Below are 72089 nucleotides of genomic sequence, written 5' to 3' on the forward strand. Positions count from 1 at the left end.
GATGTCAAGAAATGGTGATAATAATGACAATTTCGTGGCCCAACAATTAGTAAGGTGGCCATTTAATATAGGGGAATCCTCTTCTTGTTCTGGTTCATCATCTTCAATAATCTTTGAATCTTTGTCTACTCCATTCTTGAAAGAAGAACTCTTGATATCACATGCAACTTTAGTGTCTTTATGATAGATGGACGGTAACTCATTCCATATCTCCTTTGTAGTCTCACAACATATTACTGTTTCAAGATATGACTTAGACAATCCTTTCATGATTTCCTCCTTGGCTTGTGTATTAAACTCATTGTCTTTCATTCCTTTCTCTATAGACAACCATATATCAAATTCAAGAGCTTATAAGTAGATTTTCATTCTTACCTTTCAAGTTGTATAATTTGACCCATTCAAAAATAGAACTCCATTTGGGGTCATCTAGTGCTCGCTTGTCATGATCTTTGATGTTCCTTCTAGTTGTTAGACTAACCCTAAAGGAACCTTTTTCTCTGATACCAATTGTTAGAAAACAAGACTATTTAGAGGGGGGCTAAATCAATACTGTGACCAAATTATACAATTGTTTTGAAATTAATTTTTTCAATCTACTTACTAATCATTCATGTAAGAAGCATCATAAATTAGCATGTGAAACACATAACAACATTATCATACACATATGCACCATGTAAATAAACCATTCTTCTTCTTTATTGCTTCATCTAAGCCAAGCTACAACTTGATTTTACAATGTTCTCTAGCACCAACCAGAAGGAAGCTACTACTCCCTAATTTATCAACTACCACTCAAAGGAGTTGTTGCCCCTGATTTATTTTTCTAGAAACTACTAGGAGAAAACATACACTGTCTCTTTATAGACATTTGATTATCTTACAAGAATCACCCACTCCTTGATTTTCCAGGCAACCGCCCCCAAGCTATTCTTCAGACACCTACTCAGATAGAAGCATCCACTCCCTAAAATGAAATAACCCACTTTTTGTCTATATTGATCCTTGTTTCATAAAATTCTCAAACTTAGATCAACAAAATTTTTACATACAATAATATTTCTTCATCTCTCTCACGACTCAATGCATTCATTTCATATATACACTCTTTTCTTACTCTCTTAAACACCACCTTTCTACTTACGTATCTCAAACACCTCAAAACACTAATATCACCATTAAAAGACCCTCAGACACCAAATATGATTCACTCACACCCTAATGTATCTATGATTCACCCCTCTTGCATACTATAATATGCATACTATTGCACCAAAAACCACTAACTCAGTTGTTCAATTCTACTTATAAATAATTCTGAGCTGATATTTTGAGATTTGGAACTTTAGTTAAGTTTAGCTATTAATTTACAGTAACTAGGGTTTGATATTTATTTCTTATCATTTTTCCATTTTAATAAAGTTATTTTATATGTACTAATGTTCCTTAATCTTTGATATGCCGTCGTGATCTCAATCTCTGAGTATTATACCTATTTCTTCAATTATGTTGAGTTATAGGATTTAGCAATGACTTTAGCTCCTATTCTAACTTTGGATCACTGCTAAATTTGGTTAAACTACCAAATATTCCACCAAATTACTCCATGCCGCAAAATAGGTGTTGAATCATCCATGTCACTTTATCCAAGTTTTAGTGCACTATCAATTTAGTGCCAAAACACCAAATATGGCACTTAAGTCCTAAAGTTGTCAACCCATTTACGCTAATTAAACTTATGCCCATAGGCTCTTCGTTAAATCCCTAAGGCATAATACCATAACACATCCATGTCAATTGGCCCTTTTACATTGTTGGTCATATAATACATGAAACCTCTACATAACACTACCTCTTGGGCTCCTTTTTCTAAGCCTCGATAAGCTTAACCATATACATCAAACCTTTTGTGCCCTTAGTCATGAAACCACACATAAAACTGAGTCTTGGAGGTGCCTTTAGTCCCTGGCCTTTTACAATGGAGCATCTTTGATAACTTCCAGGATGTATCCATAGGGGTAATGTGTTAAGGTAGGACCACTTCTGTCTTGCACAATCTCTCATGAGATTTTCATTTGTCCATGTAGATTCCTCTATCATTGTGCTTACCACCTCATCCCGATGCCTTGTCACCTTGGAAATAAAACTTATGATTCCAATGGAAATCACTAGGATTAAATCACTGGGGTAATGTGTCCAGTTGAGTCCCCCACTCCAATGACTTATGTCAATCATTTGTTGCCTACGCATGGTCCCATGTTACCATGTCACCCTAAAAACTAACACTTATGCTCTTTTAATAACCTCCAGAGTGATGTGTTACATAGTGGGATTTTTGGTCCACTTGTCTGCTACTTCATCCTTGTTGATCCATGTCATCTTCCGAAGCCACATCATCGTTCCAAATCACCCTTTGAGTGTTGGAAATCTGTTAAACCCTATGTAATCTCGTCACCAAATTTATCAGTTTCGTTAATTCAAATCATCCTCCGCCATTGGATCCCTTTGGGTATAAGAAAACATGTTAATTATTACGTAGTTATCCATCCAATAGTTGTTGATCCATTATCACTTGTGTGATCCACCCACAAACTAGGCCATCTTTTAACTATTGACCTCCACAAAAAGCTATGCCAAACTTGGCAGAATGTCAAAGCATCTCTAATTCTGGAGATAGATAACCCTAATGCCAAATTTGGCTCTACACTTTTGACTTTTTAACCTGCAACTTTGACCTACAATATCTATTGATTTAGGAAGCCTTTTTCAAGCTTCAATGTATCGTTGGAAATATATTCCCTTGCATTATCCAACTATACCATTTCCAAGAGCTTTTTCACTAATATCTTGAGGTAAATATTGGTATGATATTCTGTATTGAAATTTGATCAAAAGTCTCTACTCCTTGAAATACACTTGTTCACCAATCTACTTGAAAACATCTGAGCTTTGCCACTCCTTTGACATGATTTTCAATCCACAATAACTAATCTTTCTAACAATCTCCATGATACTGCCTTTGACAGTAACGACATCATATTTTGAACATTTCAATGATCTTAGTCATCCAATGACAACACCTTTGACATCAATGCCTTTGACATTAATGCCTTTGACATTAATGCCTTTGACACCAATGACAACACCTTTGACATCAACACTTTTGACATCAATGCCTTTGACATCAATGACAACATTTTCTAATAGTAGCATCAAGTTATGTAGAGGTACTAAATTTCTCAATGCATTTTTTATCCAGATTTAAATAGGAATGAAACAAATTATAGATATAACCATAAATACAGAGATGTATCAGAAATAATACTTCATTTCATTAATGTAAAATACTGAAATATTCTTACAAACAGAAATGGAAATAAAACAGCTAGGGCGATGGTAGCTTATCTCTAAGAAGAGATGTGGTGGCTACATGCCTCTGAACTATGTTATAATGAGGCTCGAAGGCCTATTTATTGTTTACAAACAATGGAAAACCCTAAACATCCAAAAACCTAACCCTAGGAGATGAAGCACCAAACTATGGGCCCCGTTTTCGGTAAATTGGTACATCAACTTCCTTGGGTTGTAACTTTGGCATACGATCATCGTTTAACACACACAATAGCTCATTAGAAAGATCTATCTGAGGAATATAACTTTCAGATAAGCCATAGTTGTCCATGGACCCATGTTTCCCAGTTTTCCCAAAAAATGTCGTTTAGAGCCTCAAAACGGCTCCAGAAGTTCAGGACCTGAAAAACTATTAAAAATAGTAAATTGTCCTACAAATAAGGAAACTGGAAAACTGAAAGAGACAGTTGTGGGGGTCCAAGTGGGATAGGTGGGTGGCCACCAAAATCCACCTGTGTCATTCCTCGCCCTTTAGGAAGCAATGGTCCCCATTGCGTTGAGTTCTTCCATGAGACGAGGAATCTCTGTTGAACTTGGTCCCTAATGAGCTGTTCTGCAACCTCTGATGTGTGTAGTAATGATGGGAAGCATGGTTGAGGGTGGTCCACATTGAACACTGGGTGAAAGAAAATTAATGGGGGAATGTTGTGCTCCAAAGCATTGTTTCCCACAACCTTGGTAATGGTGTAAGGACCATATCGGAGTGGTTTGAGCTTTTGATGGTCTCTTGTAAGGTGTTCTTTCTGTAGATGCAACCAGACTTTGTCACCCACTTGAAACTTGTGTGGTACCCGATGTTGATCATGTCACTACTTTTACTTGGCATTTTCCATAATGGAGTGGCGATAGATCGACCCGTTGGGTAGAGGTGCTCCGAAAGTCAGATCGGATGAATGCTTGACCTGACAGTGCAACAGTACCCCTGTGGGTGAGGAGAAGATGTCCCTGTCTTCTTTCATGACCATATCCACCTGCTTCTGCTGCATGGAGGAACCCTTCCCAGGGGCTAGGGACGTGGCTACAATCTTCCCCTTAATGTGAGAGCGAACTTAACAAAAAATAAATTTCCTAGTCTGGGAGATGATCTTACTGCCTTTCTTAGCAGAGATCAAAGAAGTGGTGGTAGGTGGGGCTACCTCTGGTATCATGTATAATGTATTACACAAAGAAATAATAACAGCATGAGGCCTTGACTCATACACAACATGTCACCTCCACATGTATGGTTGGCCTAATAATACATCAAAAACATTAAGCGGTGCAACATCAAACAATACCTCATTTGTGAAGGGCTTGATGCTGTAGGGAAGGCGACACTCCTGTGTTATAGACATTTTTGTGCCTTACAGCATGAATCATGAAATGTCAATAATCTAAGGGATCCAAAGTCCCTAAACATGTTGTTCCTACCCCTAGAGGAACAAGGTCAGCAAACCACAGCACTGAAAATTAGTTCTCCACCTGAAAACACTCAAAAACAAGCTATTTCTGGATCATGTCAGCTGCCCCACTGAGCATCGGCGCTGAATGTCAATTGCTCCACTCTGTACCTGCGCTGAATGTCAAAAGCAATGAAGGCTACCTGCGCTGGGCGATATTGGCCAAGTGGCACAGTCATTCTGCAAGGTGTCAAATGCCTAGGAAGCTTCCAAAATGACACTTGGATCAGGGAATTCGCCTTGTGATGAGTAAGAGGATCTAGATCTCCAAGTGGAAGCAAGAAACTCCAAGTGGACTCAAGAACTGAAGTATAACTGAAGTGGGAGAGGACATTAGTCAGCTTCATGCCAGCCTCAAGCTGACTCATCCTTTCTCCAAAACTCCTATATATAGAGCTCTCTCATGAGGTCTAGGGAGGCTGGAATCTTGTGAATGTAAGGAAGTGTTGTTGGTTTGTGCATAGAACTATTGGGTGATTGCTTTGAAGGAGGTGAAGAGGAGATTTCTTTCTGCTGGGAGGTGTTGCTGGATTGGGCCTCTTATGGTTGTAACATTCTCAGAACTTTACTTCTTCCATTAATAAAGCATTTGAGGTTCTTCTATATGCATGTGTCTTAATGGTGTATTGATGCTTGTATATTTGATTTATTCTAATCCTTGAATCAGTTATGGATGTATGCTTCTTGTAGTTTCCCTTTCTTGTGCTTTGCAGGATCTTTGTGTAACTGGGCCAGTGAAAGAGCAAGGAGCTGGGAGCAAGCAGCAAAGAGGGAAGATTGGATCAATCATTAGTGGAAGATAACGGTTAGTGGATCTCTTCCTCCTTTCTCTCACATCTCATAAAGAAGTAATCTTGAATAACTTTGCATTCGGTTGTTGCTGAGGTACTATCACCCTTAGAGTGGGATAGGGTCATTCCGTATTGGATACTTTTCCCAACAACAAATTGGCGACTCCGCTGGGAATCGTATCTTGTTGGTTGTTTGTGTATTTTGCTATTCGTTTCATAAACAAAGGGAGTACCGAATCGAACTGTGTTTGAATCTTTCAAATGCAAAGTAGAGGGCAGCTACTCTAGCTCAGTTTCTGGGCAAGTTTATGATTTGAAGAGCTTATCCACAAGGACTCTAATAAGCTCTTAGTGATAGCTTTTCATCCTCCTTGTCATCCCTTAGTGTGTCCTTGACTGATAGCTTCTGATTTGAGCAAAAACTGTGAATTTTTGAGCAATCTGTGACCCGGAAACCAAGAGAAACGAAAGTTTCGTTCTTCAGTGCAGGCTGTACAAAGGCTGTCTGCATTTCAGCGCAGTTCCCGAAGGGGCTACCTGCACTGAAGGTCAAACAGACAGTGTCCCACCTGCGCTGGACCAGTCTTACTTTGTGCTACTGGGGTTTCCTGCTGTTTCTTGCCCTGTTTTCACTCTTGTTTTTTGCTGTTTGTTACCAGTCAGTGGGCCTATCTGAAACCAACTTTCCTTGTCACTATTCCGCCTCGGTTGTATAAAGAAACTGTGTTTGTTCTTTGTGTATTTCTTATATCATTTACAGTTTCCCATAACGAAAGTGAACTAGTCTTGCTGTGACCTCTTAGATCTAGACCTGTGATAAAGTGTCGTTTTGATCTTAAGAGTTAGTTTGTTTGTTGTTCATAGCTGATTGAGCTTTTGCTTTCATCATTTGGTTTGAGTTTATATATTTCTAGTGTCGAAACAAGTAAATCTTAAGGTGTCTTTTGATTTTGGACAAGCTTGTTTGCTTTCACTTGAAATTGAATTCAAAATTATACAACAGATTTCTTTTTGCATTACGCCAACATTAAGAAAGAGAAAAGAAATACTTGCATTGTGCATGTGCATTATGACAACTTGCATGTTGATTTAGGAAAAAGTGCATTAGTGTGTGCTCTATGATCTGTGTGAAAAGATGTTATCTTTCTTTTCCCTCAGTAGTTAAGATTTTCAAAGTTGAAAGATTGAAAAGCTTGCTTATCATCTTAGACTGCATTTAGGAGTGTTATCATACATCTCGTGGTGATCCATAAAGGCAAACTGCTAAACAAGATCAACCTTAAAATAAATTGAATTTACATAACAACGCATTGAAACATAACGCAAACACATAGAGGTCTAAGCTAGAGACGTGTTCCGGCGTCGTTAAACATGATATCTTAGCGTTGAGTGGTTGGGTGATTCCTCCATGGTGAAGCGATAAGTATCAATACGGACTTGTGCTCCCACGTACCGTCGCGTATATATTGGGAGACCCCTATAGGAATAAAGCCTTTATCCAATAGGAAACCGTGTCGGCCGCCCTACTGATCGCAATGCAGTGAACACAGCATTCACGAAGATCGACCACTCGTACCGTAAAACGTATTCTGTGGTTTTGCGAAAAGTTTGGCACACCCTCTGCGTAGAACTCCAGAGCAGTTTCTTTTGGCCTTTTTCAAACTCTATAACTGAAAAAGTCCAGCCGAGCATTTGTCACTTCGGGCTCGTTAAAACATCGAAGGAGACTAGAGTCATCTTTAGCTTTTTCTCGACTCTTAAAAAGTGAAAAAGCAAGTTGTGTCTAAAGCGTCGTTATAAAATTTATTTTAAACGGAACATAATCACCTCCTATTCCCGCGTTGATCTGTAGGTTGAGAACATGGAACGCCCCAACCAAGGAATTCCACAGGATGGAAATCCTAGTCCTTTCTCCTCTTGGGGAGAAGTTGGTGCGCCCCACATGGCCACATTGTCGCTTCCAAGACTGACAATTGGCCTGCCAATTTGGCTATTTTCAACCAATGTAGTTCAGAACACCATGGTTCTTGAACAGTCGAGTCAACAGTTAGATCAGTCTAGAGCTGCCCACCAGCCTTCAACTTCCTATAACTCTTCCTCCAATCCTTCATCTTTGCAAGGTAGAGCCGGCAAAAGCCAAGCTCCCATGGAGAAGAAGGAGAAGAAGAAGAAAGAGAAGAAGAAGAAGGAGCCTAAGGCGCCTGGGGGCAAGCAAAAGACATCTAACAAAAATCCACACACAGCACAGACCGGGCCTAAATCGCCATGTGTCATATGTAGAGGAGACCACTTCCATAGAGATTGTCCCTGTATTCCCCGGATACTAAGGGACTGGTCACCTCGTTTGCACAATTCGGGAGCATCAACCTCTGATAGCCATGTTGAATGCTTACCGTCAACCAGCGAAAGTGAAGGTTCAAGACAAAGAGGGGGAGCAAGATCCCCCTGCAAACTGTGTAAAGGCGATCACGCCATCCACCGTTGTCCCTTCTTAGACGAAGCAAAGAGAGTTTTGGAAGATCGCCCGGTTTCACCGTTGAGACTTCCTCCTGGATACAAAAAACTCGTGCCAAGTCCTTCGTTGGTTGAAAATACAGCTGGCCCGCTCAAGTGGTCGGCTGAAGCGTCAGTCATTGAAAATGAACCTACTGAATCCAGACCAGACGAAAGTCTAAAGGTCGATACGGCAGTTGACCCGGTTCCGCCTTCAGAGGTTTCATCTTCAAATGACACCGTCAATGAAGTTTCACCTTCAAATGACACCGTCAATGAAGATTCATCTTCAAATGACACCCTCACTGAAGAGAATAAGGATGACACCATCCAGATTCTTTTCATCAACACCGACTCTGATGAGCATCAGGGCAATGTGCCCATTCCTTTATCGCAGGAAGGAACATCGTCAGGGTCATATCCGGCCGTGTATTCGGTCCCACCACCAAGCAACCTAGTTGTGTCCTTTGATTGGAACCAACTAGGCAGACCCCGGTTACCAGCCAGTATACCATTCAGAATCATAGTCCAAATCTACAGAATGGTAATGGCTGGAACTATCATTGATGAAGGGGCATCTGTGAGTATCCTTTCCTCTATTGCTTGGAAAGCACTGGGTTCCCCAGAGCTTTTGCCTGAGATAAGAAATCTCTCGGGTTTTGATAAAGGAACCAGTCGACCGTTAGGGATCCTCCCCAATGTGCCTGTTACATTGAAAGGGAAGACCGTTCAAATGAACGTGATGTTCGTTCAAGGACCCTTGGATTATAACCTACTCCTTGGACGAGACTATATATATTGCATGGGAGCTATAGTCTCCTCACTCTTTAGAGTAATGTGTTTTCCACACGAAGGAAGAATGGTCAAGCTCGTAGACCAACTTTCATTTCCAGGATCACGCATCGTATATAGTCAAATACCAACCCTGAATGGTCTATTCACCCAAGAAATGTCTCCACCCCCAGTCCTCCTTCCCGATGAGTGCGAGTGATTCGGAAAGATGGGACTGGAACCCAGGGGGCATGCATCCTGGTCTGCTTTGGGCAGAGGAAACCTTGGGTATAAGGTAGAATTTCCGCGAAAGAATGTGACTAGTCTGTACCCCGTCCGTGGATGGAAGAGGGGTTGTTCTAGAACAGAATTCTTTTGATAAGGTTACTTGTCTGACAAAGGTCATTCACCATTGTCTACTTCGGTAGACAGTGCCGAGGAAGTGTTTTCGTTTGATGGTGTTAACAAAACAATCTTTGGGTAACCAGGAAGAGGCAAGCCTCACCCTTTAAAACAAATGTTTTATCGGATAAGTAGGGGCAGCCTTGAAATTGTACTTTATACCTGGGGGCATGCAAACCTTTTGGAGTGCAAGCTAGGAGCGGTTATTTATCTGTTTTTGGGATTAGCCGTTTCCGAACTTGCATAAAGAAAGGATGAGAGGGAGCATAGCTTATGTGAGGTGCAAGCTCTATAAAAAATGGAATCTTGCAGGAGACACTTCTTATCTTATGACTGGTATATCGAGCAGTTTTACCGCGGAATTTATGCTCGTTAAAAAATAGAAAAGCGAGATCCGAGCAGTTTTAACACATAGTTCATGCTCGTTAAAAAATAAACATAAGATCGAGCAGTTTTACCGTGGAATTTATGCTCGTTAAAAAATAGAAAAGCGTGAGCAAGAGTTTCCTCCAGAGTTTAAGCTCATTAAAAAATGAACCTATACTAGTAAATAACCATTGTGATCGTAAATTTATTAGCCATAAAAGCCTTGGTCGTGTTTGCACCCGCCACCTCCATTCCATATTGGCCTACCGTTCACCTCCATATGATTGTTTACCCATTTTGAGGAACAGCTGCGAAGAGTGATTTCACTTAGCCATCCTTGTGACACTGCCGTGATTGGAAAATTCCAACCTGTACCTGGAATTTGCTGCTATCCCTGTTTATCACTCGTTCCTCAAAAGACGAGTCTTCTTTGAGCTCTTTTCTCCTAACTCGTAAAATATGAAAAGTTTGCCGAGTTTTGGCCTTCCATCTCGTTAAAAGGACTGGAAGAGCTATCCCTCCTCTAGATTTTAATCTTTTTGGACCTGAGGGATTATTGCACAAAAAGATCGAGCGCTTGTTTTATTCGGCTCGTTAAAGTAATCGAAAACTCATCCCTTCTGTATTGTTTTATACTTTTTCGGACTTAAGGGATTAGATGACAAAAAATGAATTTTGGAGTTAACTTTCTGTACCTTTTCAGACTCTCTAAAAAATAAAAGGACCGAGTTTTCCTTGTCGTTAGACTCGTTAAAATGATTAAATAGCGACAAACTTGTCTTTAGACGAGAACGAGTTTCCCTATCGCTAAGCTCGTTAAAACATAGCGATGGGCTTGCCCGAAGGGCAGGTTATAGAACAAGCATATGTTATCCTCCTCAAGCTTGACAAAAATAAAGAGGTACTGTTCAGAAATGACTGGGGAAAAATTGGGAGAACCTCAAAGCTTTAATGGTAGCAAGTCGCTCTTGAACATGACACTTTGTCCTCCGTATCACATCGGGTTGGGTTGTTTCATTCACCGGTCTCGTCACCATGGTCCTCGCCAAACCATCCACATTTGGGGTAATGCTACCGGTCCATCACATCAGTGTCGTTATATGTTCAAGAGATGTTGTTCAGAAAGAGTCAACCGTGTCCCATCCACTGCCATACATTATCCTTCATCCACCCATGATCGCCACCCTGAATCATATTTCACAAATTGTTTTCGCCTCCACTAAAATCATTAGCTCCATTCCGTGTCATTGATGTGGGATTCATTAAGGCCCTCCTTTGACGGATCGCTTCTTGTCGACTTCAGCTCATTATCCAAGAAGTTGATCTAGGAACAACCCCCCAGTACTTTGAAGCTTGCATGCCTCAATGGCAAGTTTCTCACTTCCGGCGACAGGTATACATCAATGACCTTCGACCAGAAGATTTTGCGTGGTGTTTGACGCCAAGTCCTTTATTCACACCACGTGAATTGTACTGCAGTACCTTGAGGGTCATTGTCATTATTGGTGATTCCTCTCGCGCTTGTTAACGGTTTACATTATTGACCGGTAATCAAGCGATGTCTTTCCATGTTCGACTTCAGCGCAATTATCACATGGATCGACTTGTACTTAGAGTGAAGATCGAACGAGTTTGAAGACCCCGGATCTAGTTTCATCCATCCGGGCTGCGATATATATTCAGGATATAAAGACATTTTTTACGTACATCATTGCAGCAGATGATCATCCTACTCAAAGGATGATAATTTTAGTAGAGAATTAAAAGTCTGCCATCAGACGATCGTCTGTTCTATGTACCAAAATGAATTTATAAAGCTGAGCATGGGAATGCCCGCCTCAGCTAGATCATGAAAGCAGAATGAAAAATAATGTATTGTATTGTATTACAGGGCACCTCTCAGCGATTGAATGAACTTCGGATCCTCCTGATAAAGCATTTCACCCGATAAACGACCTCATACTTTAGGGGGCAACTGTTATAGACATTTTTGTGCCTTACAGCATGAAGCATGAAATGTCAATAATCTAAGGGATCCAAAGTCCCTAAACATGTTGTTCCTACCCCTAGAGGAACAAGGTCAGCAAACCACAGCACTGAAAATTAGTTCTCCACCTGAAAACACTCAAAAACAAGCTATTTCTAGATCATGTCGCTGCCCCACTGAGCATCTGCGCTGAATGTCAACTGCTCCACTCTGTACCTGCGCTGAATGTCAAAAGAAATGAAGGCTACCTGCGTTGGGCGAGATTGGCCAAGTGGCACAGTCATTCTGCAAGGTGTCAAATGCCCAGGAAGCTTCCAAAATGACACTTGGATCAGGGAATTCGCCTTGTGATGAGTAAGAGGATCTAGATCTCCAAGTGGAAGCAAGAAACTCCAAGTGGACTCAAGAATTGAAGATTAACTAAAGTGGGAGAGGACACTAGTCAGCTTCATGCCAGCCTCAAGCTGACTCATCCTTTCTCCAAAACTCCTATATATAGAGCTCTCTCATGAGGTCTAGGGAGGCTGGAATCTTGTGAATGTAAGGAAGTGTTGTTGGTTTGTGCATAGAACTATTGGGTGATTGCTTTGAAGGAGGTGAAGAGGAGATTTCTTTCTGCTGGGAGGTGTTGCTGGATTGGGCCTCTTATGGTTGTAACATTCTCAGAACTTTACTTCTTCCATTAATAAAGCATTTGAGGTTCTTCTATATGCATGTGTCTTAATGGTGTATTGATGCTTGTATATTTGATTTATTCTAATCCTTGAATCAGTTATGGATGTATGCTTCTTGTAGTTTCCCTTCCTTGTGCTTTGCAGGATCTTTGTGTAACTGGGCCAGTGAAAGAGCAAGGAGCTGGGAGCAAGCAGCAAAGAGGGAAGATTGGATCAATCATTAGCGGAAGATAACGGTTAGTGGATCTCTTCCTCCTTTCTCTTACATCTCATAAAGAAGTAATCTTGAATAGCTTTGCATTCGGTTGTTGCTGAGATACTATCACCCTTAGAGTGGGATAGGGTCATTCCGTATTGGATACTTTTCCCAACAACATCCTGGCAGACTCAGAGATCTCGTCCTTGGTGAAGCCACCCGATGTTGTATGGTTGTGGGTGTGGTATGGTTGGTAGTCCCAGTTAATTCATGAGCTTTACTGAAATGAGGTTGTTTTGGCTCCCACTATCAACAATGAATTGCAGAAGTGAACCCTTCACCTGCATCTATGAGTGGAAAAGACGCTCCTCCTCCTCTAGATCTTCGGGCTCATTTTTATGGACCTTGGCAGTGGCAACAGTGGCATTGGTATCAAAATCAATGATTTTCTTCCCTTTTTCATTCCCCTTATCAGGTTTTGACTCAGGGTCAGAACATGCATCTGATTCTAAAGCCTTCAACTTGACCACTAGTGACTGCTTGGTCCGACACTCAATTTTGTTATGAGTGGGGTTCTTATGGAACTCACACCACTTTCCTGTGTCCTTCTTTGAGTTTTTGGTGTTGTTCTTTTCTTGCGGCCTCGTCTTAGGTCACCCCGCCTTGGCTTTGTCCCTTGTTCTTCGGATTCGCAGATCCAAAGTCTCGCTTCTTTTGTTTAAACTTCTGCTCGATCTTGATAGCGTACCGGTACGCCTTTCCAAGCAAGGAGATGTTCAGAAACTCCACCTCATCCTAGATGTACTTGTGTAGGCAGACGTAGTACTTGAGTACCAAATGCAACTTAGAATCCTTGATACCCAAATTTGTGCGAAGGGTATGAAAAATATTTGTGAACTCCGACACATCTTGGTCCCTTCCCTACCGCAGCATGGTCCACTTTATGTATATATCCTCATAGCTTTTTACATGGTAGTATTGCTTCTTGATGGTATCCTAGAATGAATCCCAAGTGGGTGCGGCTAAAAATAGTGAACCCGTACTTTCATCCTTCTGCTCACAGTAGGTTTCCCACCAATTCTTGATGTGGGTGGCGGCTTTGAGAAGAGTGAAAGTGTTATAGCTCCAAATCTCACTCTTATGGTTTGTGATGCTGCACTTATGGCCTAGGGCAACCCCTCCTTCCAGACCTGGTCCAAAAATTTAAAAAACAGTGTTTTATTCCCTGTACGCGACTTTGCCTTGTGTTAAACGCGTGTACACGCGGGTCTGTCATACCCAACTCGCGTGTATCTATTAAAACACTTAAAAAAATATAATTTCCTCTTTTTCGGGCGGTGATCGCGGGTTTACCTGCTGGATCACCTGTTAGTGCCCGTGGCCCAACTGTTCCCAACCAACTCCTAACTAAAAAACTACTTTGGAGAGGGTATAAAAAGACATCAAAGGGAAGGCCAAGGGGAGAGAGAAAGGAGAGCAAGATTATTATGCTGAGATTTTTCCCTTAGACCAGGTCTGAAGTCCTTGGTGCATTCTGCACTTCCCCCATTTTGCATAGGAAACCCTTGTTTCCATGTGTATTGGTGATCATTCATCCTTGACATCATCATTGAGTAAGACTTGGAAGGAGCTCTTTCCAAGTCTTACTCAATGATGATGTCAAGGATGAATGATCACCAATACACATGGAAACAAGGGTTTCCTATGCAAAAAGGGGGAAGTGCAGAATGCACCAAGGACTTCAGACCTGGTCTAAGGGAAAAATCTCAGCATAATAATCTTGCTCTCCTTTCTCTCTCCCCTTGGCCTTCCCTTTGATGTCTTTTTATACCCTCTCCAAAGTAGTTTTTTAGTTAGGAGTTGGTTGGGAACAGTTGGGCCACGGGCACTAACAGGTGATCCAGCAGGTAAACCCGCGATCACCGCCCGAAAAAGAGGAAATTATATTTTTTTAAGTGTTTTAATAGATACACGCGGGTTGGGTATGACAGACCCGCGTGTACACGCGTTTAACACAGGGCAAAGTCGCGTACAGGGAATAAAACACTGTTTTTTAAATTTTTGGACCAGGTCTGGAAGGAGGGGTTGCCCTAGGCCATAAGTGCAGCATCACAAACCATAAGAGTGAGATTTGGAGCTATAACAGAAAGTAATATTTTCCCAGCTAGAAAAATCATGAACAGAAAAATACCCTTCTAGCAGATTTAATCATTTATCTATGACATCTGCATTTATTTGACCCTCGAATATGTCGATTTCAAAGTTAACTTGTACCTTAAAGGGTGTGGCATTTCGAGAGTAGCTGCTGGAAGTAGATGCATTGCCCATGGGTATCCGTTGAAGGATCTGGGAAAAGTTGTCCATGATCGCGTTCCTTTGTCACTCAAGGTCTTCTTTGAGCAAGATTTTGATAGGATCTCATACCCCGTTGTCTTTCTCTCATCTGCCATGGGAGGCCATCGATATTTGCAAGGTTGGTCTTGCAAGGGTTCGACCACTTCAAGCCCCAACTCCTTATATCCCGACCTCGTTAGGGACATGCAAAGAAAAACAGAGAAAGAGCAAACCGCTGTGATACCAAGGATCCAAATTTACACAAGAATGTAAAAAATTATAGATATAACCATAAATATATAGATGCAACAGAAATAAGACTTCATTTCATTAATGTAAAATACTGAAATATGCTTACAAATAGAAATGGAAATAAACCATCTAGGGCGATGGTAGCTTATCTCTGAGAAGAGATGTGGCAGCTACATGCCTCTGAACTATGTTACAATGAGGCTCGAAGTCCTATTTATTGTTGAGAAATGATGGAAAACCCTAAACATCCAAAAACCTAACTCTAGGAGATGAAGCACCAAACTATGGGCACCGTTTTGGGTAAATTGGTACATCAACTTCCCAGGGTCATAACTTTGGCATACGATCTCTGTTTGACGTGCACAATACCTCGTTAAAAATATCTATCAAAGGACTACAAATTTGGGATGAGAAACATTAGTCCATGAACCCATGTTTCTCTCAGTTTTCCTAAAAAAATTTGTTTAGGGCCTCAAAATGGCTATAGGAGTTCAGTACTCGAAAAACTGCTAAAAATAGTAAATTGTGCTACAAATAAGGAAACTGGAAAACTGAAAGAGACAGTTGTGGTGGTCCAAGTGGGATAGCTGGGTGGCCACCAACATCCACCTGGGTCAATTTTGGATGACTTTATGGGAGAAGGTGGATGAGAATTTGAAGAGGTCTACAACATCACATCTGCATAAAAATGGGAAAATAGAAAAGTTGTGAACAAGAAATTGGTGTAGTTTTCGAGGGGTTACAATTATAATCATCTGAAGACTTAGGATAAAACATTGGTATACATAAAACAATATATAATACAGTAATCCACATTTCTATTGGTAAGTCCCCATTTGAAACTCATTTTTATATTTTTCACCTTCACCATTAGGTGTTGTATATGGAAAAAAAAGAGGAGTGAGGGAGGATCTTACAACAATGTATTAAGACAAGAAAAAAATATTGAGAAGATTAGTGTAACAACCCTCATGAAAATTCCATGTAAAAATATATAAGGCCATGGTGATGGGACATGTATTCCAACCTGAATGGTGGGGGAAACATCCTACTGGGTTTTGATTCAATTATTATGGATAAGGAAATTGGCAAAAGCAATGACTAAGGCTTTGGAAAGGCATGAGGCATTAATTGGCATTTTATTTATGAAAATAATGGAAATTAGGAGAAAAGTAAGATGAAAGGCCACAAGTTGCATGTGAGGAGGGAAATGAAGGAAAATAATGGAAAATGAAGAAAATAGAGGCGTCAATAATAAAAAGGCTTATGAGGATCAATGTGCAGCACTTGATTAGTTCAATTTTGGAGCTCTCTCATTATTCTCTCTCTCATACTCTTGGAGGGTGTGGCATACTTGGAGCTTTGGAGCAGGAAGGAAAAGGAAGAGAAGGAAAGCACAAGAGGGCATCTAGATCATCAACTACATTGATTTGTTTGTAGGTACCCAGTTGCATATATGTTTCCTTCACTAGCTTTGCCATGCTTGTGGTTTGTTAGTCGTGATCTATCATTAGCATGGAGGATTTCCTGGGTTGATAGTGGATTTTCCTAGCCTTGCCATTTTCTAGATAGCCATGGTGTTGTGGTTTATTTTCATTGTTTTCTAGTTGGTTCTCATGTATCCGTAGCTTGGGTTGAGCTATTAGTTCCTGGAAGCCTTGGTTGGACAAATGCTCTAGAGCCGTGTAACATCTTGGGTTGAGTTAGTAGTCCAATAGCCTTGGTTGGAAAAATGCTATGGAGCCCTGTAACAACTTGGGTTGAGTTACTATTCCTGTAGCCTTGTTTGGAAAAATTCTCTTGAGCCCTTGGTGGGTTGAGTTACTAGTCTCGTAGCCCTGGTTGGAAAAATGCTCTGGAGCCTAGTAAAAGTTGTGGGTTGAGTTACTAGTCATGTTACCTTGGTTGGAAAAATGCTCTAGAGCTCGGTAAACGTTGTGGGTTGAGTTACTAGTCCTAGGAGTTAGGTTTGAACGAACACTCTGGAGCCCTAGAAGGCTAGGATATAGATCGATCCGACATTGGTTTTGTGATGTCTAACCGCGAGGTGGAATCATTGTTTGATGAGTTGAGGTAGATGGCCTCTATAATCCCTGGATGAGTTTTGATTGATGTGTTCTATGAGATCACACATTCATGCTTAGAATATGGCATGGGGGTGAATGGCTGAAGAGAGATTTGGCTTAGCCATTCTACGGTCAGGTGGAATGTAGAAATCCCATCCTGGGTTTGGATTTGGCATCATTAATGAAAGGTTATTTCTCCTTGTATCTCTATGTGCATTATGGTGGATTATATGTGGTTTATATGTTTGTGATTTCATTGGTATTTTTGTCCCTATTATGTTGGTTATTTACATGTTTTATGAAAGCAACCGTGAGTGGCTCTCATCATGTTCTTACTTGTTATTGAATCATCAATGTATGTATGACCTAATGGATGAAATGGTAGCTAATGTGATAAGGAGACAATGCTTCATAGTGAATCTCTGATAAGTATGAGACCCCTATCCTTGAATCTATTATTTACACCTGTAGGTTGCATATTTACTAAGTGTTTGAAAAAATTCCTGTCATGGCTAGTGGGAGTCCCGTCAAGGTCTTGAACATGTATTTTCTTTAGTACTATCATTTCCATGTTATTTTACTGATTTGAAGAGATGGTTCAATTATGGGCAGTAACTTGGGCTCTGGAACTGAGAAAGAGGCTCAAATCCTGGATTCACTGGCATCGCACTGACAAATTGTGTCTCTAGTCACTGGCATGCAAACCTGTGAGAGTGAATTTGGGGTTACAGTCACATGCATGCCTTTTCATGGGAGTGAATTTGGGTTTAATTCATCTAAATGTTAGGTTAACTCAAGGGTTGGGCACTTGGAGTGATGGATTAGCTCTTGGGGGTCTTGAATCACCTTAGGGAAGTCTGTGTTCTGAGTTTCTGTCGATTCCATTTCCTTAAGGTTACCTAGGAGGTCGAATCATATCATAGTGGCCCCTCATCATATGTTTACCTTGGTTGGCTGGTAGCTTGGGTAGATGTGGGAGGAGGGGGTTACAAAGTGGTATTAGAGCATGGTTGTGCTCTCCTTGGGTTGCGAATTGATCATGCTTTCATGTTGGTTGCATATGTGTTCCTTATGCATGTAGTCCATGTGTTTGTTGCATTTGCATGGTGTTGATCATGGTTGTAGTGATGTCACCATGTGAAGGTTGAAGGTGTGGTCATGGAGTATGTCTTCATGTGTGTATGGTTGATTATGCATTGTTATGCACGTCAGTGATCACATATTATCAAGTGCACGTGAGGTGGTTGTTGTTTTCGTGCATGAGGTCATGGTTTGTGTAGTTGGTATGGTCATACATTGATGACTGGACTCTAGCTAGAATGGTGTGTATATGGTTTTGTACTCATGTGTTATATGTATATATGCAATTGTTATGCATGTATGGTCTTGGTTATAGTTATGCATGAATAGTAGGTCAAACATGCCTTGTGAAGTCATGGTATGCAATTTAGGTCATCGTGATGCTATTGGTTGTTATGATGCTAATGTGTTGGCTAAAATAGAACAGGAGATGCAGATCATGTAATGAGGTTGCAACATTAGACTTTGGGGTAAGAGCAGATCGTCATAGAGTTATTGTATGTTTGGCATGCAAGTATGTATGTTAAGGATTTTTATATGCATTAGGTTTATATACATTACATTTATGTAGATGTCTTTTGATATTATGGTTACAGTCATGATAGATGTTAGTTGATTATTGTAGTAATATGCACATGCATTGGAGAGTCAAGAAGGATAGTAAATTATGTTTGTATGCATTGTTATTGTTGTTTTATATTATATAACCTGATGATTATGTTATATGTTGTTGATAAGTACGTTATAGGTTAACTTGTTGTTGTTATATGACAATTATCTTGATGATTAGGTTATATGTTGTCAATGAGCATGATATATAGCTTATGGTTGTTATATGCTAGTAACTTGATGATTAGGGTTATTTCATTAAGATATTGATGTCATTTGTATCATGCTAAATTGGATTGGCCTATGCATATGGTTAGGGTTATGAAATTCAGGTATGAGCCGACATATTTGTGATATGGTGTTGTACTAACCTAAATTGACGTTTCATATGTGTGAACGATAAATGCTTATGAGTTTATGATGAGAACGTATTAGTTAGTTGGTGTTATGGATATCATGATATTTTTTATGTCTGAGTTGACATGTCATAAAATCATATATTGCTAACTACATTGATTGTGCATAAAATATAGCCTCCCCTAAGGTACACTAAGGTATGGGTTTTCTTATGTAGTATACTTGGTGTTTCATTCTTGATTATGTCGTCTATTTCCTGTTTGAGTGCTTGGTGCCTAGTTGATTTATTTAACATGGTATGTTTGCAAGTTGGTTGAATGTTTGATTAATTTCATAATATGAGTATGTGTTCCAATGATATTTCTTTAAGATGGTTTTACTAACACATGTATTGAGACAATTGATATGTACTTGAGTGTAGTAAGTGACATTTGGAGAATTGTGTCTAAGGACTATGAGTTGACTATGAATTATGACATGATTGTTAGTCTTGGTAAAGGTTGATCTCAAATTGATAGATATGATTGTCTTGATATTTGGAACATGTGTTTGACATGTGTGATAAGTTGCAGGGTAACATGTTAGGTATTGGCGTGATAAGGTAACAAATGATGTGTTTATATAACTAACAGTTGGGTGATGTGACAGTTATAGTAAGCCTTGATTGCAGCAAGGTAAAAATGGTAAAAGAAATGAATTGCAAATCAATTCTTTTGGCTATGTTTGGAAAACCTAATTCCAACAGAATGGGTGCCTTGCATATAGGGAGTCTCCTTAAACTTGATTTTTTCTAAAATTATGTGGATATGTGATATAGTCATGAACATGTACTTGACAGGTATATTAGCTAGCCTTTGGTTGCAAGTGGATCTATCAAGGGAATTGGAGTCCCTTAAGAGATGTGTGGATGTGTTCAGTTACAAGCAATGTGATTGGCATGACAAGGTAAGGTAACCAATGTATTTTTATATTTATTTATGCACTAAAAGTTATGTGTAGATGGTAGTATGATGCAGTGGATTTCATGGCAAAGGGATTGCCACAAAATCTTGAAGAAGGCTCGGGTTGAGATTTCCTTGGGAACCATGGGGATTGATTCATGGTATTTATTGTTGGTCTTTTTTTATTTGCTTGCATTTGATTTGCAGGTTTATTTATGTCTAGAGTATGGCCATGCCACTTCTTTTGCGAAATTGTGTTGTTATTGGTTTTCATGGTTTCCTTCTTGTTATTGTTTCCATTCTTGACTTTTATGTTTTGAGTTTGGGTAATTGGTTGGGAAAGAGGAAACGTTGATGGAGCTCGGGGAGAGTTGTGTGGTACCCAATAGGTAATGTAAAACATGGATGAATCTCGGTGTATGAGTAAGCGCAACGGAAGTTAAGACTATGACAGTCGGTTGGATTGGTTGGGTCCATTGTGGTAAATGGATGATGGAAAAACAATCTTGGGAAAGGTAACTAGAAAAGATAAAGTAAATGGATCTAAGGTGCCATTTGCCTTGGCTATGTTGGGAATGATTTTTCTCAATGTTTTGTCTGAATAAATGAAGTTCTCTTAACCTTGACCTTGATATCTAGTAATTATGTTATGATCATGATTATGTTGATATTTATACATGTAGGTGTATATGTATGAAATGTTTGACATGGATCATGATTATTAATGCTAACATTTATATGTATACATGTATGTATGTATGTCGTTATTTGACATGATGATGACTATTGTCTGCGAAGGATTATATATGTATGTATTTATGTATGTATCTATGTTAATGTCTAACAGAGTTGTCAGGGATCATTCGTGTGGAGGAATGATTTATTATGCAGGTCAATGGCATGAAGATATTCCTGGTTCATGAGGAATCAAGTGGGAAGAGTAGCCTGACACATCTACGAGGTCTGTATCATGTGGTTATGAGTTGATATAATGTGAGTATATTAGGACTATGTTATGGACAAGCTATACCAAGGGATACATCAACGAAATGAAAGAAATGTGGTCTGTGACATCCTAGGATAAGCATGAATAAGACACTGTAAGTAAGGTTTCTTGGTAAGGACAGTGTGGTTTCATATGTGTAATATTACTTTTGTGCATATGTTGTATATGTTTTGCATATTGCATCTGTAATTGTGTGCATGTAGTATTGTGCATATGTAGTGTGTGTACATGTTGTTTATGCAATATTATGTATAGGGTGTTATTATAGATAATGTTGTATGAATGTTGCGTATTCAATGTTGGGTACAGATAATGCTATGTACATGTTGGATATACAGTGCTATGTAAATATTGTATTTTGTGCATGATGGATATATGATTTTGAATGCATATGGTTCTTTGTGTGTGTTCGATATGTGTTGCTGTGTACATATGATGCTATGTACATGTTGGATATGCAATGCTAGGTACATGTGGTGTTGCATCCATGTTCTACATGTGGTGCTATGTATATATGTCGTGGTGTGTATGATTGTAAAAGTAGTGTTGTGTATGTTGGAAATAATACTGAGAGGGGGGCTGAATCAGTATTATCAAGTCAATTATTTTCTTTTTAAACCTAGATCATATACGCTACTTCAGTTAGATAAAACCGCGTATATATGCAACTATAGAGAATGAAACCCGCGTATACAATGCAGACCTATAATTTATTTTATCTTACAGATGTTGATCATTAATCTATGTATCAGAATCAAATAAACAGTAACCAAAAACAGTAAAACAGAGCTGAAGACAATCGCACACAAGAACACAAGATATAAGGTGGAAGCCCAATGTGGGTGAAAACCACCTGCTGCAATTCGTCTCTATCTTCTTTTAATTAGAAACTTCTTTTTATAATGCACTAGTGCAGTCCTTTACCAGTACGCAGGCTACAACCTGCAGAGAGCTACAACCCTCTCTCGTTCTCCAGCTTCTCCTGGAAGGGAGCTACAACCCCCTTAGCTCTTGCACTAGCCAAGATACTAGTACGTAGGTGCTGGCCTACTGAAGGCTACAACCTTCTCTTTCTTCCAGGGACCACGTTTCCTAAATTTTCAGATTGGATCCATGAACATCAATCAATCATCAAGAATTTTTGCATCAAACAATCTCCTTCTCACCAGTTAGAACTGAATTAAGTAGATACTTCTTTGACAGTTATACCCATAACATACTAACAGTAATCACACACCAAATTCTGAACCTAGAACACTACACCAATCAAACAGAAGAAGCTAGAACCCAACTCAAGAGATGTACGCTACTTCAATAACCTGAAAACTGCATGCATACGCTTCTCTGTTTGGACCAACCTGCGTATACTCTGTTTTTATTCACTGAACCAGCGTGTATACGCGCCTTAGCTTCACTGAACCTGCGTACAGATCTATAAAGGATAATTCACTCTTTCAAATATTCAGACACTAATTAACCCAGATTATCAGATTTATAGATCAAGCATGTGCCACATATAACAGATCAAAATCATACAAGGATACTATTATTCAAGCCTTAAGATTATGACCCATCAATAGAACTTATCCTTCTCTTTGCGTTAAGGTTCCTCCTTCATTCAGATCCAGATCTGCACCATAACCCCAATCACCAATATTTCAGATCTAGCACTTATTAGATATTCAATTAATTTATATGATCCTTTGCCAAATGATCTCCTTCCTCTTTTATAGTCTTAGGCCTTTCACAATACCACGGTCCAAAACCATAATAAAACAATACCATGGACCCAATACTTGGGATCAACACTTCTGACAAGATACCATGGTCTAAAACCATAGGTTCAAATACCAAGGACTAAATACCGCGGACCAAAAGTAAGTTCTCCAACATATACGCGCTTTTACTTGCCTGAAACTGCGTATATACGCATACGTGCTTTTGTAACGTCTAACTCAGGTGTATACGCACCTTCGTCTAGGTGAACCTGCGTATATATCTTTTCCTTCATTCTGAGATCTGTCACCAAAGTGAGTTGCCATTAAGGACAACACCTATGCCATAGCTCTAAATCAGTGCCATAATGCCAACAATCTCCCCCTTTGGACTTGATAGCAACCCCAAGATCCTCAAAGTCATTCTCCCCCTTTGTCATCAAGGGCAAAGGTTGTGCTCCCCCTGAGTACATACTGAAATCTCTGCCCTACTGTACTGACCATGCTCCCCCTGACTGTAGGCAAGATCTACAAAAAGATGTTCTTCAAGAAGAACCATGACTTATACACCATAAAAGACCTTCCTATCACCAAAAGACTCAATACATACATCCATCACCCAACCAAGTGGGGATACATCAGAAATTTACATATGACAACCAAGTACATTACATCTTCATCCCAGGCATAGTGGGGAAACCAAAATAGGCTGTTACATGACCTTGACACCATAAAAGAGATACATGACATAGAGACGAAATATCTAGAGCAAGACTTATGAAAGTCACCAATAACTGATATCAGCAGCATCTGTCAATCACCATTCAGATCAACAACCATGATTTCCTTCTGTTCTCCCTCTACACTTGTTCCACCTGAAACCAACAACAGATATGAACTAGAACCAAAATCTTCTAAGATAATTCCAACAATGCATCATTAGAAGTTTATCTGCTCCCCCTAAACCTATGCCAGATGGTCTCTGTCAGACCCATATCAGACTATCTTCAACCCGAGCCTGTCCCTACTGATATCTATCAAGCCTCCATATACGCGACTGTATCTGTATAAACTAGTGTATGTACGCAGATCTTCTTCAGCCAACTCACGTACACCCATTTTTCTCTGAAACAGACAAGTTTCAACAGTAAGATGATGAATCAACTACTCCCAGCTTCTGTCCGAGGTATTCAAAAGTTTCCCTGGGCAATGGTTTGGTGAGAATATCAGCAACTTGTTCCTTAGAGGGAACATACTCCAATTTGACCTTTTGTTCCAACACTTGTTCCTGGAGAAAATGATACTTGATCGGTATGTGCTTAGTCTTTGAATGCATGACAGGGTTCTTGAGATACTGATAGCACTTGTATTATCAAATAAGATGGAGATAGGTGGAGTACAAGTGATTTGAAAATCCTGCAAAGTTTGCATCATCCAAAGGAGTTGTGTGAAACAAGATGCGGCAGCCACATATTCTGCTTCAACTGTAGATAGAGCAATCGAACTCTGTTTCTTACTGAACCAAGATACTAATCTGGAACCCATAAAGAATGCACCACCACTTGTGCTTTTTCTGTCATCCATGCTTCCAACCCAATCTGCATCTGTATAAGCATGAAGAGTGAGATCTGTATCTCTTGGATACCATAAGCCATAGTTTTGAGTTCCTTGAAGATACTTGAAAATTCTCTTTACTACCTGAAGATGGCTTTCCTTAGGTGTTATAGACATTTTTGGGCACTGCAACCCCAATCAAACATGTCCATAAACCAAGGGCTCCTAAGTCCCTAAAAGTGTTGTTTCATACCCTAAAGGAACAAGGTTAGCTGATTACATCATCTCCCAGAAGTTCTCCATGAAAAACTACTCAGAACTGGTCAAAACGGGATCATCTCACTTGCTCCATGGCCAGGGTGCGATGCATCTCACCTTGTACACACGGGAAGTGCGATGCATTTCAAAAAGCCCTTTTATGGGGTGCGATGGACGAGAGTAGACAAATGGTGGAAGCAGTTTGTTAAGTGGATGATCTTGGAATCTTCCATAAACTTCTCCTGGGACACTTGCCTCTCAGAATCACCCAAGGATGAGTAAGAGATCAATGAGATCTCCAAGTGGAATCAAGAACTATCAGAGAGAAGAAACTAATCAAAAACCCAGAGCTGACTCACACCTCTGCAAATATCTATATATAGATCTCTCATCCCAGAGATCCAGGGGTTGGGAGGCTGGAATTTTGTATCTTGTAAGGAAGTTCTATTGGTTTATTGGTGCAATATCATAGTTTTGGGTGATCTAAGCTTTTCATGAGGTGAAGAAGGGCTTCCTGCTAAGAGGATGATGCTGGGTCAGAACAGTTGGTTGTAATTCTCTTAGCTCTTTCTTGATTATCAACAAAGTTATTCAAGTTTTCCTCCATACTCTTGTATGATTTATGTTTTATGCATTTGTATGGTTAATATAAATCTGATCCTATATTGCTTATGATAATAGATCTATGTTCTCGTATAGTGTTATGCTACTTTGATTCTACAAGTACTCTATGAAGCTGGGTATACAAGGAAGCAAGTAGCAAAGGACTATCAGAAGAGAGAACAATCGAGCAAGGAACCAAGCACAAGACAGAGGTTGGTCTCCTTCATTCTTCTCTCATCTATCTTTCATAAACGAAAACGAAAGTAGTTTTAAGTTTGTTTGTTTCTAAGGTAGCTACCAGCCCTAGTGGGATTAACAGTTCTACATAGACACTAGTCCTGGTAACAAAATGGTGACTCCACTGGGGAGCGAGTAGATTATTTGTTTATCTACATTTGTTTACTTTATAAACTTACAGACTGAGCCTGAAGTCAAGCTAGCTAGCCTTCGAACTGCATTTGCTATGCAAGTGCAAAGTAGATCAACGCTACTTCAGTCAATCTCTGGGTTTTGTTTATAAATTAAACAATTGATCTACAAGCTCTCTAATTTCCCTTGTGGTGGCTCTAGTAACCTCCTTAGATCTACCCCTGTGATTGATTTACTGATTACCACTTGCTCAGCCAAAATACCTAAACTGAACTGCAAACTGTGACCTGGAACCCAATCAAAGTCTCGTCCCTGGTCCAGCGCACTTCTCGAGTGTAGTAGGTGCGTTGCATTTCAGTTTTACTGTGTTACATGTGCGCTGATCAGACAAGGCCTTATTCCTAAATTTTGGTTTCTTTGTTCACTCTTTTCAGATCTATTCAAGGGTTTCGCTACCTGTAGTCAGTACACGTCTGTTTTAAACCCCTTTCCTTGCTGATATTCTGCCTCCATTTTGCAAAAGAATTGTAAATGTTTTTATGTATTTTTTGAGTCATTTTCAGTTCTCCTTTACAAAGAAGTAGCGTAATTGTACTGTCGTTTCTTGATTTGAAAGTTTCATAAGTGTCGTTTTAAGTCATAGAAGAGAATCTAATTTTTCTTGATAGTCGATTACCCTATTACTCTTGTATTTGATCTGAATTAGTAGTTTTTCTAGTGTTGAAAGCAAGTTTTCAATTCCAAATCACAAAGCATTGTCATTGTCCTCATTTTGTTTTGAAAAGAAGCTTGTTAGTAATTGTCGCTTTGAAAAATAATTCAGATTTGCGCATTAGCTTTGTTTTCATCATTTACACATTAAGAAGGCTGAAAACAAATACATGCATGTGCATTTGCATTTAGATTGTTTGTTGGTTTGATTTAGGACAGTTCATATAGTGTGTGCTCTTTGCTCTTTGCTGAAAGGACACCATTTCTCTTTCCTTAGTAGCTAGGATTTTCATTGCACAAAGAAGATAAAATGATTGTTTGTCATCTTAGATTGCATTTTAGGAATTGTACATTTACATCACGCGGTGAACCTGAAAGGAAACTTTCATAAGCAAGATCAACTATAAAATAAATTTAATGAATCTAACAATGCTTTGGAACCTAACACACAACATCTAGAAGTCTAGGCTAGAGATGTATTTCGGCGTCGTAAAGCCTGGTAATTGTTGCTTTCACTATTGTTTGGGTGATTCCTCCACTTTGAGATGATAAGTGCCAGTACGGACTTGTGCTCCCACGTACCGTTGAGTATATTTTGGGAGACCACAATAGGCTTAATCCTTTATCCATAGGAAGCCATGTCTGCCGTCCTATCGATCGCAATGCACTGAACACAGAATTCAGGAAGATTGGCTGCCGTTTTTGTGCCTAACAACATGGAGCATGAAATGTCAATAATCTGAGGGATCCAAAGTCCCTAAACATGTTGTTCTTACCCTTAGAGGAACAAGGTCAGCAAACCACAGCACTAAAAATCAGTTCTCCACCTGAAAACACTCAAAAACAGGCTATTTCTGGATCATGTCAGCTGCTCCACTGAGCATCTGCGCTGAATGTCAACTGCTCCACTCTGTACCTGCGCTGAATGTCAAAACTAATGAAGGCTACCTGCGCTGGGCGAGATTGGCCAAGTGGCACAGTCATTCTGCAAGGTGTCAATTGCCCAGGAAGCTTCCAAACTGACACTTGGGTCAAGGAATTCGCCTTGTGATGAGTCAGAGGGTCTTGATCTCCAAGTGGAAGCAAGAATCTCCAAGTGGACTCAAGAATTGAAGATTAACTAAAGTGGGAGAGGACACTAGTCAGCTTCATGCCAGTCTCAAGATGACTCATCCTTTCTCCAAAACCCTATATATAGAGCTCTCTCATGAGGTCTAGGGAGGCTGGAATTTTGTGCAAGTAAGGAAGTGCTGTTGGTTTGTGTATAGAACTATTGGGTGATTGCTTTGAAGGAGGTGAAGAGGAGATTTCTTTCTGCTGGGAGGTGTTGCTGGATTGGGCCTATTATGGTTGTAACACTCTCAGAACTTTACTTCTTCCATTAATAAAGTATTTGAGGTTCTTCTATATGCATGTATCTTTGTGGCGTATTGATGCTTGTATATTTGATTTATTCTAATCCTAAAATCAGTTATGGATGTATGCTTCTTGTAGTTTCCTTTTCTTGTGCTTTTACAGGATCTTTGCGTAGCTGGGCCGGTGAAAGAGCAAGGAGCTGGGAGCAAGCAGCAAGGAGCGAAGATTGGATCAACCATTAGCGCAAGATAACGGTTAGTGGATCATCCTTCTCTTCTCTCTCTCGTCTCATAAAGAAGTAATCTTGAATAGCTTTGCATTCAGTTGTTGCTGAGGTACTATCACCCTTAGAGTGGGATAGGGTTATTCCGTATTGGATACTTTTCCCAACAACAAATTGGCGACTCCGCTGGGGAGAAGATCAATTGCGAGTTTAAGCGACGAAATTTCGCACTGGATCGGTAAGACTGCTTCCAGGCCATACACCAATTGAAAAGGTGTGAACCCGGTTGCGTTCTTTACCGAGGTCCGGTAAGCCCACAAAGCTGAGTACAGGATTAGGTGCCATCTTCTTTTATGAACCCCGATCATCCTTTGCAACAATACCGTAAAAAGTATTCTACAATTTCGCGATTGGTTTGGTAATCCCTCTGTCTAGATTTCCATAACAGTCCCTTTCGTTCCTTTTTAGACTCCTTAACAGAAACGGTCCATCTGAGCACTTGTCACTTCAGGCTCATTAAAATTCGAAGGCGACTAGAGTCATCTTTTGTTTTTTCTCGACTCTTAAAAATTGAAAAAAAAGTTGTGTCAAAGCATCTAAAATTCATTTAATTCAGAATCATTTTCCCCTTTATTTTTGTTGATCGATTAATCCGCAATCGTGGAAGAAAGTCAATCGAAATCGCTAGAAAATCTTTTGGATAGGCTAGATATGTTTGAACAACCATCGAAATCCAGGACTGTGTCATCCGACGCAGCAGCGGCAGAGCCTCCTGCTGCTACTCCAATGATGTTTGCCGGTATACCATCTGTCCCGGCAAGTTATCATCAACAAGCCGGAGTCCAATCAGGGACTATTTCGACGACATGGTCAGTTGCTATTTCTTCATCCGGATTATCATCTGGTATTTCTTATGTTGAAACTCAACAAATTGATCCAATGTGTCTTCAAAGGCCAATCTACACTTTAATTATTGGATTTCCACCATATGGAGGGCAGTATTCCTTTTCATTGTTCCCTCCCGGAGAACAACCATATGGGAGTTTACATCAAATTTCAGGTCAAACTGGAATTACATCCAGCGGTTGGGTACCAATACTCCCTCAACAACCAAGGGTTGTATATTCAATGCAACCAGTCCACCTTGTGTCAAATATTCCCACTATACCTGCTATGGTGACTGTGTCGCAAGTACAAGCGCTACCTGTTGTATGTCAACCCCAAGTTTCTCAATCACAACCTCAGGTTAGTGCCTCCTTATCTGGAGCGACTCAGGCTCAAAGAAGTACTATGACTCCTCATCTTGGTCAATCATCCAGTATTGGGCAACAGAAAATGGTCCAACAGCCATGGATGGTTCAATCTCAACAACCGCCATTCGAGAAATCATATCAAGGACCTGAGCAACAAGTCTTTGTAAGTAATTGGCAACCACATTTCCAAAGCGGTTATCAACAACCACATTATAATGGTTATGCCCATCAACCTTATCAAAGTTACCAACATCAAATACATTATGCTGGTATGCAAAGACCCACTGCTCAGGCGATTCCATCTTATCCTGGGTATGCTTCGCCTAACCTGGATCAACAGTTGCCCTTTGTAGCAACTCTAGAATTACCATATCTAAACTGGTTGACGAATGATCCAATTGCTTATGCCCCTTGGTGGCCAGCGATTCCGCATAAACTTCCGTCAGATATTCCCAAATTTAATGGAAATCCGGGTGAAGATCCATCGAATCATGTGATGACCTTTCATCTGTGGTGTTCATCAAACACCCTAAACAATGATTCGATTAGGCTTCGCCTTTTTCAGAGGACGTTAACTGGTCTGGCAACAAAATGGTATATCAAGTTACCTAGAGCTTCGTTTGATAACTTCAGTAACCTAGCCACAACCTTTTTAACCGATTTTCAGTTACCCATAAGGTACGAAATGGGAACAGAACTTCTTACCAATTTCAAGCAAATGACGGCCACTCACATATCTGATCATATTCATGAGTGGCGACGTCGTCGCAGAATGGTAAAAACATATGTTCCTGATCAGCTGCTAGCTGAATGGTTTATTAAGTCATTATTAACTTCTATCACAGAAGATGTGGCAAAGGGAGGAGTCATCACTGAAGAGCAAGTTATTTCTCGTGCACAATATGTAGACTTGATCTATACTCAGTCTGGCACACTCTACGATAAAATACTTGATGCTCCTAGACCAGAATTTTCTGTTCCTACCCCTCCTAAATCAGACAAATATTCTCATGTCGACGATGGTGTGATAGATACGACAAGCATGAAATCGACAAAGGCTACAACTAAGAAAGCCCGTAAGATTTTTGATCAAAATGCAAATGAAGAACTTCTCGCCTCGGAGGTAAATGCTGTGTCGACCAACAAGGGCAAACAACTGAAGCAACTAAGGGGCAAGAAGAAAAAGAAAGGGAGAAAAAAGAAGCAGGATGAGTCATCTCCTGAAAAACCTTCTGCAAACCCTTCTGGGCAAAGGAAACCCCCTGCGGGGTGTCAAATATGCGATGAGGATCATCGGACGAGAGATTGTCCACATAAAGCTGAAGTTAAGAAACTCTTAAAGAGTTCAAAAAACTCAGCAGTATTGACTGATCCATTTCCAGACCCGGGAACCAAACTGGTTGCTAATCAAAATGCTTCCCGATCCCACGTGCTTATGTTTTCAGTTTCAAAGCAACAAAATGATGCTTTGACAAGGAATAAAGATTACGGGAATCCACAGCTGTCGAATAACAAGGCTAATGAACAACCTAGTAGTTCGACAACAACTTTGACCGAAGTTGTGCCACCCATCATTCCTGAACCAATGATAAAGTCGCCAAAGGGAGTAGTACACAAATCGACATTTAATCCTCGTGCAAAAGTAGCATAGAATTATAATATAGTATAGGACCTGGCCCAATCGCCATCTGCTATGTCAACACTTGAGGTACCGAAAAATTGCCTCTCCTAAAAGCAGGATCTATTATCAGTAATAGGTGGGATTGACCCAACGGATTCCAATCTTGTATCCTTTAATCACAAAGGATATGACCCTCAGTTACCAGCTCAACTAGCTTTCCTTATTCAAGTGAAAGCCCTCAACAAAACTGTTCATCGAACAATTATTGATGAGGGGGCATCTACATGTATTATGTCGATGAGTTGTTGGAAAAATTTAGGCTCACCACCCTTGTCACAATCATCAAAAATGTTAAAAGCATTTGATGGACGATCATACAATCCATACGAGATTTTAAGTAACTTGCAAGTTGAACTGGGGGGAAAAACAGTAGAAATTGATGTTGAAGTAATCGATGGAAACCTCGATTACAACATCCTACTGGGAAGGCCCTGGATATATGCCATGGCGGTAGTTGTGTCGACCTACTTTAGGAAGATTGCATTTCCTTTCCAAGGAATAATTACAATCATCAACCAACAAACATTTCTCCCCAAAAGTTCACAAGTTACGGGAAGCATTCCAGTGATCCATGGAAGCAATCATTCGCTTCAAAATATTGGAGTAGGCCTCCTGAAAGACCCTACCTTAATGGGTACTTTTGCCCTACCACCTCAAAGTAATTTGGTGGAAGTGGCCACAGTGGAAACCTACAATATGAAATCTTCTATATCTAATGGATTCAGAAGATTCCTAAACATTTTGTTAGCATGGATCATCGCCATTTTAGAAATATTGTAGCAATCAATTTTCTTGGCCTGGGGGGCAAGCCCAAATCAATGCTCATCGAGTGTTTGGATAGATAGGTCTAAGGAATATGGAACCTCTTCAAATCCTTGGTCACATGTACATACTACAGACGAAGGAATCATTCAATCAATGATGATAGGAGAGGCACAATGGGAAGATTACCACCATCACTCCCATCTTCTGGATTACCACGAAGATTATTCCAGCAACCTTAAGCATCCTTCAGTTGTTGATTTTCTATCAAATACTGTAAATACAGTGGACTCAGAGGACGGTTCTTATCTCGTGTCGACCTCGTTAAAAAATGAAACAAGGAGTCATGAGGATAGTTCTTTTACTGTGTCAACCTCATTAAAAAATGAAATGACTCCCTTTCCAAATCGAGTCTTTGATTACGATCTCGTAAAATCAAAGTCGAGTCTTTCGAAGATCTCTAAGGTAAACCTTCATTCCAACCACCAAGATGAATGCAATGAATCTTGGGGGGCATGCACCTCGATTTGCATTATTATGCTGGGGGCATGCAAACTTATCACGAGCAATGTTTCCACAAAGTTCAAGTTCATTAAAAAATAAACCTAGCCACGAGCAATGTTACCACAGGATTCAAGCTCGTTAAAAAATAAACCTGCATCAAGCAGTTTTAACGCGACTTCATGCTCGTTAAAAAATAAACATAAGCAATGAGCAAATGTTTCCCCCAACGTTTAAGCTCATTAAAAAATGAACCAATTTCCAGTAAATAACCATCGTGAATGTAGTACTTCAGCCTTTGAAGCCTTGGTCGTGTTCTCATCATCACCTCCACTCTGTATTGGCCGATCATTCACCTCCACTTGATTGTTTACCACTTTTGAGGAACAGCTGCGAAGAGTGATCCTGTTAGCCATCCTTGTAACACTGCCGTGATTGGAAAATTCCAAACCTTACCTGGAATCAGCTGCTACCCGAATTTATCACTCGTTCCTCAAAGACAAGTCTCCTTTAAGCTCTTTTCAACTGACTCGTAAAATATGAAAAGATTGTTGAGCCATTGGCCTCTCCAGCTCGTTAAGGTGACCGGAAGTGCTATCCCTCCTTTATATTTTAATCTTTTTGGACCTGAGGGATTATTACACAAAAAGATTGAGCGCTTGTTTTGTTCGGCTCGTTAAAAGTACCGAAAATTCATCCCTTCTGTATTATTTTATACTTTTTCGGACTTAAGGGATTAGATGACAAAAAAGGATTTTTGGAGTTTCCTTTACGTCCCTTTTCAGACTCTCTAAAAATGAAAAGGACCGAGTTATCTTTGTCGTTAAACTCGTTAAAACCTAATAGCAACAAACTTGTCCATAACAAACAAGAACGAGTTTCACTATTGCTAGGCTCGTTAAAACATAGCGATGGGTTTTCCCGAAGGGAAAATTATAGAACAAGCATATGTTATCCTCCTCAAGCTTGAAAAAAATAAAGAGGTACTGGTCAGCAATGACTGGGGAAAAATTGGGAGGAAAACTTGAAGAAACTTTGTTGGTAGCAAGTCGCTCTTGAACATGACACTTTCACTCCGCATCCTAGTCGGGTTGGGTTGTTCCATTCACTGGTCACATCACCATGGTTCCATCACACCATCCACATTTGGGGTTAATGATACCAATCCATCATTTTAGTGTCACCGATATGTTCAAGAGAAATCACTCAGAGAATTCACCTGTGTCTCACCCATTGCAATACATTTACGTTCCATTCTTTCATGACCGCCACCCTTAACCTTATATCACCAGATCGTTTTCACCTCCATTAAAATCATTTGCTCCGTTCTGTGTCATTGATGTTGGATTCATCAAGGCCCTCCTATGACGGATCGCTTCTTGTTGACATCAGCTCATTATCCAAGAAGTTGATCTAGGAACAACCCTTTCAGTACTTTGAAGCTTGCATGTCTCAATGGCAAGTTTCTCACTTCCGGTGACAGGTTTACATCAATGGCCTTCGACCGAAAGATTTTTCGTGGTGTTCGACGCCAAGTCCCTTATTCACACCACGTGAATTTTACTGTAGTAGCTTGAGGGTCATCATCATTATCGGTGATTCCTCTCACGCCTGTTAACATCTTACATCATTGGCTGGTAATTAGGCGATGTCCTTCCATGTTCGACTCCAGAACATCTCTCACATGGATCGACTTGTACTTTGAGTGAAGATCAAACGAGATTGAAGACCCCGGATCTAGTTTCATCCATCCGGGCTGCGATATATATTTAGGAAAATAAAAACATCAAATGTACATCATTGCTGCACAGATAATCATCCAATCTAAGGGATGATGGCTCTACCAGAATCATCAATCTACACTCAGACGATTGTCTTTCTCATGTACATGAAAACGAATTTATAAAGTTGAGCACAGGAATGCCCACCACAGCTAGATCATGAAAATATTATGAAGATAATGTATTGTATTGTATCTTATTATAGGTCGCCTTCCAACTTGAAAAAACTTCGAATCCTCATGATAAAGCATTTCACTCGACATCAAAAGATTAACGACCTCATGCTTTAGGGGGAAACTGTTATAGACATTTTTGGCCACTGCAACCCCAATCAAACATGTCCATAAACCAAGGGCTCCTAAGTCCCTAAAAGTGTTGTTTCATACCCTAAAGGAACAAGGTCAGCTGATTACATCATCTCCCAGAAGTTCTCCATGAAAAACTACACAGAACTGGTCAAAACTGGATCATCTCACTTGCTCCATGGCCAGGGTGCGATGCATCTCACCTTGTACACACGGGAAGTGCGATGCATTTCAAAAATCCCTTCTATGGGGTGTGATGGACAAGAATAGACAAATGGCAGAAGCAGTTTGCTAAGTGGATAATCTTGGAATCTTCCAGAAACTTCTCCTAGGACACTTGCCTCTCAGAATCGCCCAAGGATGAGTAAGAGATCAATGAGATCTCCAAGTGGAATCAAGAACTATTAGAGAGAAGACACTAATCAAAAACCCAGAGCTGACTCACACCTCTTCAAATATCTATATTTAGATCTCTCATCCCAGAGATCCAGGGGTTGGGAGGCTGGAATTTTGTATCTTGTAAGGAAGTGTTTTTGGTTTATTGGTGCAATATCGTAGTGTTGGGTGATCTAAGCTTTTCATGAGGTGAAGAAGGGCTTATTTCTGAGAGGATGATGCTGGGTTAGAACAGTTGGTTGTAATTCTCTTGGCTCTTTCTTGATTATCAATAAAGCTATTCATGTTTTCCTCCATACTCTTGTATGATTTATGTTTTATGCATTTGTATGGTTAATATACATCTGATCCTATATTTCTTATGATAATAGATCTATGTTCTCGTATAGTGTTATGCTGCTTTGATTCTACAGGTACTCTGTGAAGCTGGGTATACAAGGAAGCAAGTAGCAAAGGACTATCAGAAGAGAGAGGAATCGAGCAAGGAACCAAGCACAAGACAGAGGTTGGTCTCCTTGATTCTTCTCTCATCTATCTTTCATAAAGGAAAACGAAAGTAGTTTTAAGTTTGTTTGTTTCTAAGGGAGCTACCAGCCTTAGTGGGATTAGCAGTTCTGCATAGACACTATTCCCGGTAACATTAGGATTTTCCTGAAATCTTCCAACTATTCCCACTGCATGCATGATGTTCTGTCGGGTACCTGTCAAATAAAGTAGACTTCCAATCATGGATCTATAGGTTGGTTGATGCACTGCTACTCATTCATCGTTTGCACTGAGGCTGCATCCTGTAACCATAGGGGTACATACTGGGTTTGAATCTTCCATTCCATACTTCTTCAAAATATGCTTGAGGTACTTGGTTTGAGATAAAAAGATACCTCCTTCATTTTGTTGGATTTGTAATCCAAGAAAATATGTCAGTTCTCCAAGCAAGGACATTTCGAATTCTTTTTGCATCACCAAGGCAAAGCTTTGACTCATAGCTTCTTCATTGCTGCCAAAGATGATATCATCAACATACACAACAAGTATTAGCAATTTGTTATTTTCAATTTTTATATAAAGATTGCTATCTGTTGATCCTTTTGAAAAAGCTTGTTGATGAAGATATTTGTTCAAATGGTAGTACCAAGCCCTTGGAGCCTGTTTAAGACCATAAAGAGCCTCTTTTAGTCTGCATACAAGATTTGGATCATTCCGAAGAATGAAACCATCTGGTTGCTCAATGTACACTTCTTCTTCTAAGTCTCCATTCAGAAAGGCTAATTTCACGTCCATTTGAAATACTTTGAACTTCTGAAAGCTAGAGAGAGCAAGAAACATTCTGATGGCCTCAAGTCTAGCAACGGGAGCAAAAGTTTCTTCAAATTCTATTCCTTCTTGTTGAGCATACCCTTTATAGACAAGTCTGGCCTTGTTCCTAATCACTTCCCCATTTTCATTCAACTTGTTTTTAAAGATCCATTTTGTCCCTATGACATTCTTATCTTTTGGTCTAGGAACCAACTCCCAAGTGTTATTCTTTTCGATCCGTTCAAGTTCTTCATCCATTTCCTTGACCCAACATTCATCTTTGCATGCCTCTTTTACATTTTGTGGTTCAGTGGAGGAGAGTAATGCCAAATAGCTTGAGGCTTCTGCAATAGTTCTTCTTGTTTGTATACCTGCCTCTTTCTGCCCCAAAATTTGAGATTCTGGATGATTCTTCTGAACGTACCTGGATGGAGTTTTATCTTCTATCCTTGTCTGTTCTTCTGGTGCCTCTTGAGTTTTTTCTTCATCATAAGTCTGATTAGATGTTGAAGGATAGTCCTCATCATCTTCGAAATCTTTGGAATTCACTTGCCTAGAAATGTTTCCTTCTTCATCAACCACTACATCAATGCTGTCAACAATTCTTCCAAGTCTTTTGTTGTAACACTTATATGCTTTGTTGTGGGGAGAATAACCAAGGAGAATGCCTTCATCTGCTCTAGGTTCAAACTTGCCAAGATTTTCATCATTATTTTTAATATAGCATTTGCTTCCAAAAATTTTGAAATATTTCACCGAAGGAGTATCACCATACCAGAGCTCATGAGGAGTTTAAGTTTTGTTCACTCAGACATTTGTCTTGTTGAGAATAACAACTGTAGCAAATGCGGCTTCACCCCAGAAGGTTGTGGGAGTTCCATACTCATCAAGCATTACACGAGCCATTTGTTGAACCGTTCTGTTCATCCTTTCCACTACTCCACTTTTCTGTGGAGTCCTAGCTGTAGAGAATTCCCTTCTTATTCCATGTTCTTCACAAAAATCGAATTTTCATTCGAGGTAAATTCTCCTCCTTAATCAGACCTGAGGCATTTGATTCTGTGATCTGATTCGTTCTCCACCAAGGCTTTGAATGATTTAAACTTTTCAAAGGCTTCGTCTTTGTGCTTCATAAGTCCTATCCAACACATCCTGGAATAGTCATCAATGAATAATATAAAGTATTCTTCTCCTCGAGGTGACCTTTTCCTAGTTGGACCACATACATCAGTATGGACAAGTTCAAGCGGCCTGCTAACTGATCCTTCCTTCTCAGCGAAGTTAGTTCTGGTTTGCTTACCAAACTGACATGATTTTCATATTGTATTGTCTGGGATTCTGATGTCTGGAAGACCACGAACTGCCTGGTATTTGCGTGCTTTCCTTATCTATGAGAAACTAAGATGCCCCAATCTTCTGTGCCATAGCCAGTGTTCATCATTCTTGCTCAGATAGCATTGATGTTGTCCTTCTTTGAATATGTATAAATTATTTGGAGTCCATACGCCTTTGATCACTGTTTTTCCTGTATCAAGATCACGAAAACTACATCCATTTGCTCGAAATATCACCTCAGTTCCTTGATCACACATCTGGCTGACACTTCATAGATTATGCTTTAAGCCATCAACATACATGACATTTCCGGCTTTGACCCTTTCTTTCAACTGAACAAAACCTTTACCTTTTATGAGAGTAGGGGTGTCGTTTCCAAAAGAAACCTTCTTCTCTTTCTCTAAGGCACTCTATGACTGAAGTTTTTCTTTATCACCTGTCATATGTTTCGAACATCCACTGTTGATATACCATTGATTTTCCTTCCCTTCTGCATATAAGGCTATACCACATCTTTGTGGTTGGGGTTCTTTTATTCTCCATGATTTGGCACTTGAGGCTTGCTCCTTCTGAGTTGTCTGCCGAAACTTGCTCCTGCATTCAGAATCTTCATGACCGAAATTGTTACAAATAGAACATTATATTTCTTTTTCAAGAGCAGAGAAGTTGTTGTAGGTCCTTTTCATGATCCTAGTCATACCCATCTGTTTATGAGCTTCTCTAGTCATGATTGTCTTATAGGCAACACATTGAGCTGCTTTGTGACCAAAGTTATGACAAGAAAAACATTGGCCGTTGAGGAGACTCCTATGATTATCAAATCTACCAGCCAAATGATTGCAGTTCCTATTGACATCCATTCTTGAGGCAAATTGAGAAGGTTTTACCTGTGGCTGGTTGTAGCTTCTGTTTGTCCTTAAAGTAGATTGCCCCCGATTTACCTGGTAGTCTTTGTTCATTCTTGAGGTAAATTGTCCCTGATTTACCTGGAGATTTCCATTGGGTCTTTGTTCACTTCTCCTTGCAGCATCAAGATAACTCTTGGAGGTAGATGGTTTCTGAGCTTGAGTTGTTTCTTCATTATATCCCAGACCTGTCTTGATTAGTGGAGAGTGTTGCACTTTGATAATCTCATCTAATGTGTCAGATCCTTTAACAAATCTAAGATTAAGATCTTTTGTTTTCTCAATCTCTTTTCTCAGTCCCACAATTTCACATTCTAACTTTTCGTGATGTTTTTCCTTTTCAGCAAGTTGGAATTGTAGAGTATCTTGATCACATTCTTCTCTTCTAAACAAATTTTGAGTCTATAAATCTCTTCATAAAGACTTTCTTCATCTATAGCATCCACAAAATCATCATCTTCAAAAGCCATTAAAAGTTTATATTTACCTTGTTCATATTCGTCATTATTTGAAAGTCCATCACTATCTTCATGAGTGTAATAGCTTTTCTTATTTACATTATGTTTCTTGTTCCATGTAACAGGTTCCTTACCCTTGTCAATCTTATCCTTATGAGGACATTTGGAAACATAGTGACCGACTCTTCCACAAGCAAATCATTTGAAAGGTAACTTACCTCTGAATCTTCCAGCACCCTGTTGAAGGTTCTTGACAAAAATTGATTCTTCCTCTTCTTCTGACACGTGTCCTGACTCATAGTAATCTCCTTTGCTTGAAGCCTTGAAAGAAGCTTCTCTCCTGTCTGATGGTCCTCCTTTCCTCATTTCATAAGCAGTCAGAATTCCGTGCAGCTGTGACATGGTAAGGTTTCGTAGATTCTCCTTTTCTTCTATTACAGAAACTTTAGATTCAAACTTAGGGGACAAAGATCTTAGAACCTTTTCAACCACAACAGCCTCTTTTATTTCTTCACCCATTTTTTTCATACAATTAACAATCTCATCTACATAAAGGAAATAGTTAGCCACACTTTCATCATTGTGCACTCTGAGATTTTCATACTGAATTTTGAGGGTTTGAAGTTTTTCTCGTTTTACCTGTTCATCTCCTTCATAGCTCAGAAAAATCTTGTCCCATATTTCTTTTTCGGATTTATACTTCATAACCTTGATGAATTCTGATTGAGATAGACATCCTAATAGAGTATTGACAGCCTTTACATTTGTTTCATATTGCTTCTTACCAACCGGATCTGTAGGAGTTGCTGAAGGAAAAGTGTACCCTGTATCTATGATATCCTAGACTTATGTACCAAGAGATTGAAGATAGGTTGTAACTCTTACCTTTAAATAGACGAATTTGGTCCCATCAAAAATTGGTGGCCTCATTGATGCTTCTCTCTTGTAGTTGCTCATGATGATAGATCTTCCTTCAAGCGATCAAGCTACTTCTGAAGGACCTGCTCTGATACCAATTGTTGGAAATAATACTGAGAGGGGGGGTGAATCAGTATTATCAAGTCAATTATTTTCTTTTTAAACCCAGATCATATACGCTACTTTAGTTAGATAAAACCATGTATATACGAAACTATAGAGAATGAAACCCGTGTATACAATGCAAACTTATAATTTAATTTATCTTACAGATGTTGATCATTAATCTGTGTATCAAAATAAAATAAACAGTAACCAGAAATAGTAAAACAGAGATGAAGACAATCACAGACAAGAACACAAGATATAAGTTGGAAACCCAATGTGGGTGAAAACCACCTGCTGCAATTCATCTCTATCTTCTTTTAATTAGAAACTTCTTTTTACAATGTACTGGTGCAGTCCTTTACCAGTACATAGGCTGCAACCTGCAGAGAGCTACAACCCTCTCTCATTCTCCAGCTTCTCCTGGAAGGGAGCCACAACCCCCTTAGCTCTTGCACTAACCAAGATACTAGTACGTAGGTGCTGGCCTACTGAAGGCTACAACCTTCTCTTTCTTCCAGGGACCATGTTTCATAAATTTTCAGACTGGATCCATGAACATCAATCAATCATCAAGGATTTCTGCATCAAACAATCTCCTTTTCACTAGTTAGAACTGAATTAAGTAGATACTTCTCTGACAGCTATACCTAGAACATAGTAACAGTAATCACACACCAAATTCTAAACCCAGAACACTGCACCAATCAAACAGAAGCAGCTAGATCCCAACTGAAGATATGTACGCTACTTCAATAACCTGAAACCTGCGTGCATACGATTCTGTGTTTGGACCAACCTGCATATACTCTGTTTTTATTCACTGAACCAGCGTGTATATGCGCCTTAGCTTCACTAGACCTGCATACAGATCTATAAAGGATAATTCACTCTTTCAAAAATTCAGACACTAATTAACCTAGATTATCAGATTTATAGATCAAGCATGCGCCACATATAACAAATCAAAATCATACAAGGATACTATTATTCAAGCCTTAAGATTATGACCCATCAATAGAACTTATCCTTCTCTTTGTGCTAAGGTTCCTCCTTCATTCAGATCCAGATCTGTACCATGACCCCAATCACCAATATTTCAGATCTAGCACTTATTAGATATTCAATTAATTCAGATGATCCTTTGCCAAATGATCTCCTTCCTCTTTTATAGTCTTAGGCCTTTCACAATACCACGGTCCAAAACCATAATAAAACAATACCATGGACCCAATACTTGGGATCAACACTTCTGACGAGATACCATGGTCCAAAACCATAGGTTCAAATACCAAGGACTAAATATCACGGACCAAAAGTAAGTTCTCCAACATATACGCGCTTTTCCTTGCCTGAAAGTGCGTATATACGCATACGCGCTTTTGTAACGTCTAACTCGCGTGTATATGCACCTTCGTCTAGGTGAACCTGCGTCTATATCTTTTCCTTCATTCTGAGATTTGTCACCAAAGTGAGTTGCCATTAAGGACAACACCTGTGCCATAGCTCTAAATCAATGCCACAATGCCTACAGTGTACATGTGGTGTCGTGTACATGTCATGCATGTGGTACTATGTACATGTGGTATTGTGTACACGTTGTACAAGTGGTGCAGTGTACATGTGGCATTGTGTACACATTGTGCAGGTGGTGTCGTGTACATGTTATGTTGTGCACACATTATGTAAGTAATCTGGTGTTTAGGTGGTACTATGCACATGTTGCACATATGATACTAGTGCATGTGTGGTATTTTGTGCATTTCATACATGTTGTGTTGAGTGCATGTGGTACTAGGTTTGTGTGTTGTGTGGGCACATGTATTGTGTGGAGTTGTACATAGCGTATATATGTATGAGTTGTGTTGTATATCGGGTGTATGTGTATGCATTTGTGGTGTCACAAGTTGTGTGTGGATGCATGTCTTATGATGAACATTGTGCACATATACATGTTGTGTTGTTCCATGCACCAGACATAGGACTATGTATCATGTTGTGTTGTACATTAGGTGTAGTTGTATGCATTTTATGTCAGGTGTAGATGCATGTATTGCATGGTGTGGTATGCCTTGTGTGGTTGTATGTGTGGGATTTCCACTATGTGTATGTGCACATGGTTGAGGAGAACTCACTTGGTTTTTGTCAGGTCTGGCAACTAACCCAGAGTACGTACATAATGAAGACAAGGTAGAAGCTAAGGATGGATTAAAGGATAAGTATCGAAATTTTATTTCAGCTTTATTGTACATGTGGTTTATGATTATGGTTTCTGATGATTATGAGTGATCTATGATTTTGGTTTATGATAATTACACGTGATTTATGATTTTGATCTATGATGGTTATGTTTTGAGCTAACCTGATGTGATGTTCTTGTACATGTTGATTTGGTCAAAGATGCTAGTTTGACTTGTTGTGATACGAAGTAAACAGGATTGCATGTGTACCTTATTGATGAGCTACCAGTGAGGTATGGTTTGATTTTATTTCAATTTATTTTGAATCTAATGGAAGTTACGTTCTTGGTACAGGAAAGCATGAACATACCTGGTTGGGTGGTTGAAATCGACTGCAAGAATTAGAAGCAACAACAAAGGAATTGAAATAGGCAGCAGTATATTGGTAAAGCACTTCAGGAATAGGGCCATTGTGGGACACACGTACCTAATATTGTCCATTGATTTCCATGAGCATGTTATGACCGGTATGATGATTTTGAGGTAGGGATATGCCTTGGTTTCTTAATCTTCCGATGCGAGGAATCCTTGTCAAGGGACATACTGCTCGACATGGAGGTACCAGTGAAACTTGGAAGGTGAGTGACTGCACGAAAGGGGTGACCGAGTTTCTGAGGGACTATGTAGAAAAGAAGGGAAGGTCACTGATGGATTTGTTTTAGTCATTTGCATTTCTAGATGGAATCGGATGCACATTGGGAGTGTGCCCTGGAACAATCAGTTGGTAACTATTCACTAAGAGGACAAGTGGCACATGATTATAGCGTTGGACATTGGATGTAAATTTGACTTTGCAGTCGATTCTGGACTTCCTGGGAAGGAGTTGAATCCTGGTATTACTTTAAGGGTGGAGGTGTTAGCCTCTAAATTCCCTTGTTATGGATGCAAGAATCATATTTTGTATTTGTTGGTTGAGAAAATGTGTATATGTGTATATTATTGTAAATGTTGTATCGAGCTGGAATCTCCATAGATAGTATGGTTATTTGCTGGTTTAAGAAAATGGTATGTGTATATGTAGTTATTATAAATATTGTAATGAGTTGTGTTATCAAGCTCCAGTAAATGGTATGTTTTTCATGTTTTAGCAGGTGGTCATTGTAAATACTACAACGAGTTGTGTTATAAAGTTATATGGGAAGTATGTTTAGTTTTTAATAGTCTTGTTGGTTATAGGTGTCATTGAACACCGAGGATGGTGTTCCCCCAATGGAGAGGAATTTGTAACAGCCCTGGTGAAAATTCCATGTAAAAATATATAAGGCCATGGTGATGGGACATGTATTCCAAGCTTAATGGTGGTGGAAACATCCTAATGGATGTTGATTTGGTTATTATGGCTAAGGAAATTGGAAAAGTCAATGGCTAAGGCTTTGGAAAGGCATGAGGCCTTAATTGGGATTTTATTTATGAAAATAATGGAAATTAGGAGAAAAGAAAGTGAAGGGTCATAGTTTCATCTAAGGAGGAAAATGAAGAAAAATAATGGAAAATGAAGAAAATAAAGGCCTCGTTAATAAAAGGGCTTCTGAGGGTCAGTGGGCAGGACTTGATTAGTTCAATTTTGGAGCTCTCTCATTATTCTCTCTCTCTCATACTCTTGGATACTTATATTTTTCTTGGAGCACTCTTGGAGGGTGTGGCATACTTGGAGTTTTGGAGAAAGAAGGAAAAGGAAGAGAGGGAAAGCACAAGAGGGCATCGGGATCAATAACTACATCATATTTGTTTGCAGGTACCAAGTTGCATGTATGTTTCCTTCACTATATTTGGCATGCATGAAATATGCATGTGGTTTATTCATTGTGATCTCTCATTCGCATGGAGGATTGCCTAGGTTGATAGTGGATTTGCCTAGCCTTGCCATTTTCTGGATAGCCATGGTGTTGTGGGTTATTTTCTTTGTTTTCTGGTTGGTTCTCTTGTTTCCTTAGCTTGGGTTGAGCTATTAGTTCATGGAAGCCTTGGTTGGACATTTTCTCTAGAGCCTTGTAACAGCTTGGGTTGCATTACTAATCCCATAGCCTTGGTTGGAAAAACACTCTGGAGCCCTATAACAACTTGGGTTGAGTTACTAGTCACATAGCCTTGGTTGGACAAATGCTCTGGAGCCCTTGGTGGGTTGAGAAACTAGTCCCATAGCCCTGGTTGGAAAAATGCTCTAGAGCCCGGTAATAGCTGTTGGTTGAGTTACTAGTCCCAGAGCCTTGGTTGGAAAAATTCTCTAAATCCTAGTAAAAGTTGTGGGTTGAGTTACTAATCTTCGGAGCGAAGATGGAGAAAACACTATGGAGCCTTGGAAGTTTGGGATAGAGGCCGATCTGATGTTCATTTTGTGATGTCCAACTGTGAGGTGGAATCATTGTTTGATGGGTTGAGGTGGATGGCCTCTAGAAGCGTTGGATTATTTTTTATTGATGTGTTCTATGAGATCCCACATTCATGATTGGAATATGGCACAAGGATGAATTACTGAAGAGAGATTTGGCTCATCCATTCTGCGGTTAGGTGGAATGTGGAAGTTCCATCCCAGGTTTGGATTTTTCATCATTAATGAAAGGTTATCTCTCCTTGTAACTCTATGAGCATTATGGTGGATTATATGTGGTTTATATGGTTGTGATTTCAATGGTATTTTTGTCCCTATTATGTTGGTTATTTACATGTTTTATGACAATAGCCATGAGTGTCTCTCCTCATGTTCTTACTTGTTATTGAATGATCAATGTATCTATGACGTAATGGATGAAATGACAACTAATGTGATAAGGATACAATGCTTCATAGAGAATCTCATATAAGTATGAGACCCCTATGTTCTTATTTATTATTTACACCTGTAGGTTGCATATTTACTAAGTTTTTGATAAAATGCATGTCATGGCTAGTGGGGGTCCCGTCAAGGTCTTAAATAAGTATTTTCTTTACTACTGTCATTTCCATGTTATTTTATTGATTTGAAGAGATGGTTCAATTCTTGGTGGTGCCCTGGTCTCTACGCCTAAAAAAGTGGTAAAATCCCAGAGTCGCTGGTATAACACTGAAAAATTGGGTCTCTAGTCGATGACATCTAAGCATGTGCGAGTGACTTTGGGGTTACACTCACATGCCTTGTCATGGGAGTGAATTTGGGTTTAATTCATCTAAATGTTAGGTTAAATCAAGGGTTGGGCACCTGGAGTGACGGATTAACTCTTGGGGGTCCTCAAGCACCTGAGGGATGTTTATGTGTTGTGTTTTCATCGATTCCATTTCCTTAAGGTTACCTAGGAGGTCGAATCATATCATAGTGGCCTCTTGTCACATGTTTAACCCAGCTGGTCGGTAGCTTGGGTAAATGTGGGAGGAGGGGGTAACAATTAGGTCAATCCATTTGCAAGTACAAGAGATGAAAAGTGAGTCAAGGGATGAATATAGGTCCAATCATGATCAATATGGAATATAGATTTCATTTGGAGTGGGAGACAAAATATGGTTATAGTTGAACACAGAAAGAATATATTGTCAGTAAGAAGATCAAGGTTCTATGGTACAATCGTTTTGAGATAATGGAATAGGTAGAAGATAATAAATATAGACTCAATATATCCCCATATAAGTCCATTTACTCAAATTCATATGTAGAGAATATCAAACATTATGAACCTTCCATGTTGGATTCAGAAGTAGGGCGGGTCCTGTCTTCTACATAGAAATTAGCACTAGATTCTCAAGCGAAATTGGAAGAGGACAAACATTTGTAGAAGAGGTTCAAAAATACAATACAAATACAACATGGCCTTTGGAAAAATTGTTTGAAATGACAACTTCTAGGAAAAGAGAAATGGCACTCTAGGGAGAAGGTAGAGGAAAAATTTCCTCACTTCATTCAGTGAAGCTTATGGGGATCAGGAACCTCTCAAAATGGTGAGTTATGATCCAAAATGGATCATTATATTATTTTCTTCTATCTAAATTCTTTTAGAATGGAAAAATTATAGGCATCCACTTATAGGTTCATTTTTATTGTGGGTCCTAGTCTGAAGAATTAGGGTTTGAAATATTCTAGCACCATTTTGAGGCATTAACTCACATTTTTAGTGTTAAAACTTAGTTTTTTAGCACCATAAACTATGTCACTTTTTTGTTACTCAAATATATTTCCAATGCTGTAGGAAAGACAGTAACAAAGGATATGAAAATTTTATTCCAAACCAAAGTTGACCTTCCCATTTGACCAACATGGTTTGAAAGGGTGCCCCATCAACTCTTGTTACTCATGCATGCGGTATTACCACATGTTGACTTTGAAAAATAATTTATAAGGTTGAAAATTGTAACTCTAGTTGAGTGTTGAGGGAATAAAACCTTACCCCTAATTGGCTATTTATATATGTTATGTAACATGCCACTAGGGGGAGCATGGTTTACATTCTATGCTATTGTATATTGAAATATCATAGCATAAAGAAACTAGGAGTGGAAGTATTGTTTTGTAGTAGCCTAATAGGCCACAAGTCTCTTGTAACTCCATAGATAGTGCATTATTATTTGTACTTGCTTTATTTCCATACCAGAGAAAAGAGAGTAGAGGAGCCTCACCTTCTAGCTAGTTTCTCTCCTTTAAGTATTTCCCAAAGAAAATGTTTGTATTGATTTTGGATGGTGTGTGATTGTATTCATTTTTTTCTACCTTTTTTCATTTAATTTGTTTCTTTCATAAGCATAAAATAAATAATTAAAAAATCTAGAACCTAAAGGAGTTTAACTCTCATGGTATACTTTCCAGTTTATTTTATTACATATGTTATGATGAACTATTTGAATGGAACATCAAAAGAAATTTATATATTGTAATTTAAAATGAAGGATGCTTTCTAGACATTAACATATGGCACTTTCATCAATCAAAGGAATTAATCAAGAGGTTCAATATGTGATAATTATATCCATTGTCAACTCCACTAGAGTAGGAAGTTAAGCTCTACAATGATAATGATACATAAGAAGTAAATGGTACTCTGTATCCACAATTGGAGAGAAGTACAAGCTATCTGAATAAAACAATAAATAAAGTCAACATACTTAGTCAATTCATGAATAAATCACAATACACCACCAAATTTAGTCACCAAAAAGGAAACTAAGAGAGCCATTTTATATTTAAAATGGATTGTATATTTTGGAATTGAATATGCCAATAATTTTGATTTTGACTTGATAGGTTATTCACATTCTGATTAGGAAAGAGATATGATGATATAAGATCCACCAATAGATATGCTTTGAGTATAGTATTGTGATTGACTCTTGTAGCAACAAGAAGTGGCCAATTATTTCCTTGTATTTCACTAAAGTTAAATATAGCTCATTGTGCAATGCTACCAATGAAGCAATTTGACTAATGTGTATTCTTAGAGAAATGGGAGAAAGAAAAGGAGAACCAACACCTATCAAAGGTCAACCAAATTGGAAATTAATCTGATTTATCATGTAGCATCATAAGAGAAAACATCTAATTTAATGAAATTGAATTGATGTACTATACAATAAATTAGAATAAGGAATAGATATTCACTAATCCTTTGAGAAAGGCCAAATATATGATATGCAGTGACAAGTTAGACATTGAAAGTAAGAAATATTTTGGTAAACATTATTTTTGTTATAGGACCTTGACTCATTAATGGGGTCTTGAATCCTCTTTATATATATATATATATATATATATATATATATATATATATATATATATATATTTATTTATTTATTTATTTTTGACTCTGTTCTTGTATTTGGTTGACTTGGATCGTTTGTTTCTTATTAATGTTTACATTTTTCAATATTTCTTTATTATTATTATTATTATTATTATTATTATTATTATTATTATTATATACTCATCTTAATTCTTATTATAAATTATAATATTATTATTCTTAAACTAGCCGTTATATTAGCCGTTATAGGAATATTATTTGATCTTAATAGTATTTATTAAAATATTAATTTTCATAAACTAATATGATCTTTTGGTCTCTACGTCACCCTCTATTTAAGCCTGTGCCATGATCTGCATCTTCATCTGGTCCTGATAATGAACCACACTAGCTTGTTCGAAGCATGTTGGGAAATTTTTCTCCTATGTGATTTCTATCGAAAATACTTTTCTTAAAAATCACATCATCAGAGTTTTGTCAACGTGTTTCGAACCATCGAGTGTGGTTAGACATTTTAGAAAAAAATCTTTCCATTAAATAAGAGTAAAAAAGTTAATGTTTAAAATGAATAACATGGTAAAAAGAACTACTGTGTTAAATAAATAATACCATGTCATGAGATATATTGTCCAATAATTTTTAAATTATGTATATGATTAGAACTTAGACATTCTCACATCTCCAACTATTTTTAGGGAGAAATTTTTAAGAGTTTGTTAAAATTGATTTTCTAAATGTATCAACCTTTCTCATCAATAAGATAAATCTACTAATATTTGTCGATAACACGAATGTAAATAAGACAATTCCATTTCCTCTTGTGTTAGCAATGTTATAAGTTTGTTTACATCTTCCATGTCACATGGTTTCCTAGAAGAAAACACCCATATTTGGTCAACCATACATTGAATTGAGACAAATAACAACTTATAATATTAAATTAAAATTAGATACTTGTATTTTTTACTAATGGATATCAATCAACATATTAAAACCATCCCAATATATCCTTCATATTATTACAACCACATATATTAGGAGCCACAATAACGGGCTTCTTCATAAGCATATAGGGAATGAAAAAGAAAAAAAAAACATATATGTTGTCAAAAGCTTCCACTCATTAATGTTGGAAATGCATAAAGTGGAAAAAGTTTTGACAAGTAGCCTCCATGTACTTGCCAAAAAAAGTGTAGCAATTGATCTAATGCAAGTTTGACTATGGGAATTGTTGATCCTCTGTTTTTTTCCTATTAATACCATCTTCAATCCCCATTTTGACCTCCTTTTGACATTATGGAACCTATTTCCTTGTTATTTTGCTACCCTATCATGATCCCAATCCCTATTTGAGGTAAATCTTTTTATGGTTACATTTGGCTATTTGTTAGTGGATTTAAGCAGATATAGGTAGCTGATTCCTAAAACTAACTAATTATTATGATCAAGTGTAGACTTCTTAGCAAGATGTGCAGGAGGATAATAGAAAGAAGCAACTAGTGTACCTTGGCTCCTTACTATTGTACTCAAAAGTTATATTCGGATTCGGTACTCAAACAGTGCAATGGATAAGAAGTCATGTGCTTCTGGATGATGAGATGTCACCAACCTTGCAATGAACACATTTGATCCCAAGATCTTCGTTCTCTTTTCTCTGGTTGTGGCATACACCAAGTTTGGGAATTGGTTACAAGTTGTTGGACCAATTTGGGGCATATTTTCTAACCTATTCCCTCTGGAGAAGTCAACTTGTTAAGAATGTTATAAATTACCATTTTTAGTTCGTTGTTTAACTATAATTAAATGCCTATAAAAGGCAGGGGATGTAATATGTCAAGTGAGTGTTAAAAATTGTGAAGTACTTTTCTTTGAATTATATAACTCATATTTAATAATATTGAAATGGTTCTGCTCTGAGTTTGAGAGTAAGCATTGATGGATTGCTAAGGATAGTCGATTGATTGCGTTTGAGATTTCTTCTTTACTATAAGTTTATCTAGCTCCTAGGCATGGTCAGGACCCATCCATCTGGGTTTTCTTTGTATATTACAGATACAACCACTGTGTTGTTAGTCATGATTGGTTTTACTTGCATTACGAATTGGTTTGGCTTGACTGTATGTGAATTGCATTCATTTGATTGTTTAAAAGAGTGTAGATGCATTAATGTTCTTTCATTCATTCGTTTCCATAATTCATAGTTGAATTTTGTGTGAACCTTGTTTTGATTTCATAAAAAATCATGCTTGCTATCATATTGAGTTGTAATCAGCCGAGAAATGCCATATGATCACCTAATGAGTGAAACAAATTATCTATACATTGAGAATACTGTGATTGTTTTGATAAGTTAACTCTATTCAGTGAATTCGAACTAATTAAGAATGAGATTTGTCTAGCTATCAAATTGCTCTGCGTTCCCTCAGGAACTAGAATGGATTGACTTTTTATTTAAATTATTTTACAGGAAATTCCCCATAAAAGAACTCTCGTTGATCATTTTCGGTCTAGTTTCAAGTTGTTTAGATTGAAGATCACTTTCATGAATATTTGATGGTTTATTACCAATTAGCTCTGTTTCATTTGATGAATATACTCTAGGATTGCAGAGTGGATCGCGTGGATTGAACATAGCATACCGATGAGTGATTTCGATGATTAGTTGATAAATGTGATTTTATTATGTTTAATAGATACATTATTTCTCTGTTTTGAGTGTTGATTGATTTCATTGAGTTTAGTAGATAAAGGATTTTCCCCTGTTTCGTGTGGAGATTAATTTTATTATTTTCTATTGGAAGAGACAACTTGGCAGCTGATTTCTTACCTTGTTTGAATCTTATGCAAGGAATCATGCCAACATCAGTGCCCGACGAATTCCCAGATGAAGCTCTATTTTCCATTTCTATTGTTACTCTTTGGTTAGCTGATGTTGCCATTTATATGGTATCAAGCAAACTACCTCAAAACCTGCCGGCCCAAGAGAGGCATAATATAGTGCAGTGCAGTGCTAGTTACTCCTGGATCAAAGGAGAACTATTTTATAGAGAGCCGGTTATGAGGTAGTGTGTGCAAGAATATGAAATGCATGATATATTGAGTGCCTGTCACAACGAGATTTGTGGTGGGCATTTCACCGACAAAAGAAAGGCATATAAAGTTCTCCATACCAGATACTATTGGCTGGCCTTATTCAAAGACACCAAGGAGTTTGTTATGAGTTGTGATGATTTCCAAAGAATGGGGAGACCAGTTGCCTCCGATGAAATGCCTCTTCAACCACAAATTTCTATTGAAACTTTTGAAAAGTGAGCATTGGACTTCGTAGGGCCCATCTCCCTAATGTCAAACAAGAAGAAATATATTTTGGTATGCACTGATTATGTCACCAAGTGGGTGGAGGCCAAAGCATTGTATGCTACCACTGAGAAGGCAGTAGTAGAGTTTTTGTTCGAAGACATCTTTACAAGATTTGGGGTGCCTCGTGAAATTGTCACTGATCAAGGAACCCAATTTACATCAAAGTTGGTCAAGGCACTCATGGAGCAATATCAAGTTAAGCACCATAAATCAACCCCCTACCACCCCTAAGCTAATGGGCAAGTGGAGTCCACGAACAAAGTGTTGGAATCTATCCTTACGAAAACAATTCAACTGCATCACAAAGATTGGGCAGAAAAGTTACCAAAAGCACTTTGGGCTTACCAGATCACTTGGAGGAATGTGACCAGACACACACCTTACGAATCAGCTTATTTCAAACAAGTGCTCTTTCCCATCCAATTCCAGGTAAAAACATTTAGAATTGCTGCTCAGTTGGGCATGAATTTAAATGAGGCTCAAGAATAGAGATTGATGCAATTGAATGAGCTTGATGAGATCCAACAAGATGCCTACCATAGAACTGCATTAGTACAGGACCAAAGAGCCCGATGGCACGAAAAATTTATTAAGAAGAAAATCTTCCATCTAGGTGACTGGGCCTTGTTATACGATAGTAAGTTTAAGAATTTCAAAGGTAAATTTTTCACTAGATGGTTGGGACCGTATGAGGTAACTAAAGTCTTTAATAACGGTTCAGTTTGTATTTGTACTATCGATGATGATAAGATTTCTTTTGTAGTAAATGGCCATCGGCTTAAAGTTTATCATAAACCACTTTCACGTGATCAGTTTTTGCAGGAAGTTCAAGAGGATCCAGGATTGGAGCTGATTCATGTTAATAATCAGCCCCTTGCTAGTTCAGTTGATTAGTTTTATTTTTTATTTACATATGTATATATATATATATATATATATATATATATATATATATATATATATATATATATATATAAACCAGTGGGCTGTCACTTTTTATATCTACAGGCGGTCCTCCCCATAGCCCATGTAGAATAAAGGAGGAATCCATCAGAAGGAAGTTTATTCCTTTATCTAGGTCTGGTGGATTATCTATGGAAAAGGAACTGGTGGAGTCTCCTTTGGAAGCCTTTAGACTCTCTAAATATGAAGCTCCCGAGCATCGACTGATCCAGGCTCGTAAATGAAATGGACCAATATTAGTCTAGGGATTCCTTGAGCATAGAATTGTTCTTTTCCGAGCTCAAGGAAATGATTACGGAAAGGAAACCTGTGGAGTCTACTTGGGAAATTCAGACTCTCTAAATAAGAATGCCTCGAGCACTAACTACTTTAGGCTCGCTAAAATAATAAGGTAGTAGTAGTACAGGGATCCTTTAGGTTGTGAATTATTCTTTTCCGAGCCCAAAGGAATAAACTACGGAAAAGAAGCCCCCTTGGAGCTCTCTTCTGGCCATTTCCAGCTCCCTAAAGAAGAAATGCCCCAGGCAGCTATCATTCCAGGCCTGGTTAAAATCCATGGATTGATAAGTAGTCTCCTTTTCTGAAATAATTGAGCAGCCTGACATTCAATCTGAAGGTTCCAAAATCAGTACAGATAGTCGATATCTTATACTCTATCCAGCTTCAGTTGTTCTTTCATGAGGATCTCAGAATTTGATTCCACATATTGTTCAAGATACCTATGTTTCATGTTTTGATCGAAATATGATGTGTCATTTTATGTTAAATGTTTATGTTCTATGCTCTGTCCAAAATGCAACTCATATTGCATATGAGGGTCCTAAGATCTTGCCTAAAAATTGGGGCCTATAACCACACAGTGTTGTCACAATATGCGCAAGAAATTTTTTGTATCATAAACAAAATCATCTTGTTTTTGTTAACATGCTTTGATGAGTCAGGGCCTGTCTTCATAAGCAGACAAGAAACGATCAGGGCTACCAGCTCACTCTGAGTTAAGTACAGGTTCATGGCATCAATACCCAACTCGCCAAAGGCACAGTATGGCAATTCTCTAGAAACAAGGCAGCGAGCACATCATTACAGAAGGCGTGGCTTCAGCACATCAAATGCACACTTGACACAAATCATTTAAGTGGTAAAGGTACACACTTGTATTTCGCTTAAGTTTAACTGACAAGTAGTTAAAATGTTAATCATTGAAGGACGCCTCTGAATCTATCCTGTGATCACCATGATCATACATCCTACGACCTCACCTGTCTATTCCCGATCTTGTAAACACTTATCCTCCAGCATGCTAATAAGACATCACCACCACTGCCATGATCTATTCTTGCTATGATGACTGCTCACCCGCTTGACCATCGGTTCATGACACCCTCTATCATCATGGTAAAGATGCACCATCTCATAGCCAAAATGCTCACATGCTCCATCCATGGATCACACACTGCAACCAATTTCCCACGCTCTAAACTAGTCGAAGACGGGATTATCACCATCATGGCAATCGATCCCTTGTATCTGATCCATCATTGCGACAGTCATTCATCTGCCATTAAAATAGAGATCGATTGTGAGCATGGGTGGAGGGATAATAAGGGACCAACAACACAGTCAATTGAAGAAAAAAAGGGAATTTCAACAGAATGCAGGTGCCATGGGAGCAGATAGACATGAACCCACTTTTGTTCAATTTCTATGCAGCCCAGAATATGAACAATGTAAGGGAATTCTAGAGGAGAAAGGATGGATGATCTTTTTATGAAAGTTTCAGGGCTATAACGATCAAGTCGCAATGGCATTCGCTCGAAGTTTTAATGGTGAGCATGCCCAAGTCGGTGACCTCAACTTTAGCGTCACAGAAGAATCAGTGAGCCGGGCTATTGGGCTACTAGCTGTTGGTGAGCGATTTTTCAAGGGCGGCCAGTTAGACATACCGAATTGCACCGTGTTCCTAAAACCAGCCTACAGGTCAATTAGTTGGGCGAAGGGAGTGCTTCGTAACTGCATAGAGGACCAATGGCATCCACTCCTGACAATGTTACAACACTTTGTGACCTATGAGGGAAGGTTTGTTGTTCTATTCCTTTATCATATCAGGCTCATGGTTCATTTTGTTGAAGATAGGCCACTAAAAATTCCTTATTTCCTAAGATTAAGCTTGCATAAAATGGCAAAGGGTGTATAGTCTCATGGCAAGAAGCTCGAAACTGCATTGTATCATCATAGTTTAATTAAAATTTTACTGGTGGCCGAGCTTAAGAAACAGAAGCAGTCATGGGAGGACTTCCTCATTGAGGCATTCCCTGGACAGGAGACACAAATCAAGGGCAGGCAACATGCAGTGGGCCGCTCCCTAAAAATCGACGATGCAATGCCCCCATCTAAGTCTGAGTCCACACCTACCCATTCCCCTACTCCTGGTTCTGAACCCCCTCATACAATTGCAGATAGTTTAAAAGATGGCACAAGGAAGGGTTCGGTGGAAATCCCATTGGGATCGCAGCGAAAAAGGAAACATGATCAGGCAAAACCCACCCAGCCGGAACTAAGTCCCATGGTAGAGAGAAATGCTCTGGAATCTCCAGTAGAACCCTCCTTCAAACCCGGAAGCACCACCCCTAAGGCTAAACACCAGCGTCCCCTATTCCCCTACAACACTCCCCCAATTCCTGTGGCTGAAACCTCAATTCAAGGTCGTCGTCGGACCCGCAGCATGGCTCCTACCTTACAGACCAATGCTGAAGGCACTGGCCTTGCACATATTCCTATTTCATCTTCCCGTGATGACGATCCTCTGCAATAAAAAATGCCCCTTGAGGAAGAGGCCACTGCTACAACTAAGCTTAAAATCCCTGAGGATATTTCCTGGGATCTGGAGGCTTTGTCTCCCACTAGACCGACAGCAAGAAAAGACACTACACAGGCTATTCCGCATCAGTCATCTAAGAAACTGAGAGGCAAATTGTCAGGAGGAAGTACCTCACAGTAATCAATGACCCCGACTAAAGCCCCCACACTGGATGCTGAAGAAAATTTGAAGATCAAGCTTATCAAGCTATGGAAGACAATCGCCAAGCTTAGAGAGCAAGCAAATAAATACAAGGTTTTATTTCATTTTGTAAAAGATGTAAATCAGTAAGTCAGGGACTCTAATATGAAACTATATGCCCAGAATGATGCCTTGACAAGGAAAAATAAACACCTTCTGAGATGGAAAGCAGCCTGAAACAAGCCTGTTAGATGATTGAATGCAAAGAGATTAGCACTGCAATTTCAAAAGTGTTCGCCACCTATCCGACAAGGGATCGAGGTTTTAATCAAGACTGCTGGTCTCTGACCACAGTCTTCTTCAGTTGAATGCAGTCTCCTTTTTGTTTGATGCATGAGGGCATGCATCAGGATCGGCATGGGAGGATGTTGATCCTCTGTTTTGTTCCTATTAATACCATATTCAATCGCCATTTTGACCTCGTTTTGACATTATGGAACCTATTTCCTTTCTATTTTGCTACCCTATCATGATCCCAATCCCTATTTGAGGTAAATCGTTTTATGGTTCCATTTGGCTGTTTGTTAGTGGATTTAAGCAGATATAAGTAGATGATTCCTAAAACTAACTAATTATTATGATCAAGTGTAGAATTCTCAGCAAGATGTGTAGGAGGATAATGGAAAGAAGCAACTAGTGTACCTTGGCTCCTTACTACTGTACTCAAAAGTTATATTCAGATTCGGTACTCAAACAGTGCAATGGATAAGAAGTCATGCACTTCTAGATGATGAGATGTCACCAACCTTGCAATGAATGCATTTGATCCCAAGATCTTTGTTCTATTTTCTCTGGTTGCAGCATACACCAAGTTTGGGAATTGGTTACAAGTTGTTGGACCAATTCGGGGCAGTTGTTTGAACCTATTTTCTCTGGAGAAGTCGACTTGTTAAGACTGTTATAAATTACCATTTTTAGTTCAGTGTTTAACTGTAATTAAATGCCTATAAAAGGCAGGGGATGTAATATGTCAAGGTAGTGTTAAAAATTGTGAAGTACTTTTCTTTGAATTGTATAACTCATATTTAATAATATTGAAATGGTTCTGCTCTGAGTTTGAGAGTAAGTGTTGATGGATTGATGAGAATAGTCGATTGATTGAGTTTGAGATTTCTTCTTTACTGTAAGTTTATCTAGATCCCAGCTATGGTCAGGGCCCACCCATCTGTGTTTGCTTTGTCTATTGCAGATAGAACCACTGTGTGATTAGTCACAATTAGTTTTACTTGCATTATGAATTGGTTTGGCTTGACTGTATGTGAATTGCATTCATTTGATTGTTTAAAAGAGTGTAGATGCATTAATGTTCTTTCATTCATTCGTTTCCATAATTCACAGTTGAATTTTGTGCGAACCTTGTTTTGATTTCAGAACAGAGCATGCTTGCTATCATATTGAGTTGTAATCAGCCAAGAAATGCCATATGATCACCTAATGAGTGAAATGGATTATCTATACATTGAGAATATTGTGATTGTTTTGATAAGTTAACTCTATTCGGTGAATTCGAACTAATTAAGAACGAGATTTGTTTGGCTATCAAACTGCTCTGCGTTCCCTCAGGAACTGGAATGGATTGACTTTTTATTTAAATTATTTTACAAGCAATTCCCCATAATAGAACTCTCGTTGATCATTTTCGGTCTAGTTTCAAGTTGTTTAGATTGAAGATCGCTTTCATGAATATTCGATGGTTTATTACCAATTAGCTCTGTTTCATTTGATGAATAGACTCTAGGATTGCGGAGTGGATCACATGGATTGAACATAGCATACCCATGAGTGCTTTCGATGATTAGTTGATAACTATGATTTCATTAAGTTTAATAGATACATGATTTCTCTGTTTTTAGTGTGAAGATTAATTTTATTATTTGAATAGATAAATGATTTCCTCTACTTTGTGAGGTGGTTGATTCAAGTTTTCAGGAGTCAAATATCAATTAGGTTTCAAGCAGTAGTACTTTGGCTCCAAATGAGGCCATTTACTAGTAAGGGTTGGTGTGACTACAAAAGAGTTTAGAGTATAGTTTCTTAAGGGTTGTTTGGTTGAATTTCTAGGTGTCGAATAGGCTAAGGGTTTGAACTGTTTTCATCAAATTGAGACTTGTAGATTACTTAATTGCAAGTATAATGATAAATTAGCAAGTGATAGAATAAAATAGAGTGATTTCTCCAGATTAGTACTTAACTTTCAAATCTTTGTTAAGAGGATAACCAACCATTAGGTACAGATCGATTGTTTGATTGAGTTGCTATCAATATAGATTGCTTGTTTGCTTAAGAATTGAATTTCTATAGACTGCTTAGTTACTGTAGGAGTGAATTGTTGTTTGTATAGATTGTTTAAGGATTGAATGGTTATTAGTACCATTTTGTTTGTCTACTTAAGGATTGAATCACGATCATTATAGATTTCTTGCTGAGTGATGAATAAACTATTAGAAAGTTTGGTACTAGCATTTAGGGATTTGATTGAGTAAATTTTTGTGGGAGAAGAATTCCATTTTACCACTTGAGATTCATAGCTCAGTCATTTGTTGAGTTGAGATTTGAATGCTAGGGTTTGTAAAAGATTTTGAAATCTATAGATTGAATTTGATTGTTGGGTCTGCTTTTGACAACTAATTGTTTGTAAACATTAGTGTGTATATTACTCCACGAATCATGATCAGGAAGTGTTAAAACTCTAATTTAAACCTGAATGAAGAAAGCGCAAGGAAACTCATGTTTACGAGCTCCGTTTTGATAATTAATATTAAGGGATTTAATCTTCCAAATTTAATCTCTCAACAGGAATAGCCATGCTAGCCCATTCACATCCTCTCCTTCCTACCAAAAATAGAATAATATTGAAATGCGGTTGACCTAACACTAAATCCATGATACTATTATGCCTAACAATTGATATATATATATATATATATATATATATATATATATATATATATATATATAAGTTGAAGCCCATAAAATCCTCCCCCCATAGACTGTGATCCCTTCCTATATCCCACATGTTCACCATTACCATTATTTCCGTAGGGATATATTATCCTCCTGTGATTGCAATTGATCTAGATTAGATCATTATATTTTTTTTTATCCATCTCAATGCTTTAAGAGTGGAAAATGTGGAGGCATTAACTCTGAGGACCATTTTTACCACTAGGACCTAGTTTGGAAAATTGGGGTCATATACCTTTCTGGAGCGTTTTGCGGCATCAAACGACATCTTTTGGGGGTAAACATTTGTCGCTTTAGCACCACATTCTTTTTTTCCTATTCTAAACATAGAGACCCTTCCAACAATGCAAGAATCACATCAATTGAAGTCCATATGTGAATGTTATGCCACTTGAAAGTTGACCTTCCTATTTTCACCACCATAGTCCAAGAGTGTTAAACACCTAATCTGCTATGGGTTATGGTGTGGAATTTGAATAGTCATTGGAGTCCAAGAGACCTTGGAAGATGAAACCAACGATCATTTAAAATGTATAAATTTATATCATTGTGAATAATTAATGCAATTAACGCTTATTCCTTCATATATTGTCTCCATTTTTGTTTGTGTTCAACATGGTATTAGTGTGGGCATTCTCCTACCCTTCTTCAATTTAGGCCATTATTTTCTTGTGGCCTTTCTCTGTGTGTCTGTCGTTGAACTTAGGCATTTTCCATACTCTTCCAAATATGCACTAGTCAGAGTCCGAGACCTAAATTTGGCTCTCTACCCCCACTAAATCCTATTGTATCTCCGTTTTTCTCCTAAAATATCAAAATTTTCTTTAATGTTTTGTGGACAGACGATAAAATTTGTTATAGATCTAACCCAAAAATATATGAGAATAGAAAATAACCCAAGAATAATAAGATCGAAATATGGATAGAAATGCTTCTTTATTGATCAAACCCTTAAGGTAGGGAAACACCATACATTCACTCCTTAAGGAAGGAGAACACTCCACAAGCCATATTCCTGTTCATACAATAATCCTTCACATCCCTCCATGTGGAGTATCTAGCCTCGATATAGGCCTCATATATACAATACCATGGATCATTACCATGGTTCCCTCATACCATCAAACTAATACCATGGGCCCATTACATCATTACTAACTACTTGTGGTCCCTTACATGAAATAGGTTAACCACTTTATTTATTACTATGACCCATCCCATTATTACATTATTACCTTGGGTACCTCCCTTGGTACCCCATATTATCCCCCCTAGGTATATAACATTCCACCCCCTTTAGCATGTTTCGTCCCCGAAACATGGGAAGAACACAAATAATAAGATCTACTCAAAAGAGTAGTCCACTGGTACCATGCTCATGCATCTAGCCATCCAAGAGAAAGGTGAACCCTCGATCTCGCTGGTGCCTTGCTCGCTTGAGATGGAAGTTGACCATGGTAGCTCTTCTGTGTTGATGTGTAGTAGGTGGACCTTCGTTCCTCTCTATATGTCCTGCAGGGATTGTTGTCCTTGTGGCTAATTTGTTGCCATCTTGTTGGTTGTTTTCTTGCTGGGTGGTGTGGGTGGTGATATGCTGACTATGTATCTTTCTTTAATTCACCACCTAATGGAGCTTGATTGGTATCTGGTACATGTTGTGGTGCCTGCTGTTGTTTCTTATCTTCCAATATTGCCTCAACCACTGAGTCCTCATCCGATGTAACAATTTCTGCTTCAACCTCTTTGGACTCTACCTGTTTTTCTGGTACCTGATTTGATGTTTATGTTTGGTTGTCGACCATCAATGGCTCATCATTTTATTGATGGAAATATCCTGTAATGCAATTTTCTTCTTTTTATACTAGAGCTTCAGGAATTTATTCTGCACATTAATATGGATAGTAACCACCTCTTCCATCCAAGGGTATCCCAAAAAAACATCCACATTAGCCATATCTAAAACATAAAATTAGAATGCAATACATACTTGTCCATAGAAATCTTCAAATCTTTATAAACTTGAACATCCTCATTATCAATCTGTGTGGTTTCAATGTGTTTTGCTGTAACTTGCAATCTTTTTGCCAAATTAACATTGATAAAATTATGTTTGCAACTAGGATTTATAGAAACCATGGTCTTCTCCTTTTGAATCAATCCATGAACCTGTAATAAGGATATACCAGTAGGAAATAGCGCCACGTGTTTCTCCTTATCTTGTTTTTTGGCATGAGGCCATCTGTCTAAAAGTAATTTTTCAAATTCTTTATCGGGCAGGTTGGAACACTTCTTTTGGTTAAGTAATCCCCACCATGCGGCCTCCTCATCTCTAAATTGCTCCACTACCCACCATTTCCAATGGTTTTCCCATAACCACTTCTATTTCTTTTTATGTATTCTTCAATAGTAGGACCATTATCTTTTCCTGTAAAATATAGAACCTTGCTAGAGCCATGAATAGGGTTTTGAAAAAAATCACTTGGTGAAAATTTGAATTTGTCACAATTCCATCAATATTGCTCAGATTCCCTATTATGACTTGTTTTCAGAAATGGAACAATCATTCTGCCTCTGCCCATGTGATAGAAACCTTGATCCAGGCACTAGAATTTCAGATCTGCACTGCAACTCTCCCGCCGTCCCCAAAATTTCTACAAAAAGGAGCTGATTTTAAATCAGCGATATCTCCCTCATCCGGACCCCGATCCGACTGATTTTTTTTTGAAATTGGGTATTTTTTCACAAAGAATCCAGATCTGCAATTAGATTTTGTAGATCTTGCACCAGGACGTCCAGATCTGTGCCGTAAACTCGCTGCCCTGAAAATTTGTCTGCAACCCCACTGATTTTTAAATCAGCAATATCTCCTTCATCCGGACTCCGATTTGACCAATTTGTTTTTTGAAATCGGGTATTTTTTCACATAGAATCCAGATGTGCAATTAGATTTTGTAGATCTTGCACCAAAATTTACATATCTTATCTGCAACTCGTCACCCCTGAAATCCTGCAAAAAATAAAATAAAAAATTCTCCATTGTTTGCCCAAGAAAGTGCTCTGATACCACTTATTATAGAACTAACCCAAAAATATATGAGAATAGAAAATAACCCAAGAATAATAAGATCGAAATATGGATAGAAATGCTTCTTTATTGATCAAACCCTTAAGGTAGGGCAACACCATACATTCACTCCTTAAGGAAGGAGAACACTCCACAAGCCATATGCCTGTTCATACAATAATCCTTCACATCCTTCCATGTGAAGTCTCTAGCCTCTATATAGGCCTCATATATACAATACCATGGATCATTACCATGGTTCCCTCATACCATCGAACTAATACCATGGGCCCATTACATCATTACTAACTACTTGTGGTCCCTTACATGAAATGGGTTAACCACCTTATTTATTACTATGACCCATCCCATTATTACATTATTACCTTGGGTACCTCCCTTGGTACCCCATATTATCCCCCCTAGGTATATAACAAAATTTGTGTAACGGATTGTGGCCAACTCAACTAAATACACATTGCTTGATAGAAATTCTCCTGGCCTTATTTTTGAGTGCTCATCACAAATATCCTATCAAAATCAACATTCCAAATCCTTATAACTTGACTGTGCCCATTCCCTTATTCTTCAATTTCAAAGAAACACCCTCTGTCATCACATAATTTCAAATCATATTGTGTGCCCTGTTATTTCCAAAAAAAAGAGGCACCAATGCTAATATTGACCATTAATTTAAGATCCCAAATGAGTTATATTTACAAAGGTTTGTTAACAGAGGTCAATTTCACACCCAGGAAACCAATGTTAGGTTATAAAATTAATCCAGAAACATAGGTCATTTTGTCCTTAAGATATAATGAGGGTCGATGATATTATTCTTTTCTGCATTCCCTATTTGACTTGAACATTTTTATGCATCAAAATCCCATGACATGCATGTCTGCATTGTTCCCCGTGAGTGAAGAAATACCTATGACACTGTCAATTCCACAAATTAATATAAATACACAACTATTGTACATGAGCAATAGTAGATTCTTCAATGGAGCATAGGAATGGTAATGGTAATTAAATTTTCAGCATGGGCAGATTCTACGTGTTTTGACAACCAATAATCGACAGAGCCAACTCCAATTCCATAAAATATATAGTGTGTTTGCATCGATACACTAATCCATTGTAGAATATTTTCATCCAAGAACTATGCATTTTTTGTTCAACCTTGTCCTACGCTCATTCAATATCTGAAAATTTACTATCTCGAGTGCTTTGATACACCAACTCGTAGCCTAGATCATTCTTAGTATGAAAGCAAGGAATGCATCAATGAATAGTGAAATGCAACATCATGTGATGGTTGATATTGGTTGTTATCTCTTAGAGGAAATTGTAGAAAAAACTCTAAGGTAACCTCGAACCTCTTTGAGGTTGAAAGTTGGCCCTTCAACCTAGAGAGGGATCTCTCCCTAAAAAATCAACTACTCAAGGTTATTGTAGTATAAGGTTTTCAATTACGTCCTAGGGCCAGTTTTATCGAAGAATGATTGAGTTTGGTTGGGATGTGTGAAAAATATTACCATTGGGCATGGTGTCTAACCTAATCAGGTTCATAAAAACACATTTTTTATGAGAAAAACACAAAAGAAGGGTAGTGATAATTCCTTTGACATTTTAAGGAATTTGGAAATAAAATGAAGCAGATTAGTGTAATAGTTAAGTGAACAACATTTATTAAATTCTTGAGAATAAAGAAAAAGGAGAAAAACATATGAATCCCAATTTCTAACACTCAGTATTTCAAACATCAGGAAATATAAAATGAATAAAAAAAGACAGGTAATCATAACACGAGAATTTCTGTAAATTTGTCATGAAGACTGCTTTCATTAAAATCTGTTCAAAAAAATAAAACGGATGATATATCTCAAATAAAATACAACCCTTTATTCTTCTGCAGTCTTTGCTTATATAAACAATAATAACTAAACAAATTTGTGGTTCAAAAAATAATTACAGTAATCCAGTAATAGGATAAATATCCTAGGTACACACATCTGAAAATACCTTTTAAAGATATCAAAAAGTCATAATAACTTGCTGAAAATTATGATCAGAAAGTGTATCATGATTGTGTTCCCCTCGCTATAGATCAGCCTTGTCATCCTCCAAAAATAATTTTTTGTTACATTGTTTTCTTCTTGATCATCCATGCTGAAATATGCTAATACTGTTGTCTCCAATCCTTTAGCTAACTGAACCAATAGTTTTTTCTAAAAAGTTGACTGTTAGTGCTCTTTCCAAACTGTTTCTTTTCATAATGGTTTGACAATGTAAATGTCAACTCTTTCTGTGCAAAATTTGTTTGCAAGGGTAATGTTAGTGTTTCTTTTGCAAAATTCGTTGATAAGGAAAATGCCAGCTCTCTTATGTGTTGCTCTGTATATAAACACTAACAAGTGTGTGATTAGTGATAGATCACCAAAAAATCATTGTAGAAGTGACTTGATCGAAACCCAAAAATTGGTCATCATCTTCTTAGCTGAGGGTGTTGGCCACCTCCAAAAGAACATCCACCTTGTCCATTATCTTCCTCTTACTTTGTCTATTCTCCATAGGGATTTTTTTTTAGTATCCTTGGCCTTTGATCTTGTAAAACCTATAGTTTTCCATTTGTTTATTATTAGGTCTTTTAATGAGACATTGTCCACACCTATCACTTCCTTGGCAAGGTCAGGATTCTGTTTTGATTTCATTTTTAGCCTTAATTTGTTTAAAGCCCTGGTGTGAGGTCTCTTCCATCCTTTGAACATTTGAAATAGAGAGGGTTATTCTTCATCCTAGGGTTCAATTTCAATTTATTTTCCCTTGGTCCATTCTGGTTTATGCGTTTCTGTAGGGAAACTCTTAGTGGATGGCTTTTCAGTATGAGGGGGATTCACAAAATGAGGTATATTTTTAGTAGGAGGGTTTTCAGCAGTAGGCTAGGTTCTCTTTAGCATATCACTTCTTCTAGCATAAACCTCAGTTATTGTAGGATCATAGGATGAAGGAATGTCTCTCTCCTTTTAAATTTGGGCTTCAGTAGAGGTGCCAAGAATAGAGGTTTCTTCCTGAGTTTTCTTACCCTACTTAGTACCCCTATGTCTCCTTTGTTTGGCCTTGGGGGGTTGGGGTTGAAACTTGCCCAAAATAGGCAATGGCTCCAAGTCCTGCTAGATTTGGCCAACTGATTCTCAATTAAGAACTTAATTAAGGCCTTGTGGTAAACAAAATGTGGATATGGGTTTGCCCTGGCCCGGAAATGAGCAGTGATGTGCTTAAGACTCTCTAGTAAAGAAAAACAAGTGTTCATTCTTACTTTCCTTGTTAGATGAGTTAGGAAATGAAAATGGTAAAGATTTACCTGGTTAAAATGCCCTTCACACGTGAAGTATGACTAGGTAATGCGTAGTAGCCCATGCCATTTATCCTCTAGCCAGGATCTCTGCACCCCTGCTTTCTAATTTTTGTTCTTGAATTCCACCTTCAGGAAAAAGGGGACATCAATCTGAGCTAGAACATGGCTTCTAAAGACATTTTCCCCATACGTAGGCAAGGTTGTAACTTATGTGATCAATTCCTCTATGATCAGGAACGAAATTCCTCCTACCTCCACACATTGTCCATCAAACCCATGGGTGAATGCTCGAGCCATGCCATCATGGTAATCGACGCACGATGGAAAAAATCCTACCAACAAGCCTATTGGAATTACTGTTGAATGTCTAGATAAATCTCCAGAAGGTTGGGACGGCTGGGCTCATTTTTGTTAAGTTTGTCGTGCTTCCCTATTATCCCTGAGCTTTGGCAATTATATAGACCAGAAACTAGGATTGAATGTTGTATCTCCGCTAATAAATTTGAAACAAACAAACCCACAATTCTCAAACTAACATAACCTTGCTAATGACAATGGTGAAAATAATATGCGGTAAAAATAATGAGACTTTGCAAGCGGAATAATAGATTGGCAAGTAAAATGATTATTTTGACCCTTCGATAATTAGAAACTTATATAATAGTTCTTTAGCGGCGGAAATTTCACTTTCAATCTGTACCTTTCACCTCTACATAATTTATGGTGTGACTGAGCAATAATTACCATATCGCTGACATGGAATGTGTCAACACATTTTAAAAAATCAAAATTCAAAGTTTGCTTAAGGCGCTAATATTCCCGCTATCAACCAATACCCGATAACACTAACACTCCCTTTGTCAGTATATTCCTATTAATCATTTTTTTGAAGATAATAAGTGTTGATAATCCCATTATCAGCATTCTCCTGTTTATTACAAATTGTTTTCGTTGACACTGAAATTGTCAGCATTTACAGAAAAAATAAAAATAAAATAAATAAATAAATCAAATTCAAACTAAAATGTGATAATGTTCGTGTGTTTGAGTTGAATAAAGTTATATATATATATATATATATATATATATATATATATATATATATATATATATATATATATATATATATATATATATATATATATATATATATATATATATATATATATATATATATATATATGATATACATTGGATTGTTTGCATGAGGTGTCTAACCTTTGTGTGAGCGCATTGTCTTGGTGTTGTGTGCGTTGAATGACTAGGACCATAACTGTTTGTGACTACATTGAATGGTGAAAATACAAAATTGAATGGTGCTCTTCATTTTTGCATTGATAACATTGAAGACTGTGTACTGAATTCCTTAGATACATTTTGATTACCTTGAAGTGAGTAATGTGTTTGGCAATCATATATATATATATATGATATACATTGGATTGTTTGCATGAGGTGTCTAACTTTTGTGTGAGCGCATTGTCTTGGTGTTGTGTGCGTTGAATGACTAGGACCATAACTGTTTGTGACTGCATTGAAGGGTGAAAATACAAAATTAAATGGTGCTCTTCATTTTTGCATTGATAACATTGGAGACTGTGTACTGAATTCCATAGATACATTTTGATTACCTTGAAGTGAGTAATGTGTTTGGCAATCATAGTATGTAAAGTGAACTCTCTGCTTTGGTAGTGCCACGTTGAAGGCCATATGGTTTAACTCTATGTGCGTTGAGCTCTTCTTTTAAAATATCATATGGTATATGGTCGTCATACAATGGTGGATTTACATGTATATATTATATGATTATTAAGGCATAAGTCTTATGCAAATACTATATGCAATAGATATTGGTTTATATAGGTGATGGCATATACATTTTTTTTTTAAGATCATATATCATATGGGAAGGGAATATAATATCGTTGCTCCAGATTGGCATGGTTTTATATGTGATATTAGATGTCATATTTGTTGCATTGGTATCATATATTATACTATATATTACGCAATTCAGATCCAATTTAGGAGCTATAATATTAATTGGATGCCTATTGACATAGAGTGAATTGTTTTCTTTAGAGAAAGTGCCAAGTTCAGAGAATAGCTCATAACTTGATATTGTCAACACCTTTCATTTGTTGAAATTTAGTTGTTGACAAAATGACTAGACTTAACCGAATTATTAGAGTTGCTAAATACTTTAATACCCTCCATTTGTTATGAAACCAGCTCACAAAAAGATAAAAAAGAAAGATCAACACCTTAAAAATCAACCTCTTCGAAGGGAAACCTCCTTTACAATACATAAATGAAAAATTATTGGATGATCCAAATGACGAGACCTCCTTTCTATATATAGGAGTCTAAGGGGTCATAATATAATAAGATCCAACATAACAATAATAATGTAAGGGCACAACAATTACAATAGTGGGCTTCTATGGGGCACAATAATAACAACATGGGGACTACATGGGCACACCAATATAATAAGGGGGTTTCACTAATAACAATAAGGGGTTACACTAGTAGTATAGGGACCTAACATGCCCCTCTCCTTCAAAAAGTGTTGTCCTCAATGCTTGAGTAGTTCTAGATGCTTCTGTGTAAAATTCTCTTCCTCCCATGTGCAAACTTCAGTGGGTAAGTTCTTCCACTTGATGAGATACTTTGAAATTTATCGATTTCATAGCTGTCGATTTCTTGTTTCTGAGACTGCTCCGAGTTGCAATTTGATTTTTTCTTCGTCAAGCTCTGGAAATATTGTTTGAACTAGGATCTTCTGTAACTTTTGAATGAGTGCCCACACTTCTTCGTCATTGTTCCATTCATGCTTTTCTTCATTTATCCCATCTAGTTGAATAATAGAAATGGCACCAAAAATTGCTTCCACATCCTCATCCTTTCTTGAGAGTGCATTTGCAACAACATTTTTCTCCCCTTTTTGTAGATGATTTCAAAGTCATAACCCAACATCTTTGTGAGCCATTCTTTATGTTCTTCTGAAGATAATCTTTGTTGTAAAAAGTATTTAAGACTATTCTAATCCATTTTTACCTTTAAGTGTCTTCCCATTAGGCAAGGTCTGATGTTTGGAGGAACACTTCATGGAATCAAATAAATAGCATAATCATGATCACGAATAAGTGGGAGGCCTTTGGGAGTCTCAAATACCTTGGGATGATTGTCCAAGACTTTTTGGAGATCTGGAGAAATAGATTATTTCGATGTGGGAACCTATAGCGAACATAATTGTGAAAATACACTTCGTTGTTCTTTATTTAGAAGATTTGTCATTCCGTTAGAGCTGATTATCTTTCCCAGTTTCCATGTGATACCCCTTAATTCAAATTCCTTTCCTTCTAAAAAAAAATCTTGAAAAAATCTTGAAAATTTAAAGTTATTGTACCCAAGTATTGTAGACATTGGAATCCTAGTACAACATCAACACCACCCATTGTAATGGAAAGCATTGGTCTATTCAATACATATTCTCCCATGGATAACTTGATATTATGGCACTTTCTAGAGCAATTTATAGTTCCTCCACTTGCAACCATCACTTGACACTGTGGTGCTAGATATAGGAATAAATTCAATTCCTTGGCTATCTTACAATGAATAAAATTATGGCTACTACCCGAATCAATCAACACTATTACCTTTTTCTTCTTGATATGTCCTGCTATCTTTATAGTTTGAGGAGTGGTAATTCTAACCGCATTGCAAGATATGGTTGGATTCATTTCTTCTTTCTCTGGGGTTGGTTCCTGGTGATTATCCTTTTCTTTTGACATTTGTTGATCCTTTTCTTCCTGATATTTCACTGCTTGAACCTTCTTCTTCTTGATATGTCCTTCTATCTTAAGAGTTCGAGTGGTAATTCCTGCCAATGTAGTATAAGATATGGTCAGATTCATTTTTTCTTTCTCTAGGGTTGGTTCCTGGTGTATATCCTCCTCTTTTGACATTTCTTGATCATTTTCTTCCTCCTCTTCAAAATCTATGTAAAATAATTTCTTCGTAGCACAATTATGACCTATAATATATTTTCTATCACAATTGTAACAAAGCCATTTTGCTCTTTTTTCTTCCAATTTTTGTGGTGTCAACCTTGTAGGTTGTGGAAGGCTAGGAGAAACAACACTTCCATCCTTATAGTTGTGAGGGGTAGACTTCCTTGTTGCCATAATTTTTCTTTCCACTTTTTTTTCCAACCTGTATGCCTTCTCTAATGAATCAGGTTCCCAAAGGCGAACCTCATGTTGGATGTTATCTTTTAAAGTCCCTATGAAGACATCAATCCTCTGCTTCTCTGGAATATCATTTATCCTTACATTAAATTTTTGAAAGTCCTCAATGTGCTTTATCGTTGAACCCTTCTGTTTGATATTTATCAATTAGCTAAAGAAGGTGTTTCTCTTTGTATCCTCATAATGTGCTATCATTTACTCCATGAAAATTGACCATGTGACAAGTGGTTTATGAGAAAAAATCCCTTTATACCATAAAAAGTGATTTAGTTATAATTATAAAGATGCAATACACACCTTTTGTAACATTTTCATCTCATGTAGAACAAAATATTTCTCCATCTGTAGTATCCAATTTATCAGATCTTTGCCATCAAACTTCCTCATATCGTGTTTTCTTGATTTTAGGAGCTATATGTTGAAACATCTGTAACTCTGTAATTTTGGATCTTTAAGTTCTGAAATATCAGCGTGTAATATCCCTTTGAGTCCACTTTCTAACCCCGCAAGTATGATCACAATTTGATTCCTGAAGAAAGAGTTATGCTCAATCTTCCATGATGACCTGATTATAGACTAGTTCGGTAGAGTGAACTTGTACAAAGTTCCACGTATGACTGTTTCGAACACAGTTTTTGAACTTGATACCCAATAAAAAATAGTCTATCTTCTTTCTGTCACATTTTACGAAATTTGAATTAGATGCTTCGACAGAGAGTTATGACAATTTTCCCAAGGTCATCTGTTTGGGAAATAATTCAGGGGCCTGCAGAAACCCTAAATGTCTTGGACTGTATCTCCGAAAATATAGCGAATAAAAATCTCAAATTGGGGCCCGAAATTTACCAAGATTTTGGCTCAAATGGGTTTTAATTTTAGAATCTAAAACATTGTAGAAAACAAATTATAGCGAAAATTCCACGATGGCCTGTTTGAGATGGAGTTTTAGAGATTGTAAAGACCCTAACATCCTCAGATCATATCTTTGAAAACATAGCAATACAAGATTTGAAATTCAGGCCGGAGGTTTAGAATGCTTTCATCTCAAATGGGTTCTTGGTTAATCGTCTGAAACATCATAGAAAAAAATCTATAGCGAAAATTCCATGAATGCCTGTTTGGAGAATAGAAACCCTAGAATTCAAAGCTCTAATACCAAATGTTATGAAACTCGCTCACAAAAAGATGGAAAAGAAAGATCAACACCTTAGAAATCAACCTCTTCGAGGGGGAAACCTCCTTTACATTACAAAAATGAAAAATTCTTGGATGATCCAAATGACAAGACCTCCTTTCTATATATAGGAGTTTAAGGGGTCATAATATAATCAGAGTTAACATAACAATAATAATGTAAGGGCACAACAATAACAATAGTGGGTTTCTATGGGGCACAATAATAATAATATGGGGACTACATGGGCACAACAATATAATAAGGGGGTTTCACTAATAATAATAAGGGGTTACACTATTAGTATAGGGACCCAACACCATTTTTCATGATATAGTTGAAATTGCCAAGGGAAATCTCTTTGACATTCAGAAATGTTTACAAAATGTAGAAGAAAATATTCATTTTTTGCATCTTGAGTCATAGTTACAGCAACATGAGTTACAATAGTGTAAGCATCATTCTACTTATTTTTTTGTTCAAAGCAATTCTCTCTGTGAGATTGAGGAATAATCCCATCAACTGCCAGAAAATAATCAAGTCATTGAAAGAGAAGACTTGCGTGCAAATGCAAAAATTTAGCATACACTTCCCAAGCCCATCATCAAACTTAGGGAATATATTTTCAAAAACAAGCACATAATAGGTCTTGGATATAACAAGGAGGTGTCCTTTCATAACCCATACTATTTTTTGGCTTCGGGGGTCTTGACCCAGGTTCAGAGTTAGTTGTGCCAACCGACAAAACCCTAAACTACTGGCCCTTTCGGCAACAACCAGCTTAGTGCAAGCTGTATCCTCACCTGAAGAAATATGGGGGGATGCTGGAACCAAGTTTCTACATCCAGAGATCAGTGTGATGTCTTTTAGCACCCTAGATCTCCCTTCATGCAAATCTATAAGCCCCTAGGGCTCGATACTGCAACTTTGTTTAAACGGCCCTCATACCTTTGCGAAGGTCCATGATTGGTCTTTGCAAACCCTTAACAGTCTATTCATTCACTTATGCACACCAGAAAAAAACCCTAGATTGGAGCTTGCCCAGATCTACTTAAGTATTAAATAAACATAACATATTTTATCACAATCTTCCCGAAAGTACTTAACATGTATTGCGTACATTTACTAAGAATTATTCAAGTGAATCGTGCATCATTAGATAAATATTTCATAAACATATTATCCAGCCACAACATATATTGTAAACAAAAGTAAACATAAATAAATAGATGTACACAGGGATTCTTCAATAATGTTCTTTATTGATCTTCAGTTTAGGTTTATAGACTCAAAACTACCCTGCGCAATCAGCTACAGGGGTCCGCACACTCAGCTGCAGACTCTACCTATGCCTCTATGCACTCAGTTGCAGGGGTCCGAACACTCAGCTACAGACTCTACCTACGCCTCTACGCACTCAGCTGTAGAGCCTTTCTCTCCTATTCGACCCACTTCTCTGCACTATCACTCTAAGAATCCATCCGTTCTTATCCATAGATATGCCTTAAACACTCTAAAACACACCTATTTATAGGCTTTTACATACAATCCCATGTTTCGTATACCATGGGTGGATCTCAAAACTGATTCAAACTTTACATACACAATGGGCTAAAACCCTTTTGACTCCTAACCATCTATGCGCTCTGCATCCACAAATCGCAAAGAATTTACATCATTTACAAAAAATGCATCAATACTTGGGTTATTTTAACCCCAAAACTGACCCAGGGGACCCCATCCCAATAGGCCCCCAACACAAAGGTCATGACTCACCCTCAAGTCACTCAGCAGACATGATGATCTTGTTGTGAAGATCCCCTAGCTCAACCTAAATCACGGCAACTTCGATAGCATTGTAACTGGCTTCCTTCTTCACCTCCTCAACTAGCTTCTTTGTAGCTAGTCCATTTACGACCAACCTCATTGTCTATTGCATCTACTACAAGCCCTTTAGCTTATCCTGAATAGTGGTCATTACTTGATAAGACTCCTCTAACCAAGGCTCCAGCCTAGCCTTAAGCAAGGCCTCCTTTTTCTGTGCTGCCTCTACCTGTGCGAGGAGCTTCTTCCCCTCCTGCAAATTTGCAAGGCATTGCGCTGGTGCAATTGAGCACGTTGTTTCCCTAAATTCTTCATCCCATCGCTGCAGCTCCCTAATCTCTGTATTCAGTGTCTACAGGTTTGGATCTTCCTGTAAATTGGTGACCAATTCCATGGCTTGCTCAAATACTGTTGTACAGTCTGTAACTGTGGCATCTAGAGTGGCCAGTCCTTCCTTGATCACGGC

The sequence above is a fragment of the Pinus tabuliformis genome, chromosome 7 (genome assembly GCF_031772625.1).
Source record: "Pinus tabuliformis cultivar Carrire ecotype Pingquan chromosome 7, CPIR1, whole genome shotgun sequence".
NCBI lineage: Eukaryota > Viridiplantae > Streptophyta > Pinopsida > Pinales > Pinaceae > Pinus > Pinus tabuliformis.